Source organism: Malus domestica, chromosome 13 (assembly GCF_042453785.1).
Source record: "Malus domestica chromosome 13, GDT2T_hap1".
Lineage (NCBI taxonomy): Eukaryota > Viridiplantae > Streptophyta > Magnoliopsida > Rosales > Rosaceae > Malus > Malus domestica.
The window spans coordinates 20,948,398-21,009,927 of record NC_091673.1 but is presented as its reverse complement, the minus strand read 5'-3'; the positions used below and the strand labels follow the sequence as shown (position 1 = coordinate 21,009,927).

Sequence of the window (61,530 nt, the reverse complement as noted above, 5' to 3'; positions counted from 1 at the left end):
CAATCCGAATAATCAACAAAGCAATTAATCAGGTTCCGAACTTCTCAACGGAACCATAATACAAAATAGGATTCCAGACCACTCAACGGAATCCAACCAAGATACAATTCCAGACCACTCAACGGAATCGCGGAGTAGAAGAGATTCCATACCTCTCTACGGAATCCGAGTGGATATGATTTCGGACCTCTCAACGGAATCGTGGAGTACAATGGATATCAGACCATTCAACGAAATCCAAGCTGGATACGATTCCAGACCACTCAACGGAATCTAGACGGAGTAGGGAACCGAAGGATTCAATGGAACCCCAGCAGAAACCCAGTCCCGGATTGTTGGAAATTTGAGTTTGAGTAGAAATTTCTTTGTCCCACATTGGCCATTCCCAAAAGCTTTCATCACTTTATAAGGCTTTGTCCCTTATAGAAAGTAATTGGAGTAATAGGCATTGGAGAATAAAATTGGACTCACCCTTGGGGTTAGGCTTTGAGGTGCACTAATTAATTAGTAATTAATATATAATTAATTATATTTAATATATATATTTAATTATCAAAAGATGGGCCTTGGGCCTCTTGGGTTCTGAAAATTAAATTCTTTAATTAATTATTTTTAATTAATTTCGAATTTAATTAATTTAATTTTTATGAAAAGACTCATCATTTCAGATGAAGTCTGAGAGTTCAGAAAGAACGCAGAACAAAACACCCATTATGAGAAGATGCTTTCCAACAGATGCATCTATTCTCCATACATGTTGCGAACATGCTTAATCCCTCTATATATACATCCGTCTGCATGACATTTAGAATATAGAAAAACAAAAATCTCCTTCTATAATCCATAGCATTCTTACTGAGAGTACCACAAGGAAATTCGCTAGAAGTTAAGTTTTCCGATGCTGGAATTCTAACTTAGATAGTAGGGACGAAATTTTGTTTCAAGGACATTGCGGTACGCAAGCCTCGATTTTCAAGTTGTTTGTTTTATATTTTTGTTTATTGATACTCTATTTATTTTTATATTTGCATTATTGTTTATTAGCATATATATTTTATTTTTATATTTGAATTTATTGTTTATTAGCATATATATTTAAATCACATATTGTTGACTTATATCCAACACGGATCACTCAATTGAACCGAGTGAAAGGTCAACAATCATAATGTACAACGGCTCAAAGAAACGAGACAAGGCACAAGTTACTCAATTTACAAAGGCTTAACGAAATGAAACAAAGCGCAAGTACTAAATTTAGAACGAATCAACGAAGCGAAAAATGAAACAATATCGAAGCAAAAAATCCCCATCACAATGGGTTAACAGTCCATTACTAGCCCTCATATTTCATCACAACATGCTAATCATACAAATCAAACCATATTTCAAATATACACTTCAAATCTCATTTCATAAACATAAATCGATGGCTAAGTATTAAAAATAACAATTTAATAGAAAACATATTTATAAAACCAAGTCATATCCACACAGGATAACAATTACGAAAACAAAGTAACCACCATCGCATATGTTAAAGTCACTCACCTGAAGCCCGCGCTACGACTCCTTAGCAAGAATATCAAGACGTCACGAACGATCGTCGTCTAGAATAAATATCAAAATACGTCTCAGAGTTTTATCAATAGAATGCATAATCGTAGCTTGTGCACGTCATCTAGGACATTCTAGAATGATTTGGAACCAGTTGACCAAGTCAACTGTCGAGTCCACAATCCTAGCAATCCAATTCGAAAGATCCACACATCGGATTTTGGATCCATAACTTCCTAAGGTCCTCATTATGCTCATAGAATAACATACTAAAATTTCATTACGATCCGACGGTCGGATCTTCGCCAATTGTAAATTCAAGTGGCAGTCAACATTTGATTTTACAAACTTAGAAGTAAGATCCATATGTCGGATTCCCAATCCATAAGTTGCTAATGTTCTCAAATATTACGAATAATATCCTATTAAAGTTTGGTGACGATCCAACGGTTGGATCATCAATTCATATAATAACCAAGTGGCGGTCTCTATCAAAACTATAGTCATACGACAAGATTTCGTCAATCAGATGTTACATATGGAATCAGGGTATCCAAATTAGTTTAGGAATGGTAGGTGGGGTCTCAGCCCACGCGTTGTCGCACACGGCGACCGGTCGCCCTAATTCGTCAGAAAATTTGACTTTTTCCAAAAATTACCAAATTTTACCAGAATGAAGATCTCAATGAGTATATCAAGTTTTATACATGTAGTCAAGTCCAATTTAGCTGGGAAAGGCCTTAAATTGTCTCACACTTGTCGGAAACCATAGAATGGGTGAGCTTCGATTCTCATTCCTCGGTGTTCCGACGCCCCTACAACTGGTTGGGTCTTATTCTTGGGTCCAAGGGGAGTTGATTAAGGGTGGTGGTGGGTGGTGAAACTAACCGGAACAGCAGGATCACCGTCAAAACTCCACCAGTCACCTGTATGGTTTTACACGGTTTTGGACTTAAAAATCCTTAAATTTGGGCGAATAAGGTAGATGGGGAGTTATGGAAGAGGTTGCAGGTGGTGGATAAGTGAATTTTAATGGAAAAAAATGGCAAAAATTGCCAGTCAAACCGGGTTGGCCGCAGGTACACAGGTCGACGGAATAAAGGGGATATCCCTCTCTCTCCTCTCCTAATTGGTTGGCTCACTCTCCCTAATTTCTGATTGGTCCTTATTTCCTTTAATTTGATTGGTCACTTGTCCTTGTAGCTGATTGGTCCCCCTATTTTTGCTTAAATTTGATTGGCTCTTCCTTGTGGGAGTTTAATGAATTTAAAATCTATAGTTTAGTAAAACGACTTCAAATGTCCGTAATTATATCGTTATAATCCGGACTTACAAACGGATTTCGCTTATGCCCTCGTGGTTTCGAGATATATTTGGAAACATTAATTGTGACCTCAAAAGGTTAACAAATTTTAAAGATTAATTACAAAAATTCAAATCTGATAACTATTCGATTTAATTCCTAAAATTAACGGAATTAAAATTAACTAATAAATATAGTGTAAACGTGAAATACGAATTTAAATAACAAGATACGTAATTAAAAGTGAAATTTCGGGGATGAGATTTCACAGCAAAACATTAGGCTACCTCTAGCCCAAAAAGCATTGGGTCCCACGAAAAAAGTAGCTGCCATGTGAGCCAAATTTTGTCACTCTCCACCCACTTGCAAATACACTTATACTTTCATTTTATTTGTATTTTTTAATTTCTTTTTCTTTACATATTTTTATTCCAAAGGTCATCCTCCATTTTATCTGTATGTTTAATGCTTAAGACATAAAATGACATAAGATGCTCTACTAAAAGGGTTTACTTTTATTAATTTCTATATAAAAACACACTACATATTAAAATGACTTTAGGGGTGCATTTGTTTGTGTTGGAAATGTGCCCTAAAGCCAATCATGTGATGATACTTTACGGACATTTCACATGTTAAACTAATCCAGTTTAACATATAAAGGGCATAAATTATTGTTTGAGCCGTCTCATATAAATGTTATATGCTTAAACGATAAAGTCCAAGGAATATGTGATTGGGAGAATGTAATCTAATGAAGTTAGATTCATGAGACCATTCTTTCGTAGACACATCCTAAACGTTCCTGATCATAGGATTGCCAATTGGGCGTTGACAGTCCGTTAAGATCAGTACGTACTATGTCTTCTCTCAGGGAGAGTGATTAGTCTCTAGTTATTGGTGTGTGTGACATCAAGACAAGTACGGTAGGTGCTCAATAGAGAATGAGTTCACTGAACGTGATCAACGAAGAGTTCTTATATTCCATGTCACATGAGAACTCATGGTTGGGATAATGCAAAGTAGTCCTTTGACCTGAGGCATCACAGTTGTCTTGTGGTTAAGTCCTTGATCTTTGATTATGTCAAAGTCACCCCCTCGGGGTGTCCACGACATCGTTGGGGTTAAGCCACTTAGCTATGGAGACAAGTGAATGCGCAACAAGGGATCTCTAACCTTCAAACAGTTGAGGGAGAATACTCTATGATATGATTTGGAATCTCTGGCCAGAGTATGAATGAGATTAGGGAATGCGTTCCAAATCACATTCAAGGAAATCATATAAGCACACGAATCATATTGGATAGTAGACATGAATAAATAAACTATCATACCAAACAATGTGGACAAGAGTATTAGATTAGAGAAGGACCGTATTGCATTTGTAATCCCAAACTGAATAGGTTCTCTATCCTCTTCTGATTAGCTTGGGTAACCATGATATGCTGCTAGGTGTTACTCATGGTTTGTGGAAGCCCTAAACGTGTGTAATCACTAAAGGGAGAATTGAAAATAGTTTCAATTCACAATCGATGTAAAATGGTTTTAATCGCCCACTACCTCGCTAAAAGGAACCTAATGGATCGCACACCATAAAAGGTGGAGATTGAAGATTAAACGGAAATGAGTAAGAATGATTAAATGGTTTAATCATTTAATTATGGCAAGGATTAATTAATATGTTAATTAATCAAACGAATAAGTTCGTTAAAGACTTCGGGATAGTTTTGGACCTTAAGGCCCAATGGGCTTCGAACGTCAAGCCCATTAACTTAAGTTGTATGACAATTTAATGAATGAAGATTCATTAAAGCCCAAAAGCCCAAAATCCCCTAAATGGCCGGCCATGATGAAATGAATTAGGGTTTTGGTTGTTTAGGTCACTTAAAGAAGTGACTATATAAATGATTTTATAACCAAATATTCATTAAGTGTTAAAAGGGTTTATTTTGGGGGAAAATTGGTGAGAATTGTCTCTCCATTTTCTCTCTAAAGAGGCCAACACCTTGGAGGGTACATTTAGCAATCCTACTACTCCAAGGTCACTCATTTCTTCTACAATCAAACCTTGGTGAAGAGACTTAGAGGTTCCCTATTTTGGGAACTTGGAGAAACCTATTTTTCCATCCAAATCCATGGATCTAAGAAGCAAGGAATGAAGGCCCTATCTCTTTGGGTGATTAGCCTTTGCTTATGCAAAGAGGAATCTACAAAGGTAATAATTTCAACTCACTTTGTTTTGAGTTGATTATTGGTTCACCAATCTACTAGGCTTTGAATTTCATGGTAATGTTTTGTTTTTGAGTACATGCAAGCATGATTCCGCCTTTAATTGTTAATTGCATGCCATATGATGTTGCTTAAATGAACATGTTTTTCAAAATAAATCCTTCAAGTGGTATCAGAGCCTAGGTCTAGTAGTTGGTGAATCCTTTTGGGTTTTGTAGTTCATAAGTTTATGATTTAAAAGTTGTAATTGTTACAAGCTTTGTTCTTGCTTCTTTGAATGTAAATTTTGTTTGAAAATTTGCCATCTCAAATGTTGTAGATGTAGTTCATATGAGCATGAATATTGGAGCTAAAATTTGGTGTCATGATTTTGGGGATTTTCGGCCAAATCCAAAGGGTGATTTTTTGGGTTCATGTTTGTCTTGTTAAAATGGTTTTAAGGTGACTTTTGGAACCCCTAAGTACCATAGGATGTTAGCCTCATTTTGAATGATAAAAATTTGAGTTTTATTGCATGAAAACATTCATGGAGCTCTTATGGGTTTTCATGGATGTTCTTCATATGTTCTTGATGTTCTTGCCAAGAACACAAAGGTTTGTGTTTTGATTCAAAGTTTTGATTTATTTCATAAAGTTTATGATATATGTTTTTCAAATGATTTATCATGTATTTAAAGTGTTAAATATTTGTATAAATGATGATGGAAACATCAATCATCAAAACATATATTATTTTTATGAAAGTATTTAAAGTGTTAAATATTTGTATAAATGATGAAAGAAATATCAATCATCAAAACATATATTATTTTTATGAAAGGTGAAAGCACTACTTGATTGTTTTTGACAAAACTAATAAATCAAAACACCCACCACTCCTTTTTATCCCTAAAAACCGGCCACCCTAATAAAATAGGGTAATTTTGGGGCTTTTATGCAATTACATAAAGTTTTGATACTTTTGTGTATTTGTACTTTGACCCGAAAGTTTACGTTTTGACGTTAAGGCCTAAAAACGCTAAAGGACAAATTGTTTTGCTCCTTTAATGAAGTTTTTGAATTTATTTAAATTTTGGGTTCTAGTTGTATTTACATGAAGTAGTGACTTTTGTTTTTTTACAAAGTGACCCCAAAAGTTTATGTTTTCGCAATATGGCCCAAAAAGTTGTGGTTATTGCATGATGGCCCAAATAGGATGAGAACAAAATTGTTTTGTCTCTTTAAATGAGAATTGGATTTTCATTTTGTTTAGCTCCACTTAAATCAATTTTATGGATACAAAAACCAAATGAAAATGTTGCATTCAATTAATTAGTTAAAACGTTAATTAATTAAAGGATGATTATGAACCTAAGCCTAATATAATTGAGCTATGTGAAAGGCGTTTCAAATTTGTTTGAACCATGGGAATGTGTAGATTAGATTTTGGTTGTAATTTGATTTGATCAAATGTTGTAAAAGGGCATAAGTCCTTCTTTACTTTAAGGTAATTTGTTTTATGCAAATGTTGTAATGAGCATAAGCTCATCCTTTACTTTGAAGTATTTCTTTCTTGCTTTATATGATATGCATGAAAATGAAGTAATTGGGTCCAACGCCCCTAAGACAACACGCCTTAATGTGATTAAACGCGTAACTAAAATCAATCTCCATCCCTAGACCGAGATTCAACACAAGGCTCGTGTTGAATCTAAACAAAGGTTCATAGTCATCCTAAGGCCCTAAGGCAACTATATAGTCCATCAAATGAATGCAAACCTTATGTTAGTAGTAACATATACTCTTGCTTTAAAAACCGTTTTAAAAGCATAGTGGGAGTATTATGTACAACTAAAACAATCATATGGACCAATAGTTGTAATAGGACCAAAATTGTTTTAATAGAGATTAAAATGTATATTGATATGTGATGAGACCTAAAACCCTCAACCAAACCAATATTAAGTTGAAAGCGTGAGAGTGCTTAGAACATTCTTTCGTGGCCTTCCACCATGGTAGTTCCAATCGTTTATGACTTGTACACCGGCTTCACCCTATCATGGGGAAGTACAAAGTGCATGCTTATACTCAGGAGGAGTCTATATACATATGATGAGGTGAGTGTAGGCAACGAGGATGGCCAATATCGTATCATCGTGAGGCTATTCTTGAAACCCTTCATGAACTAAGCATGGTGGGAATGACTTAACTAAGTGCAATGGAACCAATATCATATCATTGTGAGGTGACATTCTCTAGAGGCCAAATAAGATGGGTACTTGCATTAGTTGCAAATGAGTAAGCGTACTCTCTCATTATTATTAATGCTAGCCAATATCATATCATTGTGAGGTGGACTTGGTAGTAGTGAGCCTCCCATAACCTACTAAGAGTTTCATCCAAAACTCTCGAATTCCAATGAGGGATATGGAATTTGCCAAAAATAGTAGGTGATGCTATTTGATTTAAAGACCCGAATCAAATGGCTTAAAATCAATCAATTTATATACGTTATGTATTTGTTTACCAATATATTTGCAAACGCTATCCAACACTTGACAAATAAAAGCCGAACGTTTAGTTTACGGACTTGGTACTACAAAACCATAGATTGTCTTTAATGGCTTGTAAATGTACCTAAGTAGTCTCATCCTCACAATCTTCCTATTGATAATGTATCATTAGAAGAATATGTTAGAAAAGGTCTATCATAGAGAGGACAACACTTTTAATGTCATAATTCTTCAATTACAAATTGTTGTATGAAGAAATAAGAGTTGCTTTGAACAACCCTTAGTCAATACAAACACTTAGTGCTTATTTCTTTGTTAATTGAACAAAGAACTTGAGAAGTAAGCACAAGGGCATGGACACTTTATGTGCCATGATTCTTCACTTACAAATTGTTGTATGAAGAAATGAGAGTTGCCTTGTACAACTCTTGAAAGTTTGTAATTATGTTTAGAACATAATGGTTGGTTGACAAAAATAGTCCATTAACATGGACTTATGATGATTTTGAATCATTGAGTGTTGAAGTGTTAAACCACTTAACGAGACGGAAACTAGGCAAGGACTTCACCTTTGTTTCCCTATCCTAATGGTTCACTAAGTTTATGGTAAACTATGTAGTGAACAATAACCACATACTCTCCAAATTGTTTGATGTGTATAACACAATTGAAAAAGGTTTCAAGAGAGATAGTGGGAGTTTAGGGACCATGACTAATGTAGTCAAAGGTGAAAGTCAAATAAAGAAGATAAATAACTCCAAGGGAACAAACTTTCTTTATGAAAGGATGGACATTGGAAGGGGTATTTGCAAGAAATGTCTTGCAAGTGTCAAGAACACACCTTTCGAAGGTGTTGTAAATTGTTCTTGAATAGTTCAAAACAGTTGGTTCTTCTACTTGAATGTATGATTCCGTATTAGTAACTATGTTTTACAAATCGTTGTAAAAGTGTGACTAATAAGAAGTAGAAGATATATGAGAGAAGAAAAGGTGCTTCACATACGGAACGTGAATAAGATATAGATCTCTGCGAAAGCAGATAGTACTTACTTCCTCATATGAACTACCAAAGAAATTGGATTATAGTAATCTAATTGATTGTCTCTATAGTAGAGATGATATGGTAGTGTTAACTGTTTAGAATATAATGATGCTTAAAACCCAAAAGGTTGCAAGGTAGTGACTAATCCCAACTAAATTGTGATACCTCTAAAACATAAGTTACGAGTTGGTGAAACAAGGATGCTTTGGATCGTTAGATCCGGATCCAATACCTTCTTGTTAAAATTGTATAGAGGCGAAATGTTCGAATCTTTATTCTTTTGGAAAGAAGAAAGAATCACAAAGTTGTTGAGGTTAATTCACTTAGATGTTAGTGGCACTTGTCCACAAACATAATACTACTCATGTTGGATAACATTCACCGAAGATCACTCTCGGTTGGACTATAGTTTATTTTGAATAAACACAAGTCCGAATACTTTGCAAAATGTTTCAAAGAATTCAAGACATGTAAATAGATGAGTAAGATATCTAAAGTATTTACCTCCTTAGATTTGATCCAAGGAAAGGTAACACTTTAGATGAGTTTCCTTGAAAGATATCAAGGAAAATAACATCATAAGATAATGTATTTCTCCATTAGGAGAAGAACGAACTTGAATAAGATTTAGTTCGTTAAATGTTATCTATTACCCATATATAGGATATATACTTCTAAAACAATATGATTGTCGATGAGAAGATCTTCCAATATTTTCATGACTCCATAAGATGTAGTTGGAAAAGAAAGACAAATCTTAAGCATGTTAAAGATTTGGGGTTGTGTGCTAATAAGCAATATTTGTTTGATAACAATCTTGTAGGATATCCTTAAAATAACTTTTGGATATCGCTTCTATAAACCAACTAACAAATGTTGTTTTGTTGGGTAGTTCATTGTAATTCTACAATGTGATTTGTCTAAAAGCAAATGAACGAGAGATAGAACTCAAAGAATGGGTTCTTTGAGAGATAAGATAGTAATCAACAAATATAACAACCTAGTTCCTATACCACAAGCTCCAAGGTAGTCGATAAGAATGAAAATCCTTATGACTACATTGAGTGCATATACGATATATACTCAAGGAAATGGTAAAGTACCATTTGACTCGAAATAATGAAACCTTCATAGCTAATTGGTAGCTTAAGGTAACTACAATCAAAGAGAATGGTTGACTTTGAAGAAACCATCTTTGAGATAGGCTTGGTTTCAATTAATTCGAAGATTGCTAGCTACAACTAAAATGGTGATTCAATGTTTTGACATAATATGGGTTTCCGAAACCATTATTAAGATAGTCTTGATAATATATGTCCAAAACTATAAATCACAAGACATGTAAGTTGTAGAGATCCATCCATCATGGATCTTAGCAAGTTAGTGGGAGATATTTGCATTTTATGAGGAAAAAAGGATCAAATCGTTTGATTTCTCATCAAGATGTAAATGAATCTTTTGTTTACGAGTTTTACAAAAGATTAGTGGGAGTTAATCATGTTCCTAAAATTTAAGTATATATGATATATTAATTTTGGAAATGAAAAGAATGCTTCTTCGTTAAAGTTATGACTTTAATACATTATATGAAGATAGAATGTATATGGGAGATATAGTCTATATACATGGGATGGAAATCTATAATGATATATTTCATGATATAATTGGATTATATCAATCCCTAATAATAGACAATGGATGCTAGGAAGTTTCTCATATGATGATAAACTTCAATAAGAAGGACGATTATAGTGAGACTAGCAAGTTGCCCTTCTCAAAGGGAACGTACCCTTTGACTCCCATAGAAATAATGCGTAAATTGAATCCTTTATGCATAAGCAGAAAGGTGATTTATGTATTTCATATTGTATGAAAAACATTGATATGAGTTGTACCTAGAACGGTACAAGACGATATCAATGCAAGCCCAGGATCAGAACCATGGCAACTGTCAAGTGAGTCCTTAAGTATTTAAGAAATACTTAAGGATAGATTCCTTAAAGAATGAGGAAGAATTAGAGTAACGTAATGGAAGCGTAAATGTATTAGATTATGAATCTGATCCATCATTGGATGTTTCTTCATTATGAATGAAGAGATAAACAAATATCTCTTTATTATGACTAAAGAGATATTTGGATGGAAACATTAAAGTAATGACTTTAGTGTGTTCCATTATGAATGCAAGATATATTGCCATATAGAAGTTTACAACACAAATGAGAGACTGAACCACATGATTAAGAATCATGTATAATGGTGACGTCGTTATTCTCAAGGTTACTTCTGTGGATAACACATATAGATATCCACTGCCTAGGCCTACTATTCAGCCATTTATGAAATGACTACAGAAGAGGTATCATCAAGATGACCAAGCTGATTGGCTCTAGTGCAAGTGGGAGATTGTTGGAAATGTGCCCTAAAGCCAATCATGTGATGATACTTTACGGACATTTCACATGTTAAACTAATCCAGTTTAACATATAAAGGGCATAAATTATTGTTTGAGCCGTCTCATATAAATGTTATATGCTTAAACGATAAAGTCCAAGGAATATGTGATTGGGAGAATGTAATCTAATGAAGTTAGATTCATGAGACCATTCTTTCGTAGACACATCCTAAACGTTCCTGATCATAGGATTGCCAATTGGGCGTTGACAGTCCGTTAAGATCAGTACGTACTATGTCTTCTCTCAGGGAGAGTGATTAGTCTCTAGTTATTGGTGTGTGTGACATCAAGACAAGTACGGTAGGTGCTCAATAGAGAATGAGTTCACTGAACGTGATCAACGAAGAGTTCTTATATTCCATGTCACATGAGAACTCATGGTTGGGATAATGCAAAGTAGTCCTTTGACCTGAGGCATCACAGTTGTCTTGTGGTTAAGTCCTTGATCTTTGATTATGTCAAAGTCACCCCCTCGGGGTGTCCACGACATCGTTGGGGTTAAGCCACTTAGCTATGGAGACAAGTGAATGCGCAACAAGGGATCTCTAACCTTCAAACAGTTGAGGGAGAATACTCTATGATATGATTTGGAATCTCTGGCCAGAGTATGAATGAGATTAGGGAATGCGTTCCAAATCACATTCAAGGAAATCATATAAGCACACGAATCATATTGGATAGTAGACATGAATAAATAAACTATCATACCAAACAATGTGGACAAGAGTATTAGATTAGAGAAGGACCGTATTGCATTTGTAATCCCAAACTGAATAGGTTCTCTATCCTCTTCTGATTAGCTTGGGTAACCATGATATGCTGCTAGGTGTTACTCATGGTTTGTGGAAGCCCTAAACGTGTGTAATCACTAAAGGGAGAATTGAAAATAGTTTCAATTCACAATCGATGTAAAATGGTTTTAATCGCCCACTACCTCGCTAAAAGGAACCTAATGGATCGCACACCATAAAAGGTGGAGATTGAAGATTAAACGGAAATGAGTAAGAATGATTAAATGGTTTAATCATTTAATTATGGCAAGGATTAATTAATATGTTAATTAATCAAACGAATAAGTTCGTTAAAGACTTCGGGATAGTTTTGGACCTTAAGGCCCAATGGGCTTCGAACGTCAAGCCCATTAACTTAAGTTGTATGACAATTTAATGAATGAAGATTCATTAAAGCCCAAAAGCCCAAAATCCCCTAAATGGCCGGCCATGATGAAATGAATTAGGGTTTTGGTTGTTTAGGTCACTTAAAGAAGTGACTATATAAATGATTTTATAACCAAATATTCATTAAGTGTTAAAAGGGTTTATTTTGGGGGAAAATTGGTGAGAATTGTCTCTCCATTTTCTCTCTAAAGAGGCCAACACCTTGGAGGGTACATCTAGCAATCCTACTACTCCAATGTCACTCATTTCTTCTACAATCAAACCTTGGTGAAGAGACTTAGAGGTTCCCTATTTTGGGAACTTGGAGAAACCTATTTTTCCATCCAAATCCATGGATCTAAGAAGCAAGGAATGAAGGCCCTATCTCTTTGGGTGATTAGCCTTTGCTTATGCAAAGAGGAATCTACAAAGGTAATAATTTCAACTCACTTTGTTTTGAGTTGATTATTGGTTCACCAATCTACTAGGCTTTGAATTTCATGGTAATGTTTTGTTTTTGAGTACATGCAAGCATGATTCCGCCTTTAATTGTTAATTGCATGCCATATGATGTTGCTTAAATGAACATGTTTTTCAAAATAAATCCTTCAGTTTGGCCTCACTAACTCTCACTGGATTAGACTAGACTATCTATTAGTGACTAAGTTTAATGAGACTAAAATGGACTCGCATGGACTACCTATTAGTGTAGTTCAATGTTTGTTACATAGTGGGACTAAGTTTAATGAGACTAAACGGGACTCGCATGGACTAATGGACTCGCTAGAAGTTCTTAGCGAGAGCCTCGATGGGGAGGGGACTCTAAGACCGCGTTCTTTCTCTACACTCTTCCGCTAAGGCCATCTCCAACTGATCCGGCTAGAAGGTCAGAGGGCCGAAAATAGCCCGAAGTGACATGAAAACCATCTTCAACCGAGGGCTAGGCCAAAGGGCTCGTGGGCTCCATAGAGCCAAAAAGGAGAAAAGGGTCAACCAGCTGGCCCAAATGAGTCAGCCAGCTAGCCCCGGGTCGAGCCATAAATTTGAAATGAACGGTTAGCTGACGTTAGTTACCGTTGGATTTGAAATTTTTTTTTATTGGGCCAATTTTTTTTTTAAAATGTTTAATTATAGGCTGAGAAATGTATGATTAGTTCAATGTTGGGGTGTTCCTTTTATAAGCCTGTTTGCTTGCTCAATTCTCTCCCACAGCCGATGTGGGACTTCAACACTTAAAGGCAACGTTTTGCCGCAAGAGTTGCTACTCGTGAATCATCTCTAGACTTGAACTAACATTTAGCATTATTTGGGGTTATATATACATATATTTGTGGATCATCTCGTGACTTGAACTAACAGCAGTTGTTTACCTCTGAATATCATCCTACAATGGCGGATGATGATGATGATTTTAGACTTTAAATTTAAGTTGTGTAGTTTTTAAATTTAAGTTGTAGTTTTTAAATTTAAGTTGTAATTTTTAAATTTAAATAGTAAATTATGTTTGGCCCTCGATTGGAGATGGTTTTTTTTTTGTCACAAATGAAAGTCCTCCAAAGTTGTGATTAGAGCCTCCAGAAGTACGATTGAAGTTATTAAAGTTGCCTCTGTAATTTCGCCGATAGTTGCCACGAGAGTTATTGCCTTGAAAGTGACCTTTGCCACGATAGTGAGTGCCATGAGAATTGTGTGAAGCATAACCTTGTGGTGTAGGAAGAAGGGGGGCTTGAGGCTTAGAATATTGTTGCATAAGCTTGAAAGGGTTCAGAGACAGAAGAGGCAACAAACTTCTTTTTGCGATTCATAAGCACCTCTTTGTTAATCAACAATCCATGTAATTCATCCAGAGAGGTGGACGAGATACAGAGCATAATCGAGTCAATGAATGACTCATAATCATCAGAAAGGCCTTGTAGTGTGATCACAATCATATCACTTTCAGAGACTGGAGCTCTTGCAGCCATGGGTGCATCTGAAATGTTCTTGATGAGTTGAATGTACTTTGAAATAGGTAGATCGCCCTTCTGAATAAAATGAAGGATATATCGAAGCTGATGGATGTGAGCGGCCGTGACACCTTCGAAGTGTTGCTCAAGAGTGAGCCAAAGTTCACGAGATGATTTGACACCAACTGTGAAAGGGATAAGATCTTTCGAAAGTGTATAATTTAGCCAAATAAGGATATTTTGATCCTTTTCATACCACAAATCAAAGTCTGGATTTGGAATTCTAGTGTTCTTGCTAGATTCATCAAGAACAAATGGCGAAGGACAAACCTCAGAGCCATCAACAATTCCTGTAAGCTTATATCGACGAAAAATCGGGGCAAATAATGCATTCCAAATGAGGTAATTATCTCATTTGAGTTTTGTAGGAACCATACAACTTATATTCTGAATTGAAATTGAAGAAATTGAAGGAGAAGTAGGAACCGTAGCAAAATTAGGGTTCATCGGAGCAGAGTTTAGGGTAAGAACTTCAGGATTCGCTAGAGATGAGGTCGACGATATGTTTGGCCTATGACCTTCTGGCCCCTTTGGTTGGAGATGATAAGAAATATGGCTCTGCACTATTCATTAAAATATTAATTTCTTGGAGGGCTATAGGGCTAAAACGAGCCTTCTGGCGCTCATTCGGTTGGAGATGACCTGAGTCCTAGACCCTTTTCCGTGCCTCTTTCGTCTTCCTTCTTTTCCCTATTCTACCTCTTTCTCCTCCGACAAGATCCACATACCTCCATCCTCTTCGATCGTCGTGGGCATAGATAACCCCTTTCTTGAACTACTCCGGGCAAAGGCCATTGACTTGTCGACGGACCCCTCGCTTGCTCGTCTTCCTCCTGCATGTCAAAATCCAAGGTCTGCTTGAATTGATTTCACATTTTAGGAATTAGCCCAATTAATGTAAGGGCTGCAATGGAGGAGTTGTTGTTAGTTCTAATTTTTTTAATGGAGTTTGGGTTGCGATGTTGGTTGTGGGTTGTGAAGGAGGAGTCGGTAGGAAGATACCGGAATTAGATTTTATAATTTAAAAAATTAATTATTTTTTAATTATCATATCTCTTAGTTCGACACTGCATCAAACGTTTTACTAAGTTAGTCTAGCTTAATCTATTATAAGCCAGTCCAACTTAGTCTCTGAAGTTAGTTTAGTCTGAGATAATTCGGTGCAACAAACACATTAGAGACTTGAATCGAAAACATAAACAAAAAATATACTTAAATTTCAAGGGCATTACAATTTAGTTATGAGATGAAATGTTATCTTGTCTGATTTCAAAGGAATACCAACGGATGAGATTGAGATAAGAGAATCTAATATAACAAATTGTGATAAGAGAACCTAATCCAACGATTCATAACTGATTAAATTTAATTTTGTTTAGTAAATAGCCCCTCATTAAAAGAAGTTCTTTTATAGATCCTTAAAAATTCGTAAGTTCTAGGTTATATCCACCATTTTTCCACATACAAATCCCTTCACTAGGATGATCTAAGCATCTATTTTTGTCAACGTAGCGGCCTAGAAAATGCAAGAATATGGAGTGGGTCCTCCCACCTAGTTGAAAACCCGGGACTTTGGGGAAGAACTCAAACAAGTACCAAAATTCAACCCAGAAAACGTGGCTTACACATGAAACCCTTTTCAGTTGTAATTTTATTTTCATACCCCAAAACGAAAACATAGAAAAAGTTCAGTTTTTTCCACCCACGCCCACCATTTCCTTCTTTCTTTCTTCTATGGTTGCCTAAAACAGTTGGGCCATTTTTGTTGAAAAAAAAGAAGAGGATTCGGAACCTAGTGTTGTGTGAGACGTGTGAGAGCATTAGTGGCGGTGGTGGTGGCTCTTGGTTGTCTCTGCTTTTCCATGTGCATAGTTGGTTATTCTTTCACCTTTTAGACCCGAAAACGGGAACGCAGCTAGTTGGAGAGAAGACGCTATCGCCACTAGTTGCTAATGTGTTGCAAAAAAGCTGCTTTTTTTATCAGTCCTTTTGGGTGTTTGCTAATCTGTGCGCATTTGATTTCTGTGCTGCTCGGTTCTCCTCGGATCCAATTCATCAGGTAAGAGAGAAAAATTGTTCTTCTAGTTTTTTTATTGTATATTTTATAAATGGGTTGAACTTTTTCTTGGAGTGTCAGGAGTCGGTCAATTATGTTGTATGGCCACTTGGTGACTTTTTTTTATTTTAATAATAGGCAACTTTGAGGCTTTAATTGTGATTTTTGTAATATTATTTTTAATTTCCTTTCTGGGTTTTGTTTGTATGGAGGTAAGATGTGTAAAGATTGAATCTTTCTTTAGTCTTCTGTCTTCTTCCTCCTCAGTTCTTAGAGAAAGTGTACTGTTCTGGGCAGAGATAAAGAGAAATTAAACTATGAACAGCTGCAATTCAGGAGTTTAGTATTTTTGTTTTGATTGAATTAGAAGGTAAATTGTTGGGTTGGTGAGATTAAGTAGGTGGTAATTTTTGCTTTTTGTATTTCCATATGTGGTGTTTCTTGCTTTTTTACTGTTTTGGAGTAGGGAGAAAGTTGTGGGTGTTGATTGCATAACAAATAAATAAATAAAAATCTCCAAGCTTATTTTCTAAGATTGTGCTGGAGCCTTATGCTTCAAATTTCAGATTATGAAAACAATATCCCATCCCAAGCATGGTATTTGGCAACTTCCTTCAATTTCTGGATTTATTTCCAAAGTTTCTGAGTTGATGATAATTTGCTTGATATGCAGATATATTGGCTTTTGAAAAACTTCCGAATTTCCAATTGATTTCTTCTTACTTTTGCAAATTGATAGCTTATGCTTACCGCTTGTGTGTTTGTGTTCAGGTTTTCTTGTAAGATAAGACTTGGACCGAGAGCTGTTATATAGTGCGGTCCACCAACCAACCTATGTAATACAGTTCGAGGCAGGACATAGAGAAAGGTTTATCTGCCATTGATGTGTGCTATTTGATTGGGGTCGGCAGATGGATGATAAATTTGTAGATGCTCAGAAATACCACGCGGGACAAGAGGATTCATTGCATAGAGTGAGCGAGGAGCGGGAATTATCAGGAGAAGGTACTTTAAATTCGTCTGGCTCAAAATTGAAAAGGTTGGTCACTTGGTCAAATCCACAGCACGCACTAGTTTCAAATGTCAAGCGTTCGCAAATTAGTAAATGTTGCATAAAAGGTTCCTTGTTTCAAAGTGGTATCAGCTTTGACTGTAGGATTCCAAAGCATATACTGAGCTTAGATGAAAAATTTCGTCGTAAATGCATGGAATTGATTCATATTAGTGCATCCAAAGTAGCTCGATGTAATTCAGCTGTGAAATTGAGCTCTTCAAAGATCAGTGCTTTACACGAGCGCTTGAATGTTGCTGAAATTAGAAGTGGAGATACATGTAGTTCTGCTAGATTCGTGATTGAATGTCCATTGGAAGCTGGAGGTGGGAGTGTAGTAATAAGCCCTTCCGGACAGTGGATTGTAGGTAGAGTTATGGGGAGCAAGAGTATGACAAACATATTAAAGAGCCCTTTGTTTCACCAATTTGGGCCCTTAGGTGGCAATACAGACTTGAGAAGAATAGACTGCAATAATGACAAAGGCTCGATATGCTATGATTACACAGACTCACCTGGCGGATTTAGTTTCTCTTCGTCACCGATGCTAGAAAAGGAAAAACCAATTAAGGGAAGCCATAAAAATGAATTTGATGCCGGCCACAAAAGACTTGCTTCTATCTGCAGCACAAACTCAGCGTCATCTGATCAATCTTCTGCTTCTGCTCTCGCCACTGTCTCTCGGGGAATGCTTCAATGCACTTGGAAGGGAGGGAATCCTCATTTTGTTTTCTCCACGGATGAACAAAGGGAGGTCTATGTAGCCAACTTGTGGAAAGTCGAGTCTGAAGAGGATAAGACTCTGGACTATATATATTTGTTTCATTCAGGAAAGGGTGGGCAAAAGGACCATGAGATTCGTGATAGTGAGTCGCAACTTGTTGGTAAGATGAAAGTCAATAATTTGGTCTCCCTCTGCCCAAACAATTCAAAGATCATGGAGACTGAATTTGTTTTGTTTGGTGGTGGTATTGAGATACAAGCTTCTAGCCATAACCTCAGGAAGAGCAAGGGGTTATCAAAAAAGGTGGTTGAGGCGTTCAGGACAACTCACTCATCCAAACAAAGAACCATCCCCAAATTGAGTGGACCGTGTTCCATAATTGAAAATCCTTCTCAGGAGCCATGCCTTGATACAGGCAACAATCAAGATGCTCTAGGTGTGCCTAGCTTGTTAGAAGATCATCTCCCTCCAAATTTCGAATTGGCTTCCATTGTTGTGAAAGACCATCTCCCTGATGATCGAAAGGAGGAAGCTGGAGGTTGGGGTTTGAAATTTCTGAAGAAAGTTGGGAATAAGAAAATCAGTAACTCTGTGGAGGCTTCAGTACCTATCAAATGTTGTTGTAATAATAGTGATTTCTCTACCAGTATGGATGTCCTAGTCCCAGCAGGAATTCACAGTGGGCCAAGGACCAGAAATGGTGGTCCTTCAAGTCTTACTGAAAGATGGAGATCTGGTGGACAGTGTGACTGTGGAGGTTGGGATCTGGGGTGCCCGCTCACAGTACTCAAAACCAAATCAAGCAAAGAAGACATTTTGCCTCAGTCTGACATTCAGGAGGAGTGCAAGTCATTCGAGTTAAATAGAATGGTACGCCAATCTCCTATCTCCTCACTTTCCCTTTCCCCCCCCCCCCCCTCTCTTTTTGTTTATTACAATGTGAGATAGATCATTTATTGAGCTAGTATTAAAATTGACTTCATCTGTTCATCCATATATGTTGATAATTTTTGTGAATCCGGTCTTTAATCTGATAAGTTACTTTTCCGGTTCTAGTTGTCTTTCAGTTTCTCATGATAGACCTAATAATTTGAAAAGGTAATGCAATTTGAGAAAATGATATTGTTTTGGGCATAAGATAGATCCTGCGATATTGTATTTTGACTTGAAAAAGAAGAATGAAATGCTTTTATGAAATACATGATGGGAACTGAAACTTGGTATTTACTATTTCCGTGTGATGCTATGCTATTGCTATCTATGGTCTCTTCGAAGCCACACCATGTTAGCTGATGGTGAAAAGATTTCCCGAACTTGTCACATACCAACATCTATTCATGCTATTTCTGTCCTACTTTTAACTTTTGAGCAACTATGTAATAATCTGAATTATGCACTAAGATGCTTATCCTTCATTTCAATTCTTCAGGGTTCAGAGCATGGTCCTCCTGCATGGAGGATGTTGAATGTCCATGATGGTTTGTATTTTGTTCATTTTCAACCATCTCTGTCAACTCTGCAGTCTTTCGCAATTGCAGTAGCGATTATCCATGCACAGAGTCCAGCCCTCCGACCCAAATGTACAGGCGTTTTAAGTACCAAAGTCCAGGGTTTGAAAATTATGTAGTTTTTATAACTTTTACTTTACACAGCAGTCGGTAATTTACAATACAGATGTATTTAGGATTGAGATGATTTCTATTAAGTTTTATGGTTTTCAGTTAGCGTGATATAGTGATATCAGACAGTTTTCTGATTCTAGGTTAGTTGGCATTGGTTGGGATTTAGTCCTTGGTTTTTAGGCCACAAATCCTTGTAATCTGCTCCTTTTTATTGAATGTACGAGGTTGTGATATTAATTGAAGTGATGGCAAATCATCTTGAAGCCAATCTCAACTGGGATTTAATTTTGAATTTTCATTTTCTATGGAACTGTGGTCTTAACTTCCTTGCTCCGGTCGCCACTAGTTCGTTCAAGACCATCTTCTTACATGGAATGCATCATTCTGGTGCTCACAAAGTAAGTTTCTTTCATCTTTCTTCCTTCTGGTGCTTGTTTTCGTCAGGACATGTTTTAGTCAAAGAGCTTGCATTTGATGTATCAGATTCTCATGTAAAACAGTTTTTTCACCCACTAGGTATGCATCATATACTCAAAACTAGTTGTCTCACTTTAAATGTAGAGAGTGATAGAGATTGAAACAAAAGAATCTCAGTAGCCCTCTTCAAAATCACAAGTTAAAAGCGAAAAACACGCCAATTGGCTCTAACTATGGACCAGGCCGCTCATGGTGATTTGGCTTGTAGTGTTTATACATAGAAGCAGGTCAAGAATTCTGGATTGCTGTTATATGTCTGGATCGTTGATCAGCCATATGCGTTTAATTGTGGTTTATATTACCGACTAGAAATTTCAGTGAGACATTTTTTCCTCTACGGTTTTATAATGTTATCGCTGAGAAAATCATTTTCTGCAGTACTAGTGAGAAGTCAGAAACAGGCATGATAGATTGTCATTGAACATAATCACTAACATTGTTTGGTGTGTTTTAGACCGGCAGCCAGCTGATGATCATCAGACGCTTCAATTCATTGATTCAACATTGATCGTGAATTTTATGTTTGCCAAACAGATGTATTGGAATAACTGACGTGGTGGTGCATTCGTAGAACTACAAGTACTTTTCGAAGCGCTTCACTTTGTTTCGTTTTCAATTTTTGAAACAATGTGAAAGTGGTTCTTTTTCAAAGACAATCAAAAGTGGTTATTTTTTCCCAATGTCTTTTAAAAAAACGTAAGCTAACTACATTTCCTTTGGAAAAAGCAGCCCCAAAGATCTAGGACCAACCGGTGGAAATGCTCTAATAGGGAAAGACCGGGATGTATATATAAGGTCTATTTCACCATGCTTGGTTGTTACGCAAAACTATTAGTAGATACAAGTTTTCTTAACAGTTTCTTTTTTTTTTGTTGGACCATTCACTGTTTTGGACAAATGATATTTTTTTACACTAAAGGAAAGAGGGTTGAGTTTAACCTCACAATAGACTAAAATGGAACGTTGGGTCCCCCCTCCACACACACACGATGTCCTCTGCAGAACAAGGAGGAGGAGGAGGAGAAATAAAACCTTGCCAAAAGCCCATTTATAAGAGAGGCCACAACAATGTTCAAGAGGCCCACGGCATATCTGGTATTTTAACAAAAGAGTATGGACCGAATGGTAATCTGACAAAGTGTTACCCGGCAGAAAACCCTACGCCTCTCTCTCTCTATATATACATCTCCTAAACCCTAATCGCTCTCTCAGTCCCGTTTCCGCAGCAGCCAAGATGTCGAAGCGAGGTTAGTTCTTCGCCGCCTTCTCTCTTCCATTTTATGATAATCTCTCTTTGCTTAGTTTTCTGTTTGGTTCCTAGGAAAATTTAGTCGATGCATTCAATTCAACGATTTGTATTTGTTTGCCATTGATCAATTTTAACTTCGTAGTTGCTGATTCTTGAGCTATCCTAGGAAAAATGAAATGTTTATTACTTCGATTGAACATTTGCGATGTTGATTTCCGTTGATATGTATCGGATTGGTCATTGAAATGTTAAAAAATCCCAGTTTGGACTGATTGTGGGTAAGATTGCTCTAAGAGAAATTTTATATTTTCCTGTGTGGCGAAACATATGAATAGAAGATCGAAAATGTGGGTATTTGATTATTTAGTATGATATGGTTCTGAAGTTGATATTTTTGGTTAGGGCGTGGAGGGTCCGCTGGAAACAAGTTTAGGATGTCACTGGGTCTTCCAGTTGCAGCCACTGTGAACTGTGCCGATAACACCGGAGCTAAGAATCTTTACATCATTTCCGTGAAGGGGATCAAGGGTCGTTTGAACAGGTTGCCATCTGCTTGCGTTGGTGACATGGTCATGGCCACTGTCAAGAAGGGAAAGCCTGACCTCAGGAAGAAGGTCCTGCCTGCTGTCATTGTGAGGCAGCGCAAGCCATGGCGCCGAAAGGATGGTGTCTTCATGTACTTTGAAGGTGAATATTATTTTCTAAAGTAATTTCTCATAATGTTTCTGATTTTATTTTTCTTGCTGGTTTGTTCTGTTGTTGGATCAAGTGATAGAAAAATTTACTAGGGGTGCATACTATGTTTCTTTATCCGATCAGAACAGTGGGTCTTGACATTATGTTGCTGGTGATTATTCTTTGGATTTTACTGCATTTTAGAGCTCTTTGTTTGGTAGTTATTTATCATTAAGTGTTGTCTGAATTTGTTATAACTAATTTTAATTTTGATGACTAATACGCTATCAGAAACTGTAACTCCGGTGGAGTTCTGTGTGAAGATGATTTGATGCTTCCTAATACCAGTTACATCAATGATTACTGTCTGTCCAATATTTTTTGAGTGGATTCTCTTCTGTATGGAATCTTGTCTTACGCCATTTGATACATGTTTTTTATATTAGACATTTATTCTACCCTTGATGTTGCACCATTGTACGTTTGTGGTCACTTATTAAGTTGAAATGCATATTTAGGATGACCAGACATAAGTCAAGTGTCCTATTTATGTGGTGATTGATGCTGTTTCACTTCTGGAAAATTAATAGTGCCCATCGTTGCAGGTGTGCTTGCATTTATGCTCACATTTGCTCCATTTGGGCACTACATAATTTGATTAGGTATAGCGTAGTATGATTATCCTACATTTTGTATTGTGCGTGGGAATGTTTGTTTAGTTCCATTAATGTTTTAAAATATTAGATAACCAGACAGAAGTCAAGTATCCTCTTTAAACGGTGGCTGATACTGTTACACGTTTGGAAAATCGAAAGTGCCCATCGTTACAGGTGTACCTTGCTTTATGTGTTCACATCTGTTACATCTGGTCCCTACATATCTGTTTTGCCATTGAAATTGATTAATGTTTGTAGAACTTGACTGGTTATAGTTTAGTATGATTATCATACATATTGTGTGGGTGGCATTGTTTGTTTAGTCCCAATAGCTTTTAATCATAGCTATAAGATAACCAGACAGAAGTCAAGTATCCTCTTTATTTGGTAGTTGATGCTGTTACACGTCTGGAAAATTGAAAGTGCCCATCGTTACAGGTGTACCTTGCTTTACATGCTCACATCTGTTACATCTGGTCCCTACATATCTGTTAATGTGAATGCACATTTTGTTAGCTTCTTCGTAGCTTTTTTAACTGCTGATAATGTTTATAAAACACGCTCGTGTGCATTTCATTGTCTACCACCGTGTCTTACTGAAACTGCTTGCTTTATCTGCAGATAATGCTGGTGTTATTGTGAATCCGAAGGGAGAAATGAAAGGTACATCCCAAATCATAAAGTTATAAAGTTCGTAACCCTTAGATAGGTTAATTTAGTCGCCTTTTCTTATCGGTTGCTCTTTGTGTTTGTTTAGGGTCTGCTATTACTGGTCCGATCGGAAAGGAGTGTGCTGATCTCTGGCCTAGGATTGCAAGTGCTGCTAATGCCATCGTCTGAATGTTGCTCTCTGGGCTTTTGAATAGGACAGATATATGATGAGTTGTGGTTGTTTTTGTTATTAGAAGGCAGGTTTTTCCTGAAATTTGACTAAATTTTGTTTCGTCTTGTCGATGTGTTGTGCAAACTTAAGTGGATGTTGTTTTGTTCTAGATATTACTATTATGCTTAATTTTCGGAGTTTAGAAATTGCATTGTGGTCTTCGAAATTCTATTTTTCGTTCAAATTCAGGTGTGAATTGTGTTCTTACAACTAAATTCCCCCCCACCCACCCTCTGTTTTTATGTTATTTTTAACAAACGATTATTTATGCTAGGAGGAAGGGGTGAACATAGTGGCTAGTAATGATGTGCCTCAACTAGTTTTCTGACAAAAATTGATTCCAGGACGTCTTTTATCTTTTTATGGGGGCTTAGAGGTCACTCTATACAAGGTCAAAAAACTGCCGTTAATTTTTTTATATTAAAAAAAAGTAAGTGGGAAAAGAGGATTGAGTCCCGACTTAGGCTAGTGTATTAAAATAATAACCTTGCTAAATGTTAATAATTTCTTAAAATCATTTAGGTCCAACCGAATATATAACTTAATACTTATTGAAATAAAAGAAATAGCACATGAAAATTTATATATTAAAGAACTTTTTAAGGCGATATTAGCTCCTCCAAGTAGGACTCTGCAAGACATGCATTATTATGGAGTAGAAATTTTTAGTTTGTACGGTTAGACAGTGAGGGGAAAAGTTAGCCTAGCTTCAGATATTTGGAAATTTTTTTTTTGTTAAGCGCTCTAACAAAAACGATTTAATCAACTGTCCATGGAAAAAGGGAATGCCCCCCATTGAAGTCATCCTAGTGGCTTGGATGCCAAGAAAAGTATATGGAGTACAATGCAATCTCAGGACAATATATTAATATTTTTCTTTTTTCATAACAAATGCAGGTATTTGACCGAAGAAAAAAAGAAAAATTATCCATACATTTAGTACAAGATCACAAAAGAATAAAAGAATTTTCTACTTGTTTGATCAAGAAGAGGTAGCACATGCAAGAGCATTTGGCACGCGAGTAATGGTGGGCTTCACGTTAGAACATTGAGAGGTAAGAGGGTATTTGTTGCCGCTGTAGGTGAGATCAATGTTAGACAATTCCACATTCTCACACGGTAAGCCCTTGCTGCATACAATTTGGACTGCAAGTGGTGTGGCAGATGAGCCCTTAATGTTCTTGAACTAAATCCCAAGTGGAATTGTTTTCCAAAGCTTCCATCTCAACATTTATGGCACTAACCCATTTAGGGTTAGACAAAACATCTTGCAATTTTGTTGGAACATATACACTGGATAGCTAACATATGTAGGATGTATATGGTTTGGACAAACGATGAGTAGACACATAATTGTTGATTGGATACTTAGCTTTGGCATGCATATGAGGCTCATATTGTACTTTAGGTTTTCCACAATTAGCTTGTAAAAGCAACTGATAAATAGAAGAATTGTTAGAATTTACCTTATGTGTGTCACCATCTTGTACCAAACCATTAAAAGAATCTTCATTGGACGAACCTTCAACAAGCCACTCAACAGATGTACCAGATCTATACAACTCATCAGACATACTAGTAGCAAGCAACTAGTCATCTATAGACAAAGAAACTAGACTCGTGGTATCACATATGGACAATTGGCCGTTGGACGCACTTGACCGGTCATCAGCAAACAAAGCTTCGGGAATGACAGTCGATCAGTTGCTATATGTGGCCACTGGACGGTATCACACAGCAGAACAAGTTCTGTCTCCAATTGGGTATTGTAACACATCATCCACATCATCTATTTGACTTTGCACTTCATTCCCCATTTCCCCCTGAAGTAGGGAGTTGGAAGAGGGTTTCACAAAATCCGAAACTTCCTCGTGGAAGGTAACATCCATGGTAGTAAAAGTTTTCTAAGTCGGAGGATGATAACACTTATAACCTTTCTGATTATTAGCATACCTAATAAACACACATCAGAGACCACACATAAAGTTTACTGCTGATGAGAGTAGACATTCACATATGACACACACCCAAGCAATGTCTGAAAATCCAGAACCCTACTTAGAACACGTTTGATTAAATACACAATAGCCTAAATAGCATGACACAAAAAATGGTTAGGAACACACTTATCTAACATCATGGACCGAGCAACCTTAATTACTTGACAATTCTTCTGTCATACACACCATTTTGTTGAGGGTGTAAACATAGTAGTCGTCTGGTGAATAATATTTTGATCTTGAAAGAAACATGTGAAAATGTGATTTACATACTCTCATCCATTATTAGACTTGAAAACCTTAACTTTAGTCTGAAACTGAGTAGACACCATTGCACAAAATTCTTGAAGAAGCAAAGGACATCACTTTTATTATTCATCAAGAACACCCAAGTTAATCGAGTATAGTCATCAATAAAGTAGCAAATCAATGAAATCCATTAGAAGTAACCTTCGTCGGACCCCACCCATCAGAATGTAACAAATCAAATAGCAAAGTAGCTTTAGAATCACTTATTGGAAAGGAAGTACAATGACTTTTGGCCATGAACACATGTTTCACACTTGAACTCTGAATCACTACAAGTGCGATACAAAAAATGAAATAGATGCTTCATATAACTGAAGGATAGATGTCCTAAACGTCGATGCCACAATCAACATGTAGAAACCCCCATTTCTTTACCACGACCAATTATCTTATGAGTTTTAAGGTCTTGAAAATAATAATATGTGCAGTAGAAGTGAGCAGAACAATATAAGGTATCTAGTAGTTTTCCTACTGACAAAAAATGCACTTAACATTAAGAACAAGTAGAGCATAGACCAGTGATAAGGTCGGAGTAAGAGAGAGAGTGTGTGCCTTAACCCTTCACAGGTAAAAGTGCTTTATTTGCACTAATATGGATCACAAACATTATCACGTAACTCATCAAAGACTCTAGAGTCAAGTTACATGATCAGTGACCCAAATATCAATTATCTACATCTTTGATCCAGGAAGATGCATAACAACACTACGATTTTATTGAGCCATTTAGGTAAAACATGAACAATAAAGGCAAACAATACACAATAGAATTGAGACGATTTACAAGAAACACTATAGTAGATTCATTGTTCCCAGTCGTTGTAGCATATCATTATTCATGACAAGCATAACATTACTGTTCAGGCATGGTGTTGTTCATGATATTAGCTCATTCGAGTAGGACGATGTAAGGCACATATTATTATATATATTTGAAGCCCGTATAGTTAGATAGTGAGAGGAAAATTTAGCTCAGATATTTGGAAATATTTTTGGTTAAATACACTTTAACAAAATGATTCAATCAAATGTCCATGGGAAAACGAATGCCCTATTGATGTCATCCTAGTGGCTTGGATGCCAAGAAAAGTATATGGAGTAGAAACCGATGCAATCAACTGTCCATGAGAAAAATGAACGCCCCATTGATGTCATCCTAGTGGCTTGGATGCCAAGAAAAGTATATGGAGTATAAACTAATGCAATCTTAGGACAATATTTTAGTATTTTTGTTTTCAAAACAAATGCAGGTATTTGACCGAAGAAAAATAAAATATGGATACATGTAGTACAAGATCATAAAATAATTTTCCACATGTTCGATCACGAAGAGGTAGCGCATGCAAGAGCTTTTAGCACGCGAGTAATGGTGGGCTTCACATTAGAACATTGAGAGTTAAGAGTGCCTTTGTTTCCGCTGTAGGTGAGATCAATGTCAGACAATTCCACATTCTCACACGGTAAGCCCTTGCTGCATATAATTTGGATTGCAAATGGTGTTGCAGATGAGCCCTTAATGTTCTTGAAGCTGACGTTGCTGATCTTCACTTTTGACGGAATGTTCTGTTTACATTGATTCCACGGGCAGTACTGTTGGTCTATGAGGATAGGGTTGCTGACGTTGACCACTATAATATCTTCAAAGTGCATATCTGATGCAATACCATCTGAAGGAGAAGCAGGCCATGTCTTGATTCTCACACCGTTGGATGTATTAGTCAAGGTGCAGTTCCTAACTTTGATTCCAACCACAGGTTCTTCGTTCGGGTACCTTCCAAGACTTCCAACGCTTATGCCATGGCCTGGTCCACAAGTAACCCTAGTTACGGTAATTTCTTTGCTTCCATCGCCAATGGAAACACAGTCATCCCCAGTTCCAATGTGTGCGTCAGTAATGTTGATTCCAGTTGAACGCCCGATATGGATTCCATCCGTATTTATGCTCTCTCCAGGTGCTGTGACATTGACATGTTGGAATGTGACATTGTGGCACCCTAAAATGTTGACGTGGAAATTCTTGCTATCGAGAGAAGTTATGTCTTGAATTGTGGAATTGGTAACAAAGTTGAACCTCATATTAATGGCGATAGATTTGCAATCTTTGTTTTTATTGCAGTCATTTAGCTTCCAAGCGAGTGCTCCTTGGCCATCAAAAGTTCCACCACCGGAGATGGTGAGCATATTAATATGCTCAAAAGCAACCCAAGTATCTGGTTTGGTAAGTTTGCCGCCATCTGCTGGAGCCTGTAATTTGCCTTGAACTTGAATCTCAATAGGAGCCTTGCAAGGACCTTTGAAACTTGCTTCTGTTAACTTGTATGTCCCGCTCGGAACAACAACCTTACTCGTCGTTGGGGATGCGCATGCATCAGTCCAAGCCTTGGCTAAAGGCTGTGTGATATCAGACCCGGGCTTTGCACCATATGTTGCACTTGTAACATCAAACACACCTAACTCAGCTTTGGCATTCGATGTTGACAATAAGAACAAAAACACTGCCAGGGCATTCAATTTTCGAGCCATCTTAATTTTTCACTTGGTTATTTTCTTTTTGTTTGAAAGTTGATGAACTTCCATGTCGATTTCATGTCAATTTATAGCCCTACCTGAAGACACAACAGAAAATAGCCAACTAATTGCTAGCTATTTTTGTACTTGTCCTTAGGAAATTGCATTGTAGTTCAACCTGTATCCTATAATTAGTAAATTGTTTAACTTGTGAATATATATCACCAATAACAATGCACCTGTTCTCGTATAGCATTTCTGATCTGTTCTATCCCATTTTTCATCTCTGAACAACTAAAAAGTCCAACAACTTGATGTTACTTAACGTCAATACAATTTATTTATTTATTTTTTTCATCCGGGAAATCATCCCTTGATAATTTAGCAGTAAATCCATTTTTTCATAAATGTGCTCGCATTGGATCATTTGCCCATAAGAGCTATGTATTTTTGTTACTGATATGTATGACCATCATTTTCTATCCTTTTACACAACCGGAATTTGAACTTTCGTTACCATTTTACTCTAAAACTTTCAACACGAAGCCTTTTAGATACTTCTTGATTCTGCAGAAATAGTACTACTCTGGTCTAATCACTGGAATGAACCTCACCCACTTATCTGATACAAGCAAAGCACATGTGCCAATTTACTACAACTACAGATTGAACAACACCGCTTTAATATTACCTTGTGGAACAAGAAATTTGATGCTATCAACCAAATTCCCAACCACATAAATGATTAGTGCAATTTGGCCCTAATCTAATGCAAATCGTTCTTAATGGCTACATGAGAGTCTTCCTTCTCCTTTTGGGCCGATATAGCGGAGGTTTCTAATGGGTCGTAATGTATGTGCCGACAAAAGTATCAAATAATTATGCCATAAATTTTCAAAACTGTTTGTACCATACTTAGGGCCTCTGTATTTAAACCTCGTATAAATACTCGGGGGACTCAAATGTAATTACGTAATAAATAGAGGGGGCAAATATGTAATAAGTGAGGTGCCCTTATTCTATAAAAGGGCCTCCTCACCCTCACAATGAGGGAAAGCCCTCTCACCCTCACTCTCATATTCGGAGCTCTGATCCTCACATACAGAGCTCTCACCCTCACCATCCTCTCACAAACAGAGAAATACAATATCAGTGTGGACGTAGCCCAAACATTGGGGTGAACCACAATACATCTTGTGTTCTTTACTTTCTTGCAGATTCACGGTTGGATTTACGTTGTTCCAAGACCTCCGATTTTGTGCATCAACATTTGGCGCCGTCTGTGGGAATCGACACGAAAAACTATGTGGGTTTTCTTTCATTTTTTCACCTCCACCGTGAATTTGCAAAATCTGTAAAAACCCAAAAAACTCCATAGTTCATTACTTTTCTCTATATCCAGCAATCCCCATTTAAAAAATACTCAGAAGTTCCAAAATTCTATCACTTTTCTCTAAATTGTGCGAAACCCATTTCTCAAAATCTCATCATCCCTCCATAAATTGAGCAAAACCCATCACTCAAAATCCCAAGTATTTTCGCACCAAAAATGAAGGAGTATTGGACCTCTTTAGCTTCTTTGCTATGCGTTTTGGCCTTATGCCAGAGCCTCCTCCAAGCAGTGTTCCCACCGGAGCTCCGCTACGCCTTCGCCAAACTCTTCAACAAGATCTTCCACTGGTTCTCCTCCTACTACTACTTCGACACACGAAGATCGATGGCGTCAACACCAACGAGCTCTATAATGCCGTGCAGCTCTACCTCAGCTCCACGGTCTCCATCACTAGCACCCGCCTCAGCCTCACGCGCGCCCTCAACTCCAGCGTCATCACCTTCGGCCTCTCTAATAATGACTGCATGGTGGACAACTTCAACGACGTTACCGTCCTCTGGGAGCACGTTGTCACGCAGCGGCAGAACCATACCTTTTCCTAACGGTCGCTGCCGGAAGAGCCGTCTGTGAGTTTGATGGCAGATGTTTCGGATTGCTTGGACAAGTTTCTGCTGAGCTGTTGCATCGGATTCACACTCATCGTGCTCGCCAGTCGAGCTTCAGATTTTATGGGATGGACGAGTCACACTGCGGTTATGGAGGAAGACGACGACGAATTCGATGTCGACATGCTCAACATATCCAGCGGCGATGATGAATTCACCGCCAAAGTTCAGCAGCGCGCACGTTTTCGAGAAGGCAAGGCTGCTTCTATTGCTACCTCCAGACGTGGTTCTCAAGGAGATGATGATGCCGCTTGGGACGGCGGAAAGCCAGGTTGCTGGAAGCACGTCAACGAGGCTGAACTTGCTACGCGTGTGACTCAGAGAACGATCTTGATCATCAGAAACACACTCATTGCGACTTGATGAAGATAAGCTTTTCCTCAATAATAAGTCTACTATTATTCTCCCTGTCTGCCATCTGCCAAAAGAGAAAAGAAAAAGTGACAACAATAAAGGAAGATGATAGCTGTGATGTTCATCATAGACTACGAAGGCTGCCAAACTATTAATGCAAATAGTGGTGCCAAAAAATGGATTATTTTCTCGGCACCAAGTCCACCAACAATTTAAGGCTATTAAAGAAAGCACAAAGTGTAGTGTGGGAGAATATTATGGAGCCTTGGTGGTGGACTCGTGGACCATGCAAGAGAAAAAGAAAAGCATAAAGCAAAAGCATAAAGCAAAAGAAGATAAAAAGAAGCAGACATAATTATGGTGGTGATGGCATGCAGAAAAGGGAATTATGGGCGTGACCCATTGAGCAAAAGGTCAGATTTATTTTTGAATGATCTAATTTATTTTTCTTATCTTTCGGAGACATCTGTATAACCCCATAAAAGGGTAATAATAATCAAAAAAAAAAAAAAAAGGGCAAGCCCAAAATAATGGGCTGGAATGTTATGTGGAGGGCGAAGACCCATATGCCCAAAAGAGCCAGTCCCGCTATTATCATCAACTAGGTGATCAAAAGTACTCCCAGTACTCCAAATTTATTCGGCACCCTGCCGCTATTATCACCAACCAGGTGCTCAAAAGTACGCCCAGTACTCCAAAATTATTCGGCACCCTACCACTATTATCACCAACCAGGTGATCAAAGGTATGTCCAGTACTCCAAAATTATACATGAGCATCACTCATGTCAATCATACATAAACATTCATGACCATCATTCATGTCAACATTCATGAGCATCACTCATGCCAACATTCATGAGCATCAGTCATGTCAACATCCATGAGCATCACTCATGTCAATCAACATAAACATTCAAGAGCATCACTCATGTCAATCAGCTTTGAAAGCTTCATTTACAGAGCTCCAACTTCAAAAGCTTCATTTACAAAGCTCCAGCTTCAAAAGCTTCACTTGCAAAGCTTAACCTACAAAGCTTCAGTGCAGGGTATACAAATACCGCCTCCGAACAACCGCCACTTCGGCCCATACATGAATTCAATTTGAAGTCTCCAGCCAACAGACTCTATTGACTGAAGACTTGGGGGACTACACTATGTACCATATATTGGGCCTCATAAAAAAAAAAAACTTGGGGGACGTAGCCCATTATTTATGTATTGAGGAGCGAACCCTTATTTTATAAAAGGGACTCCCTCACTTTCATTAGAGAGCACCCATTATTTATGTATTGAGGAACGAATACTTATTTTATAAAAGGGACTCCCTTACTTTCATTAGAGATCACCCATTATTCATGTATTGAGGAGCGAACTCTTATTCTATAAAAGGGACTCTCTTACCATCATTAGAGAGCATCGCCGCCAGCTGAGCAACCGCCTCGCTGCGAGCATCAACTCTAGCCCATCATTTTTGTATTGAGGAGCGAACCCTTATTCTATAAAAGTGACTCCCTCACCTTCAACACCACAAGCCGAGCCAACCAAGGCAACATAAGCCACAAGCCAGGCAGCCTCGCAACATGTGCTACTTCTAGTTGAGCACCATTTCAGATTGAGCACCACCTTATATCAAGTATCAGTTTTAGACGACATCTAGTTAATTCGGCCCACACATGGACTGAATTTCAAGTATCCAGCCAAAAGACTCTTTTGATTGAAGACTTGGGGGACTACTGTTTGTACCATATTTAGGGCCTCCGTATTTAGACCTCGTATAAATACTCAAGGGACTCAAATGTAATTATGTAATAAATAGAGGGGGCAAATATGTAATAAGTGAGGAGCCCTTATTCTATAAAAGGGCCTCCTCACCCTCACAATGAAGGGAAGCCCTCTCACCCTCACTCTCATATTCCGAGCTCTGATCCTCACATACAGAGCTCTCACATTTACAATCCTCTCACAAAAAGAGAAATTCAATATCAGTGTGGACGTAGCCCAAACATTGGGGTGAACCATGATACATCTTGTGTTCTTTACTTTCTTGCAGATTCACGGTCGGATTTACGTTGTTCCAAGACCTCCGGTTTTGTGCATCAAGAAAAACAAACAATGAAAACATAGAGTATACAATAAAAATTGTATTAAACATTAAGCATTTGCCACCCTGACAACCTTGTAATTTGTACATCATGCCCAACAAACCATAACTACTTGATCCAAATCCCATAACCATGTCACATTTACTTGCTCCAATTTCCCCATACAATTGCTACTTTAACCTGCCTTCGATCTCCTTCTCTTTGTACTTCAAACTGTTGAAATGGATAGAAATCTAAGCATCTTCTTTTGTATTTTGAGTCTTTTCGTTACGATTGCAGTAGTAGAGTCTAGGTGGAAAATATTGAATCACAGAACCAAGAGTGGATGGGACATGAGCTTGAAAAACTACTGCGACAGTAGAAGGATGAACGTCGAGCTGCACAACATTAGATAGTTTGAAATTGTGCCTCAAGAATGCATGGGATACATTGGGAAGTATGTTTCTTCAACTCTGTACAAGGCGGACGCCGAAAAGGTGGTCATGGAGGCCATCGTGTACCTAAGCACTAGCTGCAATAGGCAAAAGATGGGAGAGGGGCATGGATTTTCGGCATTGATGATACGCTACTTTTCATTGTGTCTAACATAAGAAACAAACTTTTGGGTAAGACATTACGAGACTACGAGATCATATACAAATTTTTGCGTGCTATAATTTTGTAAAGAAATTTTTTTAGGGGTGAAAGTTCAATTGAACAGGGAAAATACTAAAAATACATAAGACAATATTTGGGGAAATTCTTGTATACACCTTAATCTCCAAAAGGGAGTATATATAGGAATTACAACTAGTATCCAGATCTAAATTGCCAGTCAGTGATAGAACCCACATAATATGCATATGTATACCCTTCTACATTCAAACGACCAATCTTGGAGAAAACCAACCCTCCACCATGAGCCATCTTCAAATACCTTGAAATACGGATTACAACATCCATATGAGCTTCACTAGGCAAGTGCATAAGTTGACTTACCACACTAACTGCATAAGCAATGTTAGGGCCATGTGTGAGATAAATAAATTAATCTCCCCACAAGTCTCTAATACCGTCCCTTATGAGTAGGAACTTGATTCAGAAATAAGCCCAAACAATGTTTCTGCTCAATTGGAGAATCAATGGGTTTCCAATCTAACATATCTATTTCAGCTAACAAATCAAGAACATATTTCCATTGAGATAGAAAAATACCATGTGTGGATTGTGCAACCTCGATTCCGAGAAAATACTTTAGTTTACCCAATTCATTCATCTCAATTTTAGTAGCTAAGTGCTTTTGAAGACGTTGTACCTCATTCTCATCATCACCAGTCTGGATACCTAAACTTCTTCATTGAACTTGTAAACCACTCAAACCACGCTCTAGGAGATTGTTTTAAGCCATATAAAGTCTTTCTCAATTTGCACACAACACATTTTTCACGAGATATTCCGATACCCGAAGGGAGATCCGTATAAACTTCTTCATTGAGATCACCATGGAGGAAAACAATCTTAACATCAAACTGCAACAGGGGCTAGTCTTGGTTTGTTGTTAAGAACAGAAGGACACAAATAATTTAAGTTTAACAACATGAGCAAAAGTCTCATGATAGTTCACACCATAGGTTTATGTATAATCTTTAGCAATTAATTTTGCTTTGTACGGGTAAAAGAACCATCGACTTTGTGCTTAATAGTGAACACCTATCTACATCCAACATTTTTCTCGCCTTTTGACAAAGGAACCAAATCCCAAGTGGAATTGTTTTCCAAAGCTTCCATCTCAACATTCATGGTACTAACCCATTTAGGGTTGGACAAAACATCTTGCAATTTTGTTGGAACAGATACACTAGATAGCTGACATATGTAGGATGTATATGGTTTGGACAAACGATGAGTAAACACATAATTGCTGATTGGATACTTAGCTTTGGCATGCATATCAGGCTCATATTGTACTTTAGGTACCAAATCCTTAGAAGAATCTCATTAGGCGAACCTTCAACAAACCACTAATCAGACATACCAAATATATACAACTCATTAGACATACCAGCAGTTGGCAACCGATCATCAATAGATAAAGGCTCTAGACCTGTGGTATCATACATGGACAACCGGCCGTTGGGCGCACTTGACTGGTCATCAGCAAACAAAGCTTTGGGAATAACAGTCGATCGGTCGCTATATGTGGCCACCGATTGGTATCACGCAACCGAACAAGTTTTGTCCCTAATTCAACATGTAATACATCATCCACATCATTTTTTTGATTCTGCACTTCACTCCCATTCTCTCCCTGAAATGGGGATCGAAATAGAGCTTCATAAAATATGAAACTTCCTCCTGGAAGGTAGCATCCATGGTAGTAAAAGTTTTTTTAGTCGAATAATGATAACACTTATAGCCTTTCTGATTATTAGCATACCTAATAAACACACATCAGAGACCACATATAAAGTTTACTGTTGGTGAGAGTAGACATTCACATACGACACACACCCAAATACCTTCATATGATGTTTGGATATAAAGACAAGAGAAAAATGTTTTGTTCAGCACATTAAGCGATGTTTGAAAATCCAGAACCCTATTTAGAACGCGTTTGATTAAATACACAACATCCAAAATAGAATGACCCATAAAATGATTAAGAACACACTTATCTAACATCAAGGAGCGAACAACCTTCATTATTTGATGATACTTCTGTTCATACGGATCATTTTGTTGGGGTAAAAACAGAGTAGTTGTCAGGTGAATAATACTTTGATCTCGAAAGAAACATGCCAAAGTGTGAATCACATACTCTCCTCCCTTATCAGACTTGAAAACCTTAACTTTTGTTTGAAACTGAGTAGACACCATTGAACAAAATTCTTGAAGAAGCGAAGGGACATTACTTTCATTCTTCATCAAGAACACCCAAGTTAATCGAGTACAATCATCAATAGAGTAACAAATCAACGAAATCCATTAGAAGTAACCTTCGTCGGACCCCACCAATCAGAATGTAACAAATCAAATGGCAAAGTAGCTTTAGAATTACTTATTGGAAAGGAAGTACGATGACTCTTGGCTATGAACACATGTTTCACACTTGAACTCTGAATCACTATATAAGTGCGATACAAAAAATGAAACGGATGCTTCATATAACTGAAGGATGGATGTCCTAAACATAGTTGCCACAATTAACATGTAGAAACCCCCAATTCTGTACCACGACCAATTATCTTATGAGTTTTAAGGTCTTGAAAATAACAATATGTGCAGTAGAAGTGAGCGGAACAATATAAGGTATCTAGTAGTTTTCCTACTAACAAAAAAATGCACTTAACATCAAGAACAAGTAGAGCATAGACTAGTGACACGGTCGGAGTAAGAAAGAGAGAGTGCCTTAATCCTTCACAAGTGAAAGTGCTCTATTTGCACTAGTAATATATGGATCACGAACATTATCATGTAACTCATCAAGCACTCTAGAGTCAAATCACACGATCAGTGGCCCAAATATCAATTATCCACTTCTTTGATCCAGGAAGATGCATAACAACACTATGATTATATAAAGCCATTTAGGTAAAACACGAACAATAAAGGCATACAAGATATAGAGCAGAATTGAGACGATTTACAAGAAATACTGTAACATAATCACTGTTCACAGTTGTTGTAGTAGATTATTGTTCACGACAAGTATAACATTACTATTCAGGCACGTTGTTGTTCACAATATTAGCTCCTCCGAGTAGGGCGATGTAATGCACATATTATTATATATATTTGAAGCTCGTAAAGTTAGATAGTGAGAGGAAAATTTAGCTCTGATATTTGGAAATATTTTTGGTTAAATACACTTTAACAAAAATGATTCAATCAATTGTCCATGGGAAAATGAACGCCCTATTGATGTCATCCTAGTGGCTTGGATACCAAGAAAACTATATGGAGTAGAAACTGATGCAATCAACTGTCCATGGGAAAAATGAACGCCCCATTGATGTCATCCTAGTGGCTTGGATGCTAAGAAAAGTATATGGAGTAGAAATTGATGCAATCTCAGGACAATATATTAGTATTTTCGTTTTTTCATAACAAATACAGGTATTTGATCGAAGAAAAAAAAATTATGGATACATTTAGTACAAGATCATAAAAGAATAAAAGAATTTTCCACATGTTTGATCAAGAAGAAGTAGCACACGCAAGGGCTTTTGGCACACGAGTAATGGTGGGCTTCACATTAGAACATTGAGAGGTAAAAGGGCCTTGTTTCCGTTATAGGTGAAATCAATGTTAGACAATTCCACATTCTCACACAGTAAGCCCCTGCTGCATACAATTTGAACTGCAAGTGGTGTTACAGATGAGCCTTTAATGTTCTTGAAGTTGACGTTGCTGATCTTCACTTTCGACCGAATGTTCCGTTTACATTGATTCCATGGGAAATATTGTTGGTCTATGATGATAGGGTTGCTGATGTTGACCACTGTAATATCTTCAAAGTGCATATCTGATGCAATACCATCTGAAAGAGAAGCATGCCATGTCTTGATTCTCACACCGTTGGATGTATTAGTCAAGGTACAGTTCCTAACCCTGATTCCAACCACAGGTTCTTCATTCGGGTACCTTCCAAGACTTCCAACGCTTATGCCATGGCCTGGTCCATAAGTAACCTTAGTTACGGTGATTTCTTTGCTTCCATCGCCAATGGAAACACAATCATCCCCAGTTCCAATGTGTGCATCAATAATGTTGATTCCAGGTGAACGCCCGATATGGATTCCATCGGTATTTATGCTCTCTTCAGGTGTTGTGTGATGCGAATAATATAAGCACACAAATTAAACCCTCTTTTTGACAATTGTAGTATGGATGTAAGTAGGGTATCGTTCTAGGCCGGGGATTAGGAGGGGTTGCTAATCTATTCTAAATTAATTTAAAAATATTAAATAAGACTCAAGGACACAAAATTAGGCTAAAAACTCTAATAACTCGAAACACACTTAAAATGACTCAAAATAATGAAAACAATTAAATTAAACACTAGGAACTGAAATGGACGGAAATTAAATTAAAAGACTAACAATAAAGAAAACTAACTAAATAATATAATTTAATAATGGATGGGTGTTTGGTTTTGATGAAAAGTAAATTAAACTTAATTAAATTACAGAATTGATAAAAACATAAAATTAAGGTAAAATGATACATGACGGACTAGCTAGAGGGTTCTTCTCCACACATGACACAAATGCAACCTAAATTGATTTTTCAGTTGTTCTTTCAATAAATTGTAAATCTCAACGCCCCAAATTAACCGTGAACAGCACTTTTTTAATCTTCAAGTTTTCCTTAAGTTATTGAATTGGACGGAAAAACGCATACAACAATTCAAAACATTCTTCAAAAGTCCCCTACGTGAAAAGCACAATAGAGATACAATCAAAGATCATTAAACTTTGTGAAAACTATAAGCATTGACGAGGCATTCGTAACTATGAAAAGCATGATACTCTTGCCAAGAATTTACTTAATGTGATTGTGACTAGCAACCTTTACTACTTGTGAAAATAAGTTCATAACGATTAGGTGAAATTCACTTATATTCTAGCATCAAATTCATGCATGTAAATTAAGCGTGCACTCTCAACCAACATACACAAATCAGTTTTTATACGAACGGATAAGTAAATTGAATTCACAACTTATGAATCACAACTGGATGTAATCAATTCATATTACAAAAATAATCATGGCTTTGAATTAACCTCTAGCCAAAATAAATTTAGTTACACATTATTATCAAATTAAACCAAAAGTAAAACATAGGTTTGAGAAGATAAAACCAAGAAAAATGGAGTGAAACTTTGCTCTGTGTTGCTGCTGATCTCCCTTCGTCTGACTCTTTCCAGCTTCTTTCCCCGCAGCTTCTTTTCCCCACGTCCTCTCTCCCTATTATTTTTTTCCGTTTTCCTTTTGGCAGCCTCCTGCCTTCCACTTCTCCCCCTACCCGTGTCAGTCCTCCTCCCGCGTCAGTCACCACTCCTTTTTGACTTGCGCGCCTTCCTCCTGCTGCCCAAAGGCAACTCCTATTCTTTCCTTCTGTGGACTGTCAGTCTCGCTGCCAAAGGCAGCTCTCTGCCTTCCACCAATCCCCCCCCCCTTTTCCTTTTCCGCGTTCCCCTTCTTTTATTTTCTGATTTTCTAAGTTCTCTGCTTTTGACTCCTTGGATTCCTTCTTTTCTTCTTTTTTATTCCTTTCTTTTCTTCTTCTCCATCCGTTCCTTTCTTTTCTTCTACAAAACAAAACCATCATGATGATGTTTCAAACATCATCATGACTTATCATTATTATATATTTTTTTTAATTTAATTTAAAAGCTGATCTACACAGACAGTTTTGACGAATTTATTACATAAAATTTCACTTGTTTTATTTTTATTTTCTTTGCATAACAAATCCTATAAACACAAAAATAACGTAAATAGCTCAAAAATATAAGGAACTAACTAAGAAAAGACGAGTGAATTCGAAGTAAAAATATATATAAATATGATCCGATCATTGTGACATTGACATGTTGGAATGTGACATCGTGGCACCCCAAAATGTTGACGGGGAAATTCTTGCTGTCGAGAGAAGTTATGTCCTGCATTGTGGAATTGAAAACAAAGTTGAACCTCATATTAATGGCGATAGATTTGCAATCTTTGTTTTTATTGCAATCATTTAACTTCCAAGCAAGTGCACCTTGGCCATCAAAAGTTCCACTACCGGAGATGGTGAGCATATTAATATGCTCTAAAGCAACCCAAGTATCTGGTTTGGTAAGTTTGCCACCATCTACTGGAGCTTGCAATTCACCTTGAACTTGAATCTCAATTGGAGCCTTGCAAGGACCTTTGAAACTTGCTTTTGTTAACTTGTATGTCCTGCTCGGAACAACAACCTTACTCGCCGTTGGTGATGCACATGCATCAGTCCAAGCCTTGGTTAAAGCCTGTGTGATATCAGACCCGGGCTTTGCACCATATATTGCACTTGTAACATCAAACACACTCAGCTCAGCTTTAGCAGTCTATGCTGACAATAAGAACAAAAACACTGTCAGGGTATTCAATTTCTGAGCCATCTTAATTTTTCACTTGATTATTTTCTTTTTGTTTGAAAGTTGATGAACTTCTATGTCGATTTCAAGTCAATTTATAGCCTTACCTGAAGGCATAATAGAAAATAGCCAACTAATTGCTATCTATTTTTGTACCTGTCCTTAGGAAATTGCATTGTAGTTCAACCTGTATCCTATAATTAGTAAACTGTTTAACCTGAGAATATATATCACCAACAACAACGCACATGTTCTCAGATAGCATTTCTGATTTGTTTGATCCCATTTTTCATCTCCGAACAATTGAAAAGTCCAACAACGTGATGTTTCTTAATGTCAATACAATCTATTTTTTGTTTTCATGAGGGAAATGATCCCTTCAGAATTTGGTAGTAAATCCATTTTTTCATAAATGTGCTTGCATTGGATCATTTGCCACCAGAGCTAAGTTTTTTTGTTACTGATTTTCGACATTGATGATACGCTACTTTTGACCAAGCCTTGCTACAAGAAACGAAATTTTGGGTAAGAATTGTATGTTTGATTCAAAACTACAAGATCATATACTAATTTTCAGGTGAAGTAATTTTGTAAAGCAATTTCTTTTTGGGTGAGAAATTGAACCTGATTTCTTTGGAGGAATGAATGAGTCGTGGAAATGCACCTGCTTTAGAGAACTCGCTCAAACTATTCAATGAGATGAAAGGCAGAAAGCTGCAGATCATTTTGATTTCTTCAGGGAGGGAGCTTCTAAGATTAGCCAGATAACCGTGTTATTGTTGGCCTGATATTATGGTTAGACAAGCCTTATACTGAGGTCAGTTCTCTCTCTCTCTCTCTCTCCCTCTCTCTCTCAAAATACTGGTATCGCTGCAAGCAGTGGATTGGCTTGATGGTTAGCTCTTTCTTTTCAACCTACTGCGTCTTAGGTTTAAACCCCTCCTCTTATTCTTAGTGTAACTTAAAATAGTAATATTGCTTGTAATAAAAATGGTTGGCTATTATGGATGGAATCTCTCTCTCTCTCAAAATACTGGTATCGCTGCAAGCAGTGGATTGGCTTTATGGTTATTTTTCTTTTCAACCGACTGCGTCTTAAGTTTAAACCCCTCCTCTTATTCTTAGTGTAACTTAAAATAGTAATATCGCTTGTAATAAAAAATGTTGGCTATTATGGATGGACAAGTTTCTTGAATCGAGACTTATGTGTCAAGGTACCAGTCTGCTCAAGACATTAATACGTGTCTTCAGAGGACGGCGACAAGTTTCTTGGGCAAGGGCATCCCGTTGGAATGATTTTTTCCTATGTAAAGAAAACCATTGAATTGGTGGAGAAAGAATTCGAAGCGGTGGATGAAACGTTAGTATTTTTTTTAGTACATCGATTTTTTTACATTAGGAAATAGAGAGTTTGGTTAAGTCACACAATTTAGTATCAAATTCGCCATCCACGAGATTCGAACCTAAGCTCTCTTACTTTCAAGTGAAAAAGAATATCACCATAACGTAGTACTGAGTGACAACGTTAGTTAACTTTGAATAATTGCCAATTTGAATTCAAATGGCAGTTATTTATTCCACTACTTGGTGCAGAAGGTTGTGTCTGATATGCAAATTGAGCATGTCTTTAATCAATTTTATGGATTAATCCAATGATTAATATATTACAACTCTTAATAAAGATTATTTGTGACCTATTATTAATATTGCAAATTGGTTCAAAGGCTGTATTCAGCAGATTTCGAACAACCCAATTTCTCTCTCTTTGTGCATAATTCAAAGCCTCCTCCATTGTTATACAAAAGCTCTAGACACTAAAATCTGCAATATTAGTCCATAGTTAAATCTTGAGTGTTATTATCTATTTCTTTGAGTGTTTAGTGTTTGTCTTAGGAGTATGCAAAACTTTTACATACAACAGGCGTGAGCCCCACTTCAGTATATCCACAATGCTTATTCGCATATCCCTTTGTACACTGAATGTAAGAATGAATAGTCTGAGAGATAGCATATACGAATAGTCTGAAAGCGTATTTATACGTGCCTTGGGTCTCGCCCCTTTCAGGGATGGACATCTTTTTATATAGATGTCTAGCATCTAATTTGTTCACACTTGTTTTTGTTGTTAGGGGTGTTGAAGAAAGGGGAGGAGTGCAAAATTACAAGACTACTGTGTGTGTGTGACAAAGCAACTGATCGATGATGTTACACCATCTGGGGCTTTGTCGAAGACCAATTCAGCAGTATCAATGGACTTCCCAGTGCCAAATGGATATTCAAACCCCGAAACCCAATATACTACATTTTTTGAAAAATTACGGCATTTCACTTTAAATACCTTGAATTTTATTGGAATTGCATCCAATTCAATTGCTTTTAAGTGAAGAACCATAAATGAAAAGTTGCAATTATGATCATTAATTATTTCATCATTTGTTAAACCGTGAAGGATCATCCCTCAATTATTACAGTTCCAACATCTCAAACGTAAACTAGATACTTTACATGCATACATATAAATCATTTTGGTACACAGCTTCCATGTTCTTCTACCCCATCTTGGCTCTACCGACGGTATTCATCTTAGCGCAATAATCGAACAAGCTACCATCGAAGCAGCGTCTAACGGCTTCTTTCGACAGCAAACCCTCCTCGTCCCTAGCAAGCACATACAATAGCCCCCATTCCAGCTTACTTGTGATCCTGCCAAAATCAGGCTCGCGAGTCAGCCAAGTGAAGAACAAAAACTACTTACTCGTATCAATATTATATTTGAAATGTAGCATACTACGGACCAAGAATGCTTACCATCCAAAGAAATCAAAGGCAACTCTGTTCCCCTCGGTCATGGCCCAAAGCTCTCCCAGCGTGAACTTGTCAGGCACAGTATGGGCATACTTACTAAACATGTTCTCAATGTTGGCTGGGCTATACCTGGAAAATGATTGCACATAAATTCTAGTGATTTCTTGACCAGCCAATATTGAAGATCCTTACGTTGTCGCATTTTAACTCATAATTACATACCTTCCTTCTGTGTCATATGTCCCGGAATCGCTACCGTGCTTTGCCTTGTGAATGTTGTAGATGTATATGGGAAAGAAAGGAGAAGGAATCCACCCCTGTGATGAAAATTAGAAATTCAAGATATACAATGCAGCTTTAATTAGTCACGCTTTTTCACTCCAATTAGCTTTCTTCTCAACCACATTTATGCTCACTTCTACCACACACCGAGACAAAATTATGCTCACTTCTACCACACACCGAGACAAAATGATAGTCGCGTAGCACATGATATGGCAGTTGATAAGAGCTTTTTTTACATCCTTACAACATCACGTGGTGTTTGGTCTAAAAGTGGGAGCACTATATTCAACCAACTATCGAGAAATTGTCTTCTTTTTTTGTGACGGTACCTGAGCACCATGTTACAACATCACCTTGTGTTTACTCTTAGACTGGCTATTGTAACTAATTAATGGGCTCTTAAATAATTACGGTCCCTTTCTTATAGAAAAGTGTGAAAACAGTATGCAACTTACAGGCAGAGTGGGATAACTCATAGCCCCATTGATAAGAACAGACATAAAAACGGCGACGATTGGGTTGAAACCTATGGCCCGACATCCTGATTAAAGGGAAAAGAATAGAGCACGCATGAGAAGCGATATTAAATCCACTACAAGGCTGCCTCAGGTTGAATATGTACAGTTAATTAAGTAAAGGTACGTTGAAGCCAGCAAGATTTACCAGTAAAAGTTTCCCATGGATAGACGATGCCATTGTCGTCCTGGTCGAAAAACGCAATATGCTGCTGAAGAACACTCATGTTACGGTGCTGATGGCCAACTGTTCCTGTTGGATGGTTTGTGTCTGGAGCAACCAATGCTCTGGGCATATCTGAAGTTGGGGGTGTGTCAAAGATAAAATAAAGAGTGAATTAGTGTCCTGAAAGGCTGTATTAGCCTTTTATTTTCTTTCTAACCTACCTGAGCATGTTACAATTTCCAGAAACTTGTCAAGGAAAGGTTTCCAATAACAAGAAAAGAAAAAATAAAAAAGATATCAAATTAGATAAAAGTTGTTGGGTTTCAATTGGGTACATACTTGTTCAATTTAGTGCAGAAATTCTTAATTAATCCTGTTATATTTTGATGTAATATTCTTAATTAAGAAATTTAAAATTAATCTCGTAGAAATTGAAAATCAAAACTATACAAGCAGTGTCTTGTTTTTGAACCCCACAAAATGAATTTAGCCAAGTTGGCAAGAGCAGTTTGAATCCCATCTCAATGATTCTAGTGCAATTACTCTATCGTTCGTCAAATTGAGAGAGAGAGAGAGAGAGAGAGAGAGAGAGAGAGAGAGAGAGAGAGAGAGAGCAACAGAAATGAATTGAAACTGGTCTCACATACATGGTTTAGGAAGTTTGGTTTCCAAGTCACTCCTGACTCTCCTCTCAATAGTCACAGGTGCATATGGAGCTTCTGTTGCCAATGCTTCATTCTCTATCACAGCACTCGCAGCCATAATTGATACGGTTTTCTGTGATCTTCTCTGACCTCTCTCTCTCTCTCTCTCTCTCTGTCTCTCTCTCGCTCTCTCTCTCTATAGCATAATATAGGAAACTATCTAGGTGATGTATATTTTGGTTATAAAGAGCGGTGGTAGAGAGAGAACTAACATAGGAAAGGAAAATAAGAAGGAAAGGTCGTCCTCCCAGACCCCCAGTCAGCTAGTATTAGGTTCTGCGTGGCAAGAAATGCAAACACCACCTTATTTTGGAGAGCAAGATGTGGCTTGATGTGAGAAATGCATGCAAATCTTGCATCACGCCCTTCTTACACCTGGCCACACCATGCACGTAACTCTTTCTCTCTGCGTCCGTGTGTCTTGTATTTTGCGCGATTATGGCCACCATGCACGTAACTCTTTCTCTGTGTGTCCGTATATGTTGTAATTTGCTCGACTTCAGCTCAGCTACGTACACTACCAGAAATTTGGTCTTGCCAGACGAAAGTTCAGTCTGAATATGTGTTTATTTTCTAAGTGTACACCTTTCCGACACAAATCATGATTAAGTTGAGATAATCCTATAGTAAATAGAGGGAATAGAGATATTGCAAAGTAGTGTCCATGGCTTCGATATGAACGTAGCTCAGAACGAATCACCACAGAGGGCCTTCTTGTTCGAGGCACCAAACTAACCCTAAATAAAGAAAGGGAGGAATAGAGGAGGTGAGAAAAAAGTATGGACACCTTCGCATCTTTGCTCATCCGTACCTTTTTTATTTTACAAGTGATCGGTTTAAATTTAACTAAATTTCAATTAGTTAAATCTCAGCTGTTCATTCGTGAAAAAATATCAGTTTAAAAGATAAAATGATAAGTTTTTTATAGCAATAATATGCTTTAAATTCGGGAGAATCCAATCTAAAATTTTTCACTTACAAATAAAGAAGAATGCCATTAGACTATAGTATTAAGTGACGAATACGCCATTACTAAGACATTTTATATTAATAATACAACGATGTGTAAAATTTTTCTTCACACACCATTGTATTTTTTTGGGCAGAAAGCAACATTGTATTGATTGTCGGCCCATGTAGTTGGGCTCATGGGGGCCTTCCCAATGGGTCCAGCCAGCGCATATAAAGCAAGCCCGCGGATCCTCCAAATATAAAGACCCGATTCCAAAACCGCTCCCTCTCTCATTTCTCCTCCTTCCAATCAACAAAACCCTGACGCGCAGGCGAATCAAAAGGTTTCCACAAGTGACAACAATGTCGACAGAGATTGCAGCAGCTGCGCCGCCACCAGCGGTAGACACAGAGGAGAATATTTCGGAGGAGGCGGCCGCCGATACCAAGATACAGGCAAGCAGCGGTCCCCACAAGCTGGAGAGAAAGTGGACCTTTTGGTTCGATAACCAATCCAAGCCCAAGCAAGGCGCTGCGTGGGGCTCCTCCCTCCGCAAAGCCTACACCTTCGAAACCGTCCAGGAGTTTTGGTGGTAAGAATTATATTACATAACCTAAACCGAATTCCCCATCTCTTCCTCTTTTGTTAGTTTGGGGTTTTTAATTATTGGGTCTGAATAATGGATTAATTTAATTTCTCTGTATATTTTTCCTTTTAGTTTGTGTTTTTGTATTTGTTAGTTTTGTTGGAGTTGTGGGTTTTTGCTGAATTTTGCTTGTTTGTTGATTGGTGCTGTGATTTATAATTAGATTATGTTTGGTTAATGACAAAATTTAGTGGAACTTTTCCAAATCCAAGTAATGTACCGGAGTTTTTGGTCCCTTTGTTTCCAAAAAATTGAGCTTTGTAATTAGTATTATGTTTGGTTAATGAGAAAATTTAGTGGAGCATTCTGTAAGTCCAGTCCATTAAGTTACCCAACTGCACTTAGTTTCATTATGGACCTACAAACTCGGATTATTTGTAAATCCACTTGATTCAAGTTCTGAAATTTGATCTGATTTGAAATCCCCAATTTGACGTTGAGATGAAATATCTGTTTGCAGTCTGTACGATCAGGTATTCAAGCCAAGCAAGTTGACACCGAATGCAGACTTTCACTTGTTCCGGGCTGGAGTTGAACCGAAATGGGAGGATCCTGAGTGTGCTAGTGGAGGGAAGTGGACTGTCATCAGCAGCAGGAAGGCCAACCTTGATACGATGTGGCTAGAGACTGTGAGATTTCGATTTCCTTATCATTATTCATTACATTGATTGACACATACACACCCCTGTCACCCCTGTTTGGGAATGAAGTTTGGCATACCATTGGCAGACATTGAATCGAACATAGGTTTGTACTTGATTTCACCTACTTAACGGTTTTGATTGACATTGGAACATAGCATGCCAAACTATGTGGACATTGAATACTACTCTCTCTCTATATATATAGCCAGCATATCCTCCTCACCGGTATGAATGGTTGGTGCATCTTGCTCGCGGTGGGCTGAAGATGACTGTATTGGCCTAAGCACTTTGATTCATTGTGGATTAGGGTTTATTGGAAATTTGATAATAATGGTTCTTGTTTTATTGGGCAGTTGATGGCACTGATTGGGGAGCAATTTGATGAGGTGGATGAGATTTGTGGAGTGGTAGCAAGTGTGCGCCAGAGGCAGGACAAACTTGCACTATGGACTAGGAATGCTGCAAACGAAGCTGCACAGGTGTGATTTGAACTTGCACTTTAAATTGGATGGTTTTGCTATCCGTGTATTTGCTTGATCTATATTCACTCTTCAATGAATTTTGACCTGCTCTGCTATTAAACAATGATATAGCTAAAGCCCCAACTTATATGTGATATAGATCTCGGCACATCCTAAGAAGAAGCGAAAGCATCCATGAAGACATTGCTACCCAAAATTTGCTTTATTAATCAACTGAAATATGATTACTAATACAAGATATGTTCGATATGTATACTCGCTTGACCTCTGCCCCATCAGCAATATTACATTTCCCATGGTTTTGTTGCAAATTTAAGATGTTGCAAGTGTCTGAATCTTGTTAGCTTGTCATGCAGATGAGCATCGGGAGAAAGTGGAAGGAGATAATCGATGTTACCGATAAGATGACCTACAGCTTCCATGTAAGTTTCAGTCGGTATTATTTGTGTTGGAGTACTGTTAATTCTATTTCTCACTTCTTCTGGTATTGCAGGACGATTCCAAAAGGGAAAGATCAGCAAAGCCTCGATACAATGTGTAACTGATTTGGCGCATGGGTCTTCCACTCTCCATTACCAAAGTTGTGAACATCGCCACATTTGTCTACTTATTTTTATTAGCGTAATATGATATCGTTCTTTATGTTACGATTTCGAAAATTTTCTGAAGTACGCAGAAACTATATTTTGTTTGTAACATTGAAAATTTGTACGAGTACACTTAAAAAGTAAGTTTTGTTTGTAATACACCCATGATTTACTTGAGTTGACAATCAAATGATTCAAATCTGCATGTTTGCTAAGAACTTTCTGCAACCTTATTATCGGTATCGATGTCATGAAAATGGGATCCAAACTTGGATCCAAGGGGTGGACATGCGATTCTAGTCAATTGATCTAACTCACATAAGCGTTTTACCGTTGATTTAGTGAAGGAACATTGCAACTAGAGTGAAGAATGATCATGAAAAGTGCATATGTAATGGAGACAAGACATCGAATTATACATTGTGGTGATGTTGAAGGAATCCCAGCAGGTGGAGACCGGAGAGTGTATGCATGTGGAAGTCGTTTAAGAATGAAATATGAAAGCAAACTACAACATCAAATTTCTACTTGTGAAAACAAAATGGAGGCATCCATGCTCTAGTGATTATATCACGCCAGGAACCCCAGCCTCTCTCCGTTCTTCTTCGCCAGACGAATCAGTCCTTGCCTTTGTTTCGCGTCTGCTCCTATCGATTTGCAGAACTCGGTAATTACCTGCACGGAATATAGGGTTTGTCGATAATTCTACAACATCTATATAAGACCACCTTTTTCTTTGTTCGAATGAAGGTTAAGATCTTGGAGAGGGAAAACTTGATATGCCTATAAAGCTTTAAAATTCCATAATTCAATAATTAGAGGGAACCGAACATGAGCCTATCACAATCTTAACTCGTTACTCTAGTGACTCTACGCTCTCTCACCACTTGGTTTTGCGAGAAAAAAAACATACTAAGATTGTTTTTAAACAGAAGGCCTCACTAATTCAACAATTTGTTTTGTACCAACCAATTATGTTTTCATCCTAAATAATTGAAAAAGAAGCCGGAAAACTGAAAATTTGATGGTTTACTAATTTGTAGCATTTCCAAAGTGATACTTCTCTTATTCGAGCGATATTCTAATTATATTTAAAGTGAACTATGAGAAAGGAGTTCAAATAGAGAAGCACATGAACTAGGCTCAAAATCGAACATCTAACACCAAATTTTAAAAAATATTCCAAACACAGTTACACAAAGGAAAGATTTGTATTAATTACCTGCGAGTGCAAAGCAATAGCTTTGCCTCTAATCTGATTGAACCTCTTCTTGCCAACAATGTTACGCGTGACAACAACAAGAGGTGCAAAGACACCTTTGCCTTCATTGATGTTCTTCATCATCGGCTGCGCTCTCACCGCCTTCCCAACTCTCACTTGGTTCGGGACCGCCTTCACCAACGTCCCATAATCTTCTCCGACAACCGAACTCCCCCAACTTCCATGGAACGACGAATTCAAATTTGCAGAAACTGAGGTTGCCATTGAAACAACAGTGCCTCTAGTTTCTCAGAAGCTTGTGAGCTTTAATGTTTTTTGCAATGGTTGTTGGTAGGGAGGGTTTTGTTGTGGAATTTTAAGAGCCCTTGGTTTCTTTTAAGGATAGCAAGTTAGGAACCACATATATTTATGGCCTTGGTTTTTTCTGCTCCAGTTTTTTTTTCCACGTGTTTTATTTGTACCGCCTTTGTTGGCACTGACGGTCCCTAGTTGTTTGAGGAATTTTTAGTTGTAACAAGAACACAAGTAGTACAATTTGTTTAATAGGAGTGGTGCTAAATTTTATTTTTTAAGTTATTAACTTTTTAGCACACATATCCTATTATTTGTATAATGACACGTGGTGTATCATCTCGTGTACCGGTCACACTGAAAAATCTTTCCTATTTGTTGGGAGGAGGATCTGAATCTGAATTCCTGGTGGGTTTGGTCCACTTGTCACCTTCCTAGAAGCCACTCTGTCATGCGTGGGATGATCTCAGCCGTTGGTTCTAGAAACCCTTCAAAAAATTTCATGTAGGGACATTTTAGAAGGCAAACTTTGAATTAAATTGAACGGTGCATAATAACAACGGACTTCATTGGTTTGAACTAGACTGTTCAAATTTGTATACGTAGTTCAGGTGTCGGCACGGACAAGCACTTCTTTACTTGACGGTTGCTTCATATTGGAACTTTTCATCAGGTACCATGAAGCCATAAAGGAAAAAAAAAAGGAGACGGAGATGAGGCAAAAATGTAATAGAAGGAGATGGACTTGATCCGATCCTTGAATATCAAAGTGTGCAACGAATAAGACTAACAAAATAAGAATATTATTAAACAAACTGAGAATGCCGAAACGGCTACAAAACCCTAAGAGACTACATTGTGGCTAACTTATTTCTCAACTGAATAACAAACATGCTATTTATAATAAACTAACCCTAACCCTAAAAGGTAAGAAACCGAAACCCTAATACTAACAGGTTAAGCCCAAAAAACAAAACATTCAAATAAACAAAAAAGAAGTGACAGTTAGAATTAGAAAAGAAAAACACCTAGCTTCTGGTACATACGAAGTTGTATATCAATGATTGATTGACTCTCCTTACATGTAAAGAGGGAGACGGTGTTTATTGTGTAATTGTATGTCTACAATTCAACTAATTCCTAGTAGCTACATTTGAAGAGCGTGAATTTTCAACCATTGATGGTTGAAGTCATGAGAAGAAGATAGTGGAAAAGGGTTTTAAATTTGCTTCCCGCGGACGGTGTTTGATGCACACCGTAAGTGTCACTGTTAGAAAAAAGTGGCAAAGCTGTTAGAACTTGGAAGCCACAGACAAAAACAGCATGATTAAACGCTGAGAAAAGTATTTCCACGTCAGTTTTTCGTCTTCAAATTCCACTAATTTAGAAACAAAAAGAAAAGTCTTTCTTCTCAAGCAAAAAAGAATTTCTAAAATGTATATTGTTATTTCTTTTAGGAATTCTGAAAGGGAAGAAAAAGAAAGTGAAGAAGAAAATCAATCTTACAGGAGGGAGAATCTAGAAGATCATACATTTCAAAGAAAGAACACTTCCGGCAAGAGATGAACGCTGAATTTCTGGAACTCGGTAAACCAAGGAAGGTATAACCGATTCCCATGATGCGTTTTTCCAGGTCGTCCTGCACGTTGAAGAACGTGTAACGATCATATGTATCTACAAGTAGTTAGAATGATAAGCAATAAAGACAATCAGTTCGCAACCAACAAAACATGATATCTTGGCCATCTCTTTTAGAAGGGCCGTGCAATGGTTTCAAGTGATCAGTAGTTCCTTAGGTGAGAACTGTACATTCTGTATCTAGATTGGAGTGCCACTATATAGATGTTTCATTTCGAAATACTAGTGTTACAAATGATTTAATAGAAAAACGCACAAACAAGCGAAGAAAACCCTAGGGAACATCGTTTCCAAGTACTTCCTGCGTAGAAGTTAAATGGATCAAGATTCAAAGTATCAGTACAGACACGAACGAACTGCACCGTAAAGTACTGCTCACCTCCAGTCTTATAGCAGTCGTAGAGTACAAGATGCAGGAATAACAAAAAGGAATGACTATTGTTTGAGAAAGCGTAGCAACGTACATATGTTTTTACATGCTCGTCATACTGTCACGGTATAATTGCACCCAATCACCGAAGAAAGCAAATAACACACGTGCAGCAAAGTTAAAAAACGAAATGATGACTGAACTCATCTACCTAAAGGCAAAATAATTCTATAACAGATTTAAGTGTAACGGCATAAATCAGTGATATCCTATGATTGCTAACAACTTCGAGGGAATATATGCCAGTTGATGGGTTTTACTGCTCTTGGCTAAACTGTTTGACGTCTTCTACCTATGGCACAAAGGTAATTGAACTTTCAAATCTATATATTGGAATACACAACGATGTACCAAAATGTATTCTTGAAAAATTTAATTCGTCAATATTAGCATATATAGCTTCCATGGAATCATTTAGTAAATTTCATCCGAGAAAACATATTATTCTATAAAAAGATACAAAATAAATAAGAAAATAAAGGTAATACACAAAGAAACCTCAGTCCAAGAGAGAGAGAGAGAGAGAGAGTAGCACCAACATTCAGAATGAATGTAATATCAATGCATTAGTTTCTATTTAAGTATACATTTCCTTACAGGGTAGCACCAACAACAACAACAACAACAACAACAACAACAACAACAACAACAAAGCCTTTTCCCACTAAGTGGGGTCGGCTATATGAATCCTAGAACGCCATTGCGCTCGGTTTTGTGTCATGTCTTCCGTTAGATCCAAGTACTCTAAGTCTTTTCTTAGGGTCTCTTCCAAAGTTTTCCTAGGTCTTCCTCTACCCCTTCGGCCCCGAACCTCTGTTCCGTAGTCACATCTTCGAACCGGAGCGTCAGTAGGCCTTCTTTGCACATGTCCAAACCACCGTAACCGATTTTCTCTCATCTTTCCTTCAACTTCGGCTACTCCTACTTTACCTCGGATATCCTCATTCACAATCTTCTCCTTTCTCGTGTGCCCACACATCCCACGAAGCATCCTTATCTCCGCTACACCCATTTTGTGTACGTGTTGATGCTTCACCGCCCAACATTCTGTGCCATACAACATCGCTGGCCTTATTGCCGTCCTATAAAATTTTCCCTTGAGCTTCAGTGACCTACGACGATCACACAACACGCCGGATGCACTCTTACACTTCATCCATCCAGCTTGTATTCTATGGTTGAGATCTCCATCTAATTCTCCGTTCTCTTGCAAGATAGATCCTAGGTAGCGAAAACGGTCGCTTTTTGTGATCGTCGCTAGATTGCTCCGGTCATTAGTGTGGATAAGTATATAAATTGATAGAGATAGGAAAACAAACACCAGATGTACGTGGTTCACCCATATTGGCTACGTCCACGAAATAGAGGAGTTCTCATTAATTGTGAAGGGTTTACACAAGTACATAGGTTCAAGCTCTCTTTTAGTGAGTACAAGTGAATGATTTAGTACAAATGACATTAGGAAATATTGTGGGAGAATGATCTCGTAATCACGAAACTTCTAAGTTCCGGAGTGTGGTATCGTCTTGACTTGCCTTATCTGTCTCGTAGGATCTGCTGAAAGAGGTGACATACAAGGTAAGCAATCAGAGCTCCAAGCAATCAGTCCCAGATCAGAACTTTGATTTCGAGTTCCGGCTGATTGTTCACATTCTCCCTATCTTGCAGGCAGCATGAAGGATAAAGAGAAGAAAAATGAGAAGAGATGATATGGGATACTTTTGCTTTTGAAGAAGTAACTTTCCACAGGCTTATTCTTGAACTGGGCTGGAGGGTTTTCTGGTTTCCTCCAGAGTATAAGGCCGACTGAAGAATTTGAGGGTCAAAACAAGTCCATCAAATCTATAGTACGTTCGACCCTGCTGATATGAGATACTTTTGCTTTTGACAGAGTAGTGGATGTATCGGCACGTGTGCTGTTACGCTTGTCTCCACATGCTTCCTTGTATCCTTCTCACTTGCCCTATATGTTCCTCAGGCAGATGCGGTATCTTCCCTGGAAGCATAAGATGTTGAAAATGAGTACTCGAGAGCAATGCCAGGTAAGTAATCAAGTAAGGGGTTCCAGGCAGTCAGTTCCTGATTGGAAGCTTGATTCCAAGTGCTGACTGATTGCTCTCTTTCTCTTTGTCTTGTAGGTAAGAACAAGGCCAAAGGAAAAGACAGGGAAAAAACATGATATGGGATACTCTTGCTTTTAACCCTGATGATATGAGATATTCTTGCTCTAGTATAGCTTGTTTGCAGAGGTATTATCGGGGGGAAAGAAAGCTGAATATTTCGAAAGGCTTCTTTGGGAGTGCCCTCTCAGATATGAGGAAGGGTTGAGCATTTTTGCAGGTCTGCCTGTCTGTTGGGGATGGAGGTCAACATATATAGGAGTCTCCCTAACAACAAGTAGTAATGCTATTCCTTTACCCTGCTTGGTCATAACACGATAGTAGGAGCTGCCAGCTTCACATGTTTTAACTTTGTCAGAGCACTTTGAAAAAGTGGTCTATGGTATCTGGAAAGTTGATGTTGCGTGTAAAGATTACAGACAAGCTTTATCCAAGGAGATCCGGCTCTTGAAGTTGGGAAAGTGGTGCCTCTTCGGTTTTCAAACAAGCAATCCAGTCGGAGATCTGGCTCTCGAGATTCGGAGAACGATGCCTTTTCGATTTTTGAGAAAGCCATCCTGCTAGGGGTCTGGCTCTCGAGATTCGGAGAGCGGTGTCTCTTCAATTTTTGAGAAAGTAATCATGTTGGGAGTCTGGCTCTCGAGATTCGGAGGGCGGTGCCTCTTCGATTTTGGAGCAAGCAATCTTGTTGGGAGTGTTTTCTCGAATGTGAGAAAAGGTTGGGCATGTTTGCTAGTCTATCTTGCCACGAAGCACAGAGGTTGACACACAGGGACTTTCCAATTATCCAGCAGTGGTACTGTTCCTTTACCCTTGTGGGTAATAATATGGTAGCTAGACCTTCAAAATTTATGTGTCTAAACTTTGTTAGTGCTGTTTCTTTGCTATTCTTTTACCCTTCTTGGTCAGAGCGGTGTAGTGGGAGCTGCAAGCTTCACGTGTCTCAACTTTGTCAGAGAACTTTGGCAAAGTTATCTGTGGTACCCATGAGCTAATGTTGCGTGTGGGAAGTGGGTGATTGAACAGTAAGATTCATGTGCTTTCTACTTTACCAGAAATCTTCGACATAATGCCCAAAATTTCCGCAAAGCTGACAGGTGCTGACAAGGCTGGAAAAGTAGGTGCCTCTTCGATTTCTGAGATCGGCCCTCGTGGTCTCTGAGCAGCCTAGCTTTTGAGAAAGCAAGCGCCTCTTCGATTTCTGAGATCGGCCTTCGTGGTCTTTGAGCAGCCCAACTTTTGAGAAAGCAAACGTCTCGTGGTCTCTGAGCAGCCCAGCTTTTGAGAAAGCAAACGCCTCTTCGATTTCTAAAGCTTCGTCGACTGCAGATTTTTATAGAGGCTGGCATTAAGTTCCAAAGCACACTTGAATCTCCACCAGTAGAAGCTCCATTCTTGCACTTCTAAGATCTTGATTTGTCCGACCTCTTATCTCTTCAACACCTTTGAAAATGTCTGGCCCCTCCGACCGTCGTTTTGACTTGAACCTTGTTGAAGAGGCAGCCACGCTTTCTCCAGACAACATATGGCGCCCATCCTTCGTCTCCCCTACTGGTCCTCTTACTGTTGGGGATTCCGTGATGAAGAATGATATGACCGCTGCGGTAGTGGCCAGGAACCTTCTCACTCCCAAAGATAACAGACTACTTTCCAAACGGTCTGATGAGTTGGCTGTTAAGGATTCTCTGGCTCTCAGTGTTCAGTGTGCAGGTTCTGTGTCTAACATGGCCCAACGCCTATTTGCTCGAACCCGCCAAGTTGAATCATTGGCGGCTGAAGTGATGAGTCTCAAACAGGAAATTAGAGGGCTCAAGCATGAGAATAAACAGTTGCACCGGTTCGCACATGACTATGCTACAAACATGAAGAGGAAGCTTGACCAGATGAAGGAATCTGATGGTCAGGTTTTACTTGATCATCAGAGATTTGTGGGTTTGTTCCAAAGGCATTTATTGCCTTCGTCTTCTGAGGCTGTACCGCGTAATGAAGCTCCAAATGATCAACCTCTGCTGCCTCCTCCTTCTAGGGTTCTGTCCAGTACTGAGGCTCCAAATGATCCCCCTCCAGTGCCTGTTCTTTCTGGGGCTCTACCGACTGCTGAGACTTCTCCTAAGCAACCTTTGTGAAGGCTCCCTCTTGTTTGTTTATTTTGACTCATGTATATGTACATATTTGTGACTTATCGGGGATATCAATAAATAGCTTTCCTTCATTTCAACGTATTGTGTTGAATACACCAAAGCCTTCTTCGCTAAGTTCTCTGAATTTTCTTTTGTTGAAGCTTGTATGTTGAAGCTTTGTGAGTGGAGCATGTAGGTTGAGGTAGTATTCCCTTAATTTCCCGAGTGAGGAAAACTTCTCGGTTTGAGACTTGGAAAATCCAAGTCACTGAGTGGGATCGGCTATATGAATCTTTGAACGCCATTGTGCTCGGTCCTGTGTCATGTCCTCCGTTAGATCCAAGTACTCTAAGTCTTTTCTTAGAGTCTCTTCCAAAGTTTTCCTAGGTCTTCCTCTACCCCTTCGGCCCTGAACCTCTGTCCCATAGTCGCATCTTCTAATCGGAGCGTCAGTAGGCCTTCTTTGCACATGTCCAAACCACTGTAACCGATTTTCTCTCATCTTTCCTTCAATTTCGGCTACTCCTACTTTACCCCGGATATCCTCATTCCTAATCTTATCCTTTCTTGTGTGCCCACACATCCAACGAAGCATCCTCATCTCCGCTACACCCATTTTGTGTACGTGTTGATGCTTCACCGCCCAACATTCTGTGCCATACAGCATCGCCGGCCTTATTGCCGTCCTATAAAATTTTCCCTTGAGCTTCAGTGGCATACGGCGGTCACACAACACGCCGGATGCACTCTTCCACTTCATCCATCCAGCTTGTATTCTATGGTTGAGATCTCCATCTAATTCTCCGTTCTTTTGCAAGATAGATCCTAGGTAACGAAAATGATCGCTCTTTGGTATTTCTTGATCTCCGATCCTCACCCCTAACTCGTTTTGGCCTCCATTTGCACTGAACTTGCACTTCATATATTCTGTCTTTGATCGGCTTAGGCGAAGACCTTTAGATTCCAACACTTCTCTCCAAAGGTTAAGCTTTGCATTTACCCCTTCCTGAGTTTCATCTATCAACACTATATCGTCTACGAAAAGCATACACCAAGGAATATCATCTTGAATATGTCCTGTTAACTCATCCATTACCAACGCAAAAAGGTAAGGACTTAAGGATGAGCCTTGATGTAATCCTACAGTTATGGGAAAGCTTTCGGTTTGTCCTTCATGAGTTCTTACGGCAGTCTTTGCTCCTTCATACATATCCTTTATAGCTTGGATATATGCTACTCGTACTCCTTTCTTCTCTAAAATCCTCCAAAGAATGTCTCTTGGGACCCTATCATACGCTTTTTCCAAATCTATAAAGACCATGTGTAAATCCTTTTTCCCATCTCTATATCTTTCCATCAATCTTCGTAAGAGATAGATTGCCTCCATGGTTGAGCGCCCTGGCATGAACCCGAATTGGTTGTCCGAAACCCGTGTCTCTTGCCTCAATCTATGCTCGATGACTCTCTCCCAGAGCTTCATTGTATGACTCATTAGCTTAATACCCCTATAGTTCATGCAATTTTGTACGTCGCCCTTATTCTTGTAGATAGGCACCAAAGTGCTCGTTCGCCACTCATTTGGCATCTTCTTCGTTTTCAAAATCCTATTGAAAAGGTCAGTGAGCCATGTTATACCTGTCTCTCCCAAAACTTTCCACACTTCGATTGATATATCGTCTGGGCCTACTGCTTTTCTATGCTTCATCTTCTTCAAAGCTACAACCACTTCTTCCTTCCGGATTCGACGATAAAAAGAGTAGTTTCTACACTCTTCTGAGTTACTCAACTCCCCTAAAGAAGCACTCCTTTCATGTCCTTCATTGAAAAGATTATGAAAATAACCTCTCCATCTATCTTTAATCGCGTTCTCTGTAGCAAGAACCTTTCCATCCTCATCCTTGATGCACCTCACTTGGTTTAGGTCCCTTGTCTTCTTTTCCCTTGCTCTAGCTAGTTTATAGATATCCAACTCTCCTTCTTTGGTATCTAGTCGCTTATACATATCGTCATAAGCCGCTAACTTAGCTTCTCTCACAGCTTTCTTCGTCTCTTGCTTCGCTTTTCTATACCTTTCACCATTTTTATCGGTCCTATCCTTGTATAAGGCTTTACAACATTCCTTCTTAGCCTTCACCTTTGTTTGTACCTCCTCATTCGACCACCAAGATTCCTTTTGGTGTGGGGCAAAGCCCTTGGACTCTCCTAACACCTCTTTTGCTACTTTTCGGATACAACTAGCCATGGAATCCCACATTTGGCTAGCTTCCCCCTCTCTATCCCACACACACTGGGTGATTACTTTCTCTTTGAAAATGACTTGTTTTTCTTCTTTTAGATTCCACCATCTAGTCCTTGGGCACTTCCAAGTCTTGTTCTTTTTTCTCACTCTTTTGATATGTACATCCATCACCAACAAGCGATGTTGATTAGCCACGCTCTCTCCTGGTATAACTTTGCAATCCTTACAAGTTATACGATCCCCTTTCCTCATTAGAAGAAAATCTATTTGTGTTTTTGACGACCCACTCTTGTAGGTGATCATATGTTCTTCTTTCTTCTTAAAGAAGGTGTTGGCTAAGAAGATATCATATGCCATTGCAAAATCCAAGATAGCTTCCCCATCCTCGTTTCTCTCCCCAAAACCATGGCCACCATGAAAACCTCCATAGTTGCCTGTCTCCCTGCCCACGTGTCCATTTAAATCTCCTCCTATAAATAACTTCTCCGTCTGCGCAATTCCTTGCACCAAGTCTCCAAGGTCTTCCCAAAATTTCTCCTTCGAACTCATATCCAACCCTACTTGAGGTGCGTACGCACTAATCACATTGATAAGTTCTTGTCCTATTACAATCTTGATTGCCATGATTCTATCTCCTACCCTCTTGACATCTACAACATCTTGTGTCAAGGTCTTGTCCACGATGATGCCAACACCGTTTCTCGTTCTATTTGTGCCCGAGTACCAAAGTTTAAACCCTGAGTTTTCTAGATCCTTTGCCTTAAGACCAACCCACTTAGTTTCTTGTAGGCACATAATATTTATCCTTCTCCTCACCATAACTTCCACTACTTCCATAGATTTTCCCGTTAAGGTTCCTATATTCCACGTTCCTAAACGCATTCTACTCTCCTGAACTCTACCCTTCTGTCCTAGCTTCTTCACCCTCCCTCGTCCAATGGAATCAAAGTACTTCTTTTGTGTGTCCCGTGTAAAGTTGATAGGTGCATATGCGCCCAAACAACTTTGAGTGGAGTCGTTCGAAAAGAAGTTTCTATGGCCCCCTTGCTCATTTAACACTGCATCCGGGTGCCTATGGAGATACAGCGACCTTTGCTCACTTATCACTGTGCTCGGGCCACACAGCGCGCCACTTACGGGTGACGCCCTAAACCCTAAACCAACATTCATAGAAATTTCAGCAATGCTTTCCGCCACTGCCACAATAAACTCTGACACTTTGGAGGTCGAGGACTCAATACATATACCTTTATGGGAAAGATGAAACATCATCGACCACACCAGTCCCCGAAATTACATCTCCATTAAAAAAATCTTTGCTTGCCTGCATTTCAAGCTGCTATGAACCATGAAGGGGAAGGATTATGGCATCAATGCAAAACTCTTCTTCCAGGATTCCAACTCTTTCTTCTTACTTGTGTATATGTTTTATTAAAAGCATTGTCTGGAAGGAGTGTGGACAGCCAATACAGTCAACAGCTTCAATGCAAAGCAGTAGTCTCAGGTACATTGGATGCATGCAATGTCCTTGATCAAAAAGGTTTTCAACATTTAGTTTGCTTATGAGCAGGAAATAGGTGTCCGCTCTATAACAAGCCCAGCACAAAAGGTCATCAAGTGATCTGCAGTTATCTGTGAACCATAAATACCATATCATTCAGTACGGAGTGCGTTATTCAGATGGTATGCCCTTACTACTATTTTCTTTTCAACAGAAAGGATGTAGGTGGAAATGGTCATGCATTCCTGATGCGAAATATATAAGCACACAAATTAAACCCTCTTTTTATCAATTGTAGTAAAGTATGTAAGTAGGGATCGTTCTAGGCCGGGGATTAGGAGGGATTGCTAAATCACTTGGAAACTGACTTGAAAACGTAAAAACAAAGTTTAAAACACTAACTAGACTCAAAGAATGCAAAACTATACTTTAAAACACTAAAACAAACCAAAAGACACAAAACAGCCCCTAAACACTCAAAACTACCTTAAACACACAATCTGGGCAGTTTTGGGACTCTAACACAAACTTGGACGAATTTTGGTTTTCTAATGAACTAAAACACTTAAAAACATAATCTAAGACAAGTTCTAATTAATATGACTCAAAGAAATAAGATGGGGTTGATTTTGGACGAAAATAATTAAATTAAGACAAGAACAAAGTAAACAAATTCTTAGACAAATTTAAGTGAATCAAGACAGATTGTAAAATGAATTTGAATGAAACTTATGGATGGAAGGCTAGCTAGGAGGTTCTTCTCCACATATGTCACACTTGCATACAAAACGATTTCCAGTTGCTTTTCGATAAGCTATGAATACTCAACGCCCCAAATTAACCGTGAATTGCACTAATTAACCCTCAGTTTTTTTTTCACAAGTTATTAGGTTGGATGATTGCATACGACAACCCAAAACATTCCCTACAAGTTCCCTACATGAATTGCATAATAGAGATACAAGCAAGAATCATTAAGTTCTATGAAAAACATAAGCATTGACGAGGCACTCGTTACTATGATTTGCATGAAACTTATGCCAAGAGTTTACTTAACGTGATTGTGACTAGCAACCTTCACTACTTGTGAATATAAGTTTATAACGATTAGGTGAAACTCCCTTATATTCTAGCGTCAAATTCATGCATGAAAATTAAGCGTGCACTCTTAACCAACATACACAAATTAGTTTTTATATGAACGGATAAGTAAATTGAATTCACAACTTATGAATCACAACTGGATGTAATCAAATCATATTGCAAGTATGAACATAGTTTCGAATCACCCCCTAACTAAGAGGGGTTTAGTTCCTCATACTCACAAAGCAAAGATACATAAAATTAGACATTAAAATCAAAGGAAAGAAAACACCTAAAATGCTCCAACTTGGTAGCAAGTGCATCCAAGATTCCTCCTTTCCCTTGCTTGCGGCAGATTGGGTTATGAACATATTTTGGGTAGTTTTATGATGTAGAATGGATGGGGAATGGTATGGAAGGGTTTAGGGTAAGTGTGGAGGAGTGTTTGAGGGTTGGAGGGTGGTGGAGAACTAGGCAAAGAGGGTGGAAGAAGGTGGAGTGGCTGTTATGTTTTCTAGGCACTAGAATGGTGTTTTTGGGGTGTTTTGCTTCCTAGGGTGTGTATGGACGAATTTTTGTGATAAAATGATGAATATGGGGGATTGTCCTTTGGCCAAGGGGTGTAAACATGTATTTATAGGCCCAAAAAACCTTAGAAAATCAGGTTAGGTTAAGGATGAAATGCATGGCAATTTGTGTGTGTGGTGTGCAATGGTCCAAGGGTGAAAATGAAGTAATGATGCAAAGTGTGAAGGGTAAAATGGAGTGGTGTTGTAGCTAGGGAGCATGAATGATTGTGTACATTGCATAGAGATGGAAAGGGAGGTGAAATGTGTCAACAAATGGGTCAAAGGTGCAACAACATATGTTGCACATGGCATTGGATTCCAAATGTGAATGATGGAGCATCAATTGGTGCATGTAATGGATGTAAATGTTGTCTAAAATCTAATGAGTGAAGGGAACAAGAGGTATCAAGCAATTGAGTGTAATAATTAAATGAATTGAAGCATGAAATTAGAAATTATGTAGGGGACAAGAGTGATCAAGCATGGCATGGAATCCAAAGGGAATTCTATGTGGTTT

General features: G+C 38.2%; 6 protein-coding genes, 1 long non-coding RNA gene and 1 pseudogene across 9 annotated transcripts; 3 read left to right on the top strand and 5 right to left on the bottom strand.

Annotated features, from left to right (window-relative positions):
• The first annotated feature begins 15,839 nt into the window (after window positions 1–15,839).
• On the top strand, window positions 15,840–19,963 carry LOC114820320 (uncharacterized). 3 transcript variants are annotated; one of them, XM_029090879.2, is made up of 3 exons: window positions 15,840–16,301; window positions 17,070–18,943; window positions 19,503–19,963. In XM_029090879.2, the coding sequence occupies exons 2-3, from the start codon at window positions 17,210–17,212 to the stop codon at window positions 19,698–19,700; spliced, it is 1,932 nt and encodes a 643-aa protein (XP_028946712.2). In that variant the 5' UTR covers window positions 15,840–16,301; window positions 17,070–17,209; the 3' UTR covers window positions 19,701–19,963. The 3 variants fall into 3 exon arrangements, with proteins under 3 accessions (XP_028946712.2, XP_028946713.2, XP_028946714.2); XM_029090880.2 differs by lacking the exon at window positions 15,840–16,301 and adding an exon at window positions 16,389–16,668; XM_029090881.2 differs by lacking the exon at window positions 15,840–16,301 and adding an exon at window positions 16,765–16,895.
• Window positions 19,964–20,626: 663 nt separating this feature from the next.
• Window positions 20,627–23,781, top strand: LOC114820322 (large ribosomal subunit protein uL14x/uL14z/uL14y). Its single transcript, XM_029090882.2, has 4 exons — window positions 20,627–21,419; window positions 21,824–22,108; window positions 23,374–23,415; window positions 23,510–23,781. The coding sequence occupies exons 1-4, from the start codon at window positions 21,407–21,409 to the stop codon at window positions 23,590–23,592; spliced, it is 423 nt and encodes a 140-aa protein (XP_028946715.1). The 5' UTR covers window positions 20,627–21,406; the 3' UTR covers window positions 23,593–23,781.
• Window positions 23,782–27,267: 3,486 nt separating this feature from the next.
• On the bottom strand, window positions 27,268–28,467 carry LOC114820755 (exopolygalacturonase-like). The gene has a single exon (XM_029092020.2). It carries the CDS (start codon window positions 28,465–28,467, stop codon window positions 27,268–27,270), a length of 1,200 nt encoding a protein of 399 aa, XP_028947853.2.
• Window positions 28,468–36,973: 8,506 nt separating this feature from the next.
• On the bottom strand, window positions 36,974–37,716 carry LOC114820390 (polygalacturonase-like; annotated as a pseudogene).
• A 1,656-nt stretch (window positions 37,717–39,372) lies between these two features.
• LOC139190281 (uncharacterized) lies at window positions 39,373–40,879 on the bottom strand. The gene is made up of 3 exons (XR_011574381.1): window positions 40,639–40,879; window positions 39,657–40,518; window positions 39,373–39,555 (listed from the first exon to the last, which is right to left on the bottom strand). It is a non-coding gene; the product is annotated as an uncharacterized lncRNA (long non-coding RNA).
• Window positions 40,880–42,409: 1,530 nt separating this feature from the next.
• LOC114820622 (peroxygenase-like) lies at window positions 42,410–44,684 on the bottom strand. Its single transcript, XM_029091628.2, has 6 exons — window positions 44,433–44,684; window positions 43,768–43,917; window positions 43,560–43,645; window positions 43,042–43,136; window positions 42,823–42,948; window positions 42,410–42,717 (listed from the first exon to the last, which is right to left on the bottom strand). The coding sequence occupies exons 1-6, from the start codon at window positions 44,545–44,547 to the stop codon at window positions 42,564–42,566; spliced, it is 726 nt and encodes a 241-aa protein (XP_028947461.2). The 5' UTR covers window positions 44,548–44,684; the 3' UTR covers window positions 42,410–42,563.
• A 1,021-nt stretch (window positions 44,685–45,705) lies between these two features.
• On the top strand, window positions 45,706–47,999 carry LOC114820513 (eukaryotic translation initiation factor). Its single transcript, XM_029091356.2, has 5 exons — window positions 45,706–46,033; window positions 46,548–46,716; window positions 47,085–47,210; window positions 47,570–47,635; window positions 47,707–47,999. Exons 1-5 carry the CDS (start codon window positions 45,804–45,806, stop codon window positions 47,752–47,754), a joined length of 639 nt encoding a protein of 212 aa, XP_028947189.1. The 5' UTR covers window positions 45,706–45,803; the 3' UTR covers window positions 47,755–47,999.
• A 172-nt stretch (window positions 48,000–48,171) lies between these two features.
• LOC114820514 (protein PROTON GRADIENT REGULATION 5, chloroplastic-like) lies at window positions 48,172–49,403 on the bottom strand. Its single transcript, XM_029091358.2, has 2 exons — window positions 49,023–49,403; window positions 48,172–48,475 (listed from the first exon to the last, which is right to left on the bottom strand). Exons 1-2 carry the CDS (start codon window positions 49,284–49,286, stop codon window positions 48,371–48,373), a joined length of 369 nt encoding a protein of 122 aa, XP_028947191.1. The 5' UTR covers window positions 49,287–49,403; the 3' UTR covers window positions 48,172–48,370.
• Between the last annotated feature and the right edge of the window lie 12,127 nt (window positions 49,404–61,530).

What these genes read in the sequence shown, in the direction of transcription:
- LOC114820513 (XM_029091356.2), top strand. Translation starts at nt 45,804, where the DNA reads ATGTCGACAGAGATTGCAGCAGCTGCGCCGCCACCAGCGGTAGACACA. An exon ending in ATACGATGTGGCTAGAGACT is followed by an intron (nt 46,717 to 47,084) that starts GTGAGATTTCGA and finishes TTTATTGGGCAG; the next exon opens with TTGATGGCACTGATTGGGGA. An exon ending in AGATGACCTACAGCTTCCAT is followed by an intron (nt 47,636 to 47,706) that starts GTAAGTTTCAGT and finishes CTGGTATTGCAG; the next exon opens with GACGATTCCAAAAGGGAAAG.
- LOC114820514 (XM_029091358.2), bottom strand. Translation starts at nt 49,286, where the DNA reads ATGGCAACCTCAGTTTCTGCAAATTTGAATTCGTCGTTCCATGGAAGT. An exon ending in CTATTGCTTTGCACTCGCAG is followed by an intron (nt 48,476 to 49,022) that starts GTAATTAATACA and finishes TATTCCGTGCAG; the next exon opens with GTAATTACCGAGTTCTGCAA.
- LOC114820622 (XM_029091628.2), bottom strand. Translation starts at nt 44,547, where the DNA reads ATGGCTGCGAGTGCTGTGATAGAGAATGAAGCATTGGCAACAGAAGCT. An exon ending in AACCAAACTTCCTAAACCAT is followed by an intron (nt 43,918 to 44,432) that starts GTATGTGAGACC and finishes CCCCAACTTCAG; the next exon opens with ATATGCCCAGAGCATTGGTT. An exon ending in TCCATGGGAAACTTTTACTG is followed by an intron (nt 43,646 to 43,767) that starts GTAAATCTTGCT and finishes CCCTTTAATCAG; the next exon opens with GATGTCGGGCCATAGGTTTC.
- LOC114820755 (XM_029092020.2), bottom strand. Translation starts at nt 28,467, where the DNA reads ATGGCTCGAAAATTGAATGCCCTGGCAGTGTTTTTGTTCTTATTGTCA.
- LOC114820322 (XM_029090882.2), top strand. An exon ending in TGTCTTCATGTACTTTGAAG is followed by an intron (nt 22,109 to 23,373) that starts GTGAATATTATT and finishes CTTTATCTGCAG; the next exon opens with ATAATGCTGGTGTTATTGTG. An exon ending in TCCGAAGGGAGAAATGAAAG is followed by an intron (nt 23,416 to 23,509) that starts GTACATCCCAAA and finishes GTGTTTGTTTAG; the next exon opens with GGTCTGCTATTACTGGTCCG.
- LOC114820320 (XM_029090879.2), top strand. Translation starts at nt 17,210, where the DNA reads ATGGATGATAAATTTGTAGATGCTCAGAAATACCACGCGGGACAAGAG. An exon ending in CATTCGAGTTAAATAGAATG is followed by an intron (nt 18,944 to 19,502) that starts GTACGCCAATCT and finishes TCAATTCTTCAG; the next exon opens with GGTTCAGAGCATGGTCCTCC.